Below are 72,089 nucleotides of genomic sequence, written 5' to 3' on the forward strand. Positions count from 1 at the left end.
GCCTTGTAAACCAAACTAATGGTGTACAATCTCAGTTAACCACTTGCCATCTGGGCCATTTGTCCTTTTCCTGACCAGGCCAAATTTTGCAAAACTGACATATCTCACTTTATGTGGTAATAACTTTGGAACGCCTTTATTTATCCAAGTCATTCAGAGACTGTTTTCTCGTGACACATTGTACTTCATGATAATCATAAATTTGAGTCAAAATATTTCACCTTTATTTATGAAAAAATCCCAAATTTACCCAAAAATTTGAAAAATTCGCAATTTTCTAAATTTCAATTTCTCTGCTTTTAAAACAGAAAGTGATACCTCATGAAATATCTATTATTTAACATTCCCCATATGTCTACTTTATGTTGGCATCATTTTGGAAATGTCATTTTATTTTTTTAGGACGTTAGAAGGCTTAGAAGTTTAGAAGCAATTCTTCAAATTTATAAGAAAATTGCCAAAACCCACTTTATAAGGACCAGTTCAGGTCTGAAGTCACTTTGTGGGGCCTACATAGTGGATACCCCCATAAATGACCCCATTGTAGAAACTACACCCCTCAAGGTATTCAAAACCGATTTTACAAACTTTGTTAACCCTTTAGGCGTTCCACAAGAATTAAAGGAAAATGGAGATCAAATTTTTAAATTTCACTTTTTTGGCAGATTTTCCATTTTAATAAATTTTTTTCTTTAACACATCGATGGTTAACAGCCAAACAAAACTCAATATTTATTACCCAGATTCTGCGGTTTACAGAAACACCCCACATGTGGTCATAAACTGCTGTATGGGCACACGGCAGGGCGCAGAAGAAAAGGAACTCCACATGGTTTTTAGATGCCATGTCCCATTTGAAGCCCCCTGATGCACCCTTACAGTAGAAGTGACCCCATTTTGGAAACTAGGGGATAAGGTGCCAGTTTTATTAGTACTATTTTTGGGTACATATGATTTTTTGATCATTCATTATAACACTTTATGGGGCAAGGTGACCAAAAAATTGGTTGTTTTAGCACAGTTTCTATTTATTTATTTTTACAGCGTTCACCTGAGGGGTTCAGTCAAGTGACATTTTTATATGGTACTATTTTGTGGGACATACTATTTATTTGGTACTATTTTGTGGGACATACGCGTTTTTGATCACTTGGTGTTGCACCTTTTGTGATGCAAGGTGACAAAAATTGCTTGTTTTGACATGGTTTATTTATTTATTTTTTAACGGTGTTCACCCGAGGGGTTAGGTCATGTGATATTTTTATAGAGCTGGTTTTTACGGACGCGGCAATACCTAATATGTATACTTTTTTTTATTTGTTTCACTTTAACACAATAATAGCATTTTTGAAACAAAAAAAATGATGTTTTAGTGTCTCCATGTTCTAAGAGCTATATTTTTTTTATTTTTTGAGAGATTTTCTTATGTAGGGGCTCATTTTTTGCGGGATGAGGTGACGGTTTTATTGGTACTATTTTGTGGGACATATGCGTTTTTGATCACTTGGTGTTGCACCTTTTGTGATGCAAGGTGACAAAAATTGCTTGTTTTGACACAGTTTTTTTTTTTAGTTTTTTTTTACGGTGTTCATCCGAGGGGTTAGGTCATGTGATATTTTTATAGAGCTGGTTTTTACGGACGCGGCAATACCTAATATGTCTATTTTATTTTATTTTTTCTATTTTTAAATTATTTTTTTTATTCCTTACTTGGGAACTTTTTATTTTTTTACATGTGAAACTTTATTTTATTTTATTTTTTCAACCCTTTATTTTTTTATTTTATTTTACACTTTTCGTCCCCCATAAGGTCATACAAGACCTCTGGGGGACATTTACTTCACTTTTTCTTTTTTTTTTTCACTGTTGATTTCTCCTGTAACTGGGGCTGACATAGTAGCCCCAGTTACAGGACAAATGCACCCCTATAGAGGCTGTACAGCAGCAATCCAGCACTGTACAGCCTCACAGCAGGGCTGATCGAGGTCTCTGAGAGACCTCACACAGCTCCTGCACACTCCGGTCACTGCGGTCACATGACCGCCGGGCCGGAACAGGAAGCGCATAGCGCTTCCTTCTTTGCAGACACAGCGCTCGGTGAGCGCTGTGTCTGCAGCGATCTAGAAGGCAGGGACACCTGGGCACTGTCCCTGCCTCCTCTCATGGTTGCCCTGCTGTCACTGACAGCGGGCAACCCGATCAGCAGCTGCACGATTAGCGTGCAGGTGCTATTTCTGAAAGGACGTTCTAAAACATGCTTTCAGAAATAGACGTCCACCCATAGGACGTTTATATCCTATGGGCGGACGTGAAGCGGTTAATCATAGTTACTAACCAGCATACTCATAGAAACATAGAATGTGTCGGCAGATAAGAAGCATTTGGCCCATCTAGTCTGCCCAATATACTGAATACTATGAATAGCCCCTGGCCCTATCTTATATGAAGGATGGCCTTATGCCTATCCCATGCATGCTTAAACTCCTTCACTGTATTTCCAGCTACCACTTCTGCAGGAAGGATATTCCATGCATCCACTACTCTCTCAGGAAAGTAATACTTCCTGATATTACTTTTAAACCTTTGCCCCTCTAATTTAAAACTATGTCCTCTTGTAGCAGTTTTTCTTCTTTTAAATATTAACTCCTCTTTTACCTTGTTGATTCCCTTTATGTATTTAAAAGTTAATATCATATCCCCTCTGTCTCGTCTTTCTTCCAAGCTATACATGTTAAGGTCCTTTAATCTTTCCTGGTAAGTTTTATCCTGCAATCCATGTAGCAGTTTAGTAGCTCTTCTCTGAACTCTCTCCAAAGTATCAATATCCTTCTGGAGATATGGTCTCCAGTACTGAGCACAATACTCCAAATGAAGTCTCACTAGTGCTCTGTAGAGCGGCATGAGCACCTCCCTCTTTCTACTTTTAATTCCTCTCCCTATACACCCAAGCATTCTGCTAGCATTTTCTGCTGCTCTATGACATTGTCTGCCTACCTTTAAGTCTTCTGAAATAATGATCCCTAAATCCCTTTCCTCAGATACTGAGGTTAGGACTGTATCACTGATTTTATATTCTGCTCTTGGGTTTTTACGCCCCAGGTGCATTATCTTGCACTTATCAACATTGAATTTTAGTTGCCCGATTTTTGTCCATTCCTCTAGTTTTCCTAAATCCTTTTCCATTTGGTTTATCCCTCCAGGAACATCAACTCTGTTACAAATCTTTGTGTCATCAGCAAAAAGACACACCTTAACATCGAGGCCTTCTGCAATTTCGCTGATAAAGATATTAAACAATATGGGTCCCAGAACAGATCCCTGAGGTACCCCACTGGTAACAAGACCTTGGTCTGAAATGAAATACTCCATTGACTACAACCCTCTGTTGCCTGTCCCTCAGCCACTGCCTAATCCATTCAACAATATGGGAGTCCAGGCCCAAAGACTGCAATTTATTGATAAGCCTTCTATGTGGGACAGTATCAAAAGCCTTACTAAAGTCTAGATAAGCAATCTACTGCACCTTCTCCATCTATTATTTTAGTCACCCAATCAAAAAAATCAATAAGATTAGTTTGACATGATCTCCCTGAAGTAAACCCATGCTGTTTTTCATCTTTCAATCCATGGGATTTTAGATGTTCCACAATCCTCTCCTTAAGTATGGTTTCCATTAATTTCCCCACTATTGATGTCAGGCTTACTGGCCTATAGTTGCCCGATTCCTCCCTACTACCTTTCTTGTGAATGGGCACAACATTTGCTAATTTCCAATCTTCTGGGACGACTCCTGTTGCCAGTGATTGGTTCAATAAATCTGTTAATGGTTTTGCTAGTTCACTGCTGAGCTCTTTTAATAGCTTTGGGTGTATCCCATCAGGCCCCTGTGACTTATTTGTATTAATTTTAGACAGCTGACTTAGAACCTCTTCCTCTGTAAAGACACACGCATCAAAAGATTCATTAGTCTTCTTTCCTAACTGAGGTCCTTCATTTTCCTTTGTAAAAACTGAACAGAAGTATTTATTGAGGCAGTCAGCTAGTTCTTTATCTTCTTCCATATACCTTCCTTCTTTTGTTTTTAATTTGGTAATTCCTTGTTTTAGTTTCCTTTTTTCATTTATGTATCTGAAGAATGTCTTATCACCTTTTTTCCCTGACTGAGCTAATTTCTCTTCTGCCTGTGCTTTAGAAGCTCTTATAACTTGTTTGGCCTCTCTCTGCCTAATCTTATAAATTTGCCTGTCATCCTCGTGTTTTTTTTATTTATTTTTTTATAATTCCTAAATGCTATCTTTTTGTTTTTAATGATTTTGGCCACTTCTGCTGAGTACCACAGTGGTCTCTTCCTTTTTTTGCTTTTACTGACAAGCCTAATGCAATTTGTGTTGCCTTAAATAGTGCCACTTTTAAGTAGTCCCATTTCTCCTGGACTCCAATGAAAGTGTTCGAATCTGATAGGGACTCGTACACCACTAATCTAATTTTAGAAAATTCAGTTTTTCTAAAATCTAAAACTTTTGTTTTTGTGTGGTGTGACTCAGTCACTGTACTTATAGTAAACCACACTGACTGGTGATCACTAGATCCCAAGCTTTCCCCTACAGTAATATCATATACCAAATTCCCATTTGTGAATACTAAATCTAAAATGGCCTCCTTCCGAGTTGGCTCCTGAACTACTTGCTGTACAGATAATCCCAGTAGGGAATTTAGAATATCTGTACTCCTGGCAGAACTAGCTATTTTGGTTTTCCAGTTTACATCTGGAAGATTGAAGTCTCCCATAATGATAACTTCCCCCTTCAATGTCATTTTAGTTATTTCCTCAACTAGTAGATCATCTAATTCTTTGACTTGGCTAGGTGGTCTATATATCACACCTACACGAGTTACCTTATGATTATCAATCTGCAAGGTAACCCAAACTGACTCTAAATTGTTCTCGCTAACTTGTATCAAATTAGATTTTATGCTATCTTTTACATACAGGGCCACCCCTCCCCCCTTCTTGCCTTCTCTGTCTTTCCTGTATAGAGAGAACCCTGGTATTTATATATCCCAGTCATTACTCCCCTTGAACCACGTCTTAGTAACAGCCACTACATCTATATTCTCAGATGCCATTATAGCCTCAAGTTCATTGATCTTATTCCCTAAACTGCGAGCATTTGTAGACAAGAATCTGAGCTTGTCATTTCTTAACCTTTGTGATTCTGGCATTGTTTCGGGGGGCAGTTGGACTGCTGGATTATCACTCTTTTGCCCCCCTTTCCTAATTTAAATGCTACTTAGCAAATACTTGGAACTGTTCACCGAGGACATTCGTTCCCTTGAGAGAAAAAGGCAAACCATCTTTCTTGTACAGTTCTTTTTCATTCCAACAAGAGCTAACATGAGACACAAAGCCAAACCCTTGGTTCAGACACCATTCACCAAGCCATACATTGAATTCCTTAATGCGCATCTTCCTGTCATGCTGAAGGTTATGCACAGGCAAAACTGCAGAGAATGAAACAGTTGATGCAACCTCCCGTATATCCTTTCCAAGTGTGTGAAAACCTTCTTTCACCTTTGAAACCTCATTGCAAGCCAGATCGTTTGTCCCAAGATGGACAATAACATCCACTTCCCTTTCCTGCTTTGCTTGCCTAACAATATTAAGGATCTGTCGTCTATCCCTGCTAGCGGTAGCACCAGGGAGACATCTCACAACACCATTCTTCTCAAACTTCACACCTCTTATGATGGAATCGCCCACCAACAGCTGCTTACTATCAATCCTCACCTTCTCCTTTTTGTCTTTGGCTGCAGTCTTACATACTTTAGGCATGGGAGATGATTGTTTCTCACCCACTGTGCTTGAGCCATCCTCCATGTTGCTTTTGCACTCTGAAAGTGCTGCAAATGAATTATGGAGAGCCACAGACTGTGGGACATGTCTTCTATCCACAACTCTCAGTCTACCAGAACCTACGGTTCTGGATTATCTCACTGCCCAGAAGGGAGGAATGTGTCAAGTGATAGGACGAACCTGCTGTCATTACATAGATCCACAAGGTAATCTTCAAATAAGGGCAGGTATTGAAAAAATGATGGCGATGAGAGATAAATGGCTGGAGGCACATAGTGCTGACAAGGACTCTTGGTGGTCAGATACTTTTTCCTTCTTGAACCCAGCAAATTGGTTTAAAAAATGTTGGTGGGTGGCTTATAGGTTTAGTACAGGGAATAATATAGATTTTGTTAATCATTGCATTTGTTTATATTCTAATTAGGCTCATATTGATGTGTTTGAGCAGGGTGTATAACAAGAACAGAAGTAGAAAAGACAAATGTGTTGAGATTATCCCTCATGCAGGCACAGATATGCAGAATCTAGGAAACCAACAGCAAGGGGAATGTCCAGCTGAAGTGCATCTGTCACCTGCGATGAGTGAATATCTGAAAATGGGGGTATTGTGAGGGTTGCCATATTGTGACTTCAGATTCTATCTTGTGCTTACTACTGCCATTTTATGTTATAAGCTATGAACTTCTTTGCTAAGGTTACTATAACCTCAAGGTCACTCATAGCCCCCACCAACCTGGTCTAATAAGGAATTTCTATAATTTCTAGAAAGACTGGTACATGTTTAACACCCACACTTAGGATTAGGGAGACACTCTTGGCGTATAGCCAAGAGATGCTCATTTCAGATTGTAGTTTTAATGAGTTATATGATGTAAATGGTTAACTATGCCTCCAGTTGGAAATGATCCAGAAAAATGCTATATTAACCTCTGCTTTCTTTCAATAAAGTTAGAAACACTGCGCCTGTTATCAGTTTCTCGGAGTACTCGCATAACTTCTAATTCGGAGTCCACCGCTCATTCGGCATTGGGGTCTTTGCCCCAACAGAGGACGAGAAAAGGAAGATTGAACCATATACCCTTTTTTTTGTGGTGGAAGGGGTGCATGGGAATACAGTGTATTCAATACACCATAAAAGCCACATTCAAAGTGCCTTTTTGTTTAGCTGCTTTCCTCAGGTGAAGTAGAGAAGTCAGGGGCAATACAGGCCTTGTTCATTTTGATGAGAGTAAACCTGTCAGCATTTTCAGTTGGCAAGCGGATGCACTTATCAGTTATTATGCCCCCAGCAGCACTAAATACCCGCTCTGACAAAAAGCTGGCGGCAGGGCAGGCCAGCACCTCCGAGGCATAGAGCGCCAGTTCATGCCACGTGTCCAGCTTGGACACCCAATAGTTGTAAGGCACAGAGGGATCACTGAGGATGCTGACACGGTCTGCTACGTACTCCTTCACTGTCTTCCAAAACTTTTCCCTCCTTGTGACACTAGGCCGCGCATCAGATGAGGGTGCTGGCAGGTGTCATGAAACTGTCCCAGGCCTTGGAGAGTGTTGCCCTGCCTCTGTTGGAACTGCTATGTGTTCCCCTCGTCGCCCGTCCTTGGTTGCCCAAGGAACTACGTACTCTGCCGCCAGTGTAGTCAGCAGAACATTTTTGGAGCAATTTTTCCACAAGGATTTTCTGGTGTTGCACCATTTTGCTAGTCCTCTCCACCACAGGAATGAGAGATAAGAAGTTCTCTTTGTAGCAGGGGTCGAGAAGGGTGAACATCCAGTAATCGGTGTTGGCCAAAATGCGTATAACGCGATGGTCATGGGAAAGGCAGCATAACATAAAGTCAGCCATGTGTGCCAGAGTCTCAACAGACAAGACTTAGCTGTCCTCATCAGGAGGATGACTCTCAATCTCCTCATCCTCTTCCTCCTTTTCGGCCCATCCACGCTGAACAGATGGAATAAACCTGCTATGGGTACTACCCTCTGTAGCGACCGTCTCCTGCTCCTCCTCCAATTCGCACTGAGAAGACGAACTGACGGTGGTCTGGCTATCACCCTGTGTACTGTCTTCCCCCATTTCCACATACAAATTGTCCATATGAAAAGCGGAAGCTGACTGGAAAGGCGACGACCATGTTGTAGCTGGTATACTACTACTGCCTTCTGCTGCTCACAAAGCCTGGCCAACATGAGGAACATGGAGTTTCAGCACGTGCTCACGTAGTAAAACAGTCGGTAAGCTGGCAATTGCAAGCGCTGCTGCAGAGTTGCCAGACCGGCGGCAGCTGTAGATGACTTTCGGGTATGGCATGGTATGTGTGTGAGCTTGCCGAGCTCCAAAGCCGCCACCAAGTTACGGACATTATCAGACTCAGCCTGGTTGTAGGTTGAGTGGCGAGAGCCACAGCTCAGTCTGGTCCCTTATCCCCTGCCACAGCTCAGTCTGGTCCCTTATCCCCTTCCACAGCTCTGCGTCGGTGTGCTGTTTGTCACCTAAGCAAATTTGTTTCAGCACGGCCTGTTGCCGCTTCCCCACTGCAGTGCTACACTGCTTCCAGCTACTGACTGATGGCTCACTGGTGCTGCAAGATGATAATTCAGAGGTGGAAGTGGAGGAAGAGAAGGGGGAGGGGGGTTGCAGCCACTAATGTAGGTGGTGGCGGCAATCCTGATGGAAGTAGGGTCTGCAATCCGTGGTTTTGGTAGCACCTGTGCCATCCCAATGTACGACTCGCTCCCGGCCTCCACAACGTTCACCCAGTGTGCCGTCAGGGAAATGTAGTGTCCCTGGCCAAAAGCACTTGTCCATGTGTCAGTCGTTAAGTGGACCTTCCCAATAACTGCGTTGGTCAGGGCACGGGTGATGTTACTAGACACATGCTGGTGTAAGGCGGGGACGGCACACCGGGAAAAATAGTGACGGCTGGGGACTGAGTAACAAGGGGTGGCCACCGCCATCATGCTGCGGAAAGCCTCAGTGTCCACAAGCCTAAATGGCAACATTTCCAGGGCCAGCAATTTGGAAAGGTGCGCATTTAGTGCTTTGGCCTGTGGTTGGGTGGCTGGTTATTTGGGCTTTCGTTTAAAGGCATGGGGTATGGACATCTGTACGCTGCGCTGGGACACAGAAGTGTATGTGCTAGATGATAGTGCTTGCAAAGGTCCATGTGCAGGGTGGGAGGCATTCGGGCCTACGTCTTGGACAGGGGATTGGCCAGCAAGTAACACAGGGGAAGAGGAGGCAGTGGTGTGACCCGCAGACACTGATTGTGGGCCCAGGCGTTCGGCCCATCTATTAGGGTGCTTTAATGCCATGTGGCGGATCATGCTGGTGTTGGGGAGGTTGCTAGTGTTCATGCCCCTACTCATTTTGGTACGGCATAGGTTGCAAATGACAATTATTTTATCGTCCACACTTTCCTCAAAAACGCGCCAGACTGCAGTACACCTACCCCTTGGCAAGGGAGATTTCCGCAAAGGGGTGCTCCAGGGAACAGTTCCGTGCCTGTTTCGTGTGGCCCGCCTTTTCCCTTTTGCCACCCCACTGCCTCTTCCAGCCTGTTGCGGTGCGGTGTTGCGGATCCCTCCCCTCTGTACTGCTGTCCTCGCTCAGCTTGCCACCTTCCCAGGTTGAGTCAGTGATTTCATTGTCCTCCACCTCCTCTTCTACTTCCTCACTCTGGTCATCCTCCTGACTTGTTGACCTAACAAGAACCTCACTTTTTGACAACTGTGTCTCATCCTCATCATGAACCTCTTGAGACAGTAATTGCCGTTGACTTATTGGCAACTGTGTTTCATCATCATCATCCACCTCGTGAAATTGCTGTTTCCCACCGTCATCTTTTTCTGACTGTGGATGCTCAAGAGTTTGGGAATCCGTGCACAAGATCTCCTCACGTCCCTCTTCAAGCAGACTTGGCGAGAGGGCCAAATCAAGGAATGGCGATGAAAAGAGCTCCTCAGAATATTTGAGTGTGGGATCACTTGTTTGCCAAGACTCTCCATGGTGGGAGGAAGGAGGATCAGGGTGAGGATTCTGTTGACCAGACTCTTGGCTACTGAGACTGGACTTTGTGGAAGACAGGGTGGTGCTTAATAGTGTTGATCATGAATATCAGCACTTAGAGAATTCGCGAATATTTAGAATATAGCGCTATATATTCGTAAAATTGAATATTCGTTTTTTTTGTTTTTTTAACACAATACAGGTGATCATCCCTCCCTTCTTGCTTGTGGGCCAATGTTGTCACAGCTTAGCAACATACCTCACAACCAATAGAAAAGTTGCCTACCCCTTCCTATATAAGAACCTCCCCAGCAGCTATTTTCTAAAGTTTATTGTAGTTATGAAAGAGACAGCAGTGTCATTGCTGCGCTCTGTGCTTTGTTGTATTACATTAGACAGTTAACTTATATATATAATTCAGTTAGGGGGAGATAGTCAGTGTAGGTTAGATTAATCTATAGTGTAGCTGATGTGCAGGGTGTTAGGCAGTGTGATAGGTTCTGCTGTCCATACATACATGCTACAGACATAGTGCTGTGATGGCACAAGTAGCACGTATTGCTAAAAGATATGCGCATCATTAATTGCCGAAAATTCGCCGTGCCATGTTCTGCCGTGCCAACCATTTTCTCCGGTCTCAGGAAACTTATACCAACTTGAAAATGTAGCATAAGTGACCCACGCCTGTATTTCGCGCGCATTACGCGAATATTACATTGCCAATTTTCGCAATCAAGAATATAATCTCGAATACATGACGAATATTCTACAAAATATTTGCGACATATCGCGAATTCGAATATTGGCCCTGCTGCTCATCACTAGTGCTTAACCGACTGGAAACATATCTGCTGCAATCCAACCGACCACCTGGTCCCACTGGTCTGACTTCGAGAGTGGTGTCCTGCGCCGCCCTGCAAACTGGGACATGAAGCTAGGTATCGTGGATGAGTGTGTTTCTTGTGCTCTGCCAGCAGGCACAGTTTCACTGCTTCCAGGGCCACAGCCTCTGCGTGCACCATCAGCAGCACGGCCACTTCCCCGTCCCTTACTGCTCGCCTTCAGCATATTAAATGTTATATATGCTTGCAAGTATGTCACACGTACAGTAGCGCAGGTTTTGTAAGTGTATGCGCAAATAAAGTACACAGAATGTCACAGATATTTAGGATGTGTAAACGTTATACAGGAGATGTAGCGCAGGTACTGCCGCTGTCACCAGCGGCGAAAACATTAGACTGAATGAATGTCACAGATATTTAGGATACGCTAACGTTATACTGGAGATGTAGCGCAGGTAATGTTGTTGTTACCAGCGGCGAAAAAATGTAACTGAATGTCACAGATATTTAGGATGCGCAAACATTATACAGGAGATGTAGCGCAGGTATCGCGCTCGAGCACACGCGAGTGAAAATGGTGTTCGGCCGTGCATGCTCGCTCAACACTACTGCTTAACTTAGAAAGATCACTCAGTATCGAACATTCTACCTTAAAAGGAATCTGAAGCTTCAATTTATGAATAAGAAAATTATTAATACCGTTCCAATATTCTTTTAGTTCTGGAAAGGACCAAAGCATATGTAGATGATCCGCACCTAGGTGCATGCAACATTTTTACACCATCCTCGCCAGTCATAAATTAGGAGCATCCTTCGGTAGAGGCTGTCAAAGACTGGCATAAAAATGTTTTATAAATGACTCCTCACTAGGGATGAGCGAAATTCTGTTTTCAAGTTCGTCGTACAAGGTTCGGGTTTGGGTTATTTCATTATGGATTCCGCAACCACGGACCATAAGTTATGGTCCGTGGAATAAAATCCATAATGGAATTCTTAGATAACCTGAACCTTGTATGCCGAACTTGAAAACAGTAGTTCGCTCATCCCTACTTCCTACTTGTGAAGCCAGCCAAAAGGTAGTAAGTAGTAGCCCTATAGAGAGGCTAACAGAGTACCTGCAACACCACACAATGCAGCCTGATATCCGCCAGCCAGGAAAGAGTTAAGTGTAAGCTGGGTTCTGACATTCTCAGGGACATCTGAATCAAGGGCATCAGCTGGCACTCTGGGCATCTGAAGCAGACACCCACTTTTATGAGAATCTCCGTGGGCTTAGTGTCTAAAAAGTTGGAGCAAAAAATGGCCATAACGCATGGCTGTAGATTTGCTGGACAGGACAAACTATACAAATACATCATAATGATGACGATTTTCTATTTCTCCTATGGTCACTTTGAAAGAGGTTCTGAGGGTCTAAATTCTTCAGGTGCTTTATGGTATGTGAAATCATATTTATGTTACAGTTTTTCTGTCTTTTGTAAAGTATATGATAAATCAGCCTTGTTTTATGCCATGCAGCCAGTAGAGGAGCTCAGCTATGTGGACATGTAATGCTATGTACTATGAGGGAGGTGTTTCCTGTTGAGGAGCAGGTCCACCCTAGTAGCTGGGAAGGAGTATCAGCTCCCTGCCCCCTTTTCCTTGTCTTCTTCCCAGCCCCCTATCCTCCAGCAGAGGCCCTGTAACCTCCTGTGTGGTAAGGAGCTGTCGCAGGAGGGTACAGAGTACAGAGTCTTCCTAAGAGGATATATAAGATGGTTGGAATCCCAGGATCATTCCAGTGTAAGTACCATGGTCTTCATTGTCACTTGTTGGTGGGACTTACTAAGCCGTGCGTTCTGGAAATGATAGTGTTAAAAATTCTAAACCCTGCAGATGGTGGGAGCCCTTATTCAGGGTGGACTCTGTATTAACTCTTTGCTTCTAGAAGGAGCAGCTTCCAGAGAACATTCTTAAAGAACCCTCTAGATAAATTGCTATAAACATGGATGTCACTTTTCTGGCTGGAGGTCAGCGTTGGTTGTGAAGGGGTTATCACTGCTGTAGTTCGGACATGGATGCGTTAGGTCATAGATTGCCTAACATCCTTGGTGATGACATCACAAACGCTATATGGGGATGTTCAGATGCTGTGTCCAGGGTCTTGGCTGCTAGGAGGTTAAAACTCTGATGCACACGTCACCTATACATATGTATGTTTGATATTGTGGTGCGCACGGTGGAGGGTGAGAAGATATTTCGAGCAAGATTTAGAATATTGAATAACCATGGTTGTTATGATCAGATTGTGAATACTAAATTGTAGATGTGCCTATAAGAACTCGATCAGACCACGCTGAACGCTTCTTTTTCTTGGGAATATCGCGCCATGTATTGTTTCATTGGACAATCCTTTGATGGAGGTAATGTATTGGTCCCCTCCATCTTCACCTATGGCATGTTGACTTTGATGGTATCTGCGTTGACTCCAAACTGTTGCTGAGTGGACAGATGTTCTTGCAGGAGGCTCATCTGATGGCTTGTGGTAAGGGTGAATGGTTGCTGTGTGTCACGTGTGTATATATTGTATGTTAGTACTAGCCCGTGCCCCGTACTATAAATATTATGTCTCCGCTGGGTGTTCTGTTTATCTCGCCATAAAATGTACCCGCCATATACAGTGTAGCGGGGAGGTCTGTCCTATGTACACAGTAGCACTGGGTCTATCCTTTTTTGGTTGCTGTGTATGGGCCAGATCGTGCCTTCTATATTTCATCGTATTTACATTTCAGTGGTGGCAGTTCCCGAAATAGTAGGAAGGTTTCGGCTACATAGCGATTTTGGGGTCGCGCATCCACGTATTGAAGTGTAGCAGAGCGGCCATAGAAATTAATCAGGTTGCAGCTTGTTTTTCAAGTTTGCTGCAACCCCAGATTCTAGACTCTAAGTCGTGGCAAACGTGGGAGTCATGTTGCAACCCCATTCATTTTATCCCGAGACTTGGGCGCCTGACATGTATTGCTCCCAAAATCGCTGTGTAGCCGAATACTAAAGGGCTGGTGCCGAAGTTCTTAGGCTCTCCGTGTCCGTTCCGGTTTTTTTTTTGCGGACGATATACGGAACCATTCATTTCAATGGGTCCGCAAAAAAACGGAAAGTACTCTGAGTGCATTCCGTTTCCATATGTCCGTATTTCCGTTCCGCAAAAAAATAGAACATGTCCTATTATTGTCCGCATTATGGACAAGGATAGGACTGTTCTATTAGGGGCCAGCTGTTCCGTTCCACAAAATACGGAATCCACACGGACGTCATCCATATTTTTTGCGGATCCGTTTTTTGCGGACCACAAAATACATACGTTCCTGTGCAGGAGGCCTTATAGTGATGTCACAGGCTGGAGGTTCTGGTTATAGGATTTAGGCACAAATCACATATGCAGTTTTTGAAGCTTGGAGTGAATCCAACAGAATGGGGTTCTTGAACAAAGTCCAGCATTTTATGCCAGTCTTTGATGCCCCCCTGCTCCGCCAGAGGATGCACTTAATTTATGATGAAGTTCGGGCCTTGTCATAAATTAGGCCCCTTTATGGCAGTCCATTCATCTGGAGTAAAAAAAAAAAACTATCACTAAATTCTACCTGTTATGTGCCATGACGGCTACCCTACAATTCAGGGAGTGTAGGTTCCACATGCATGCTGGGCCCACCTTAACTTTTGTCATCTTTGGTGCCAAAATGGCCACCATTAAATCCAGGGAATGCAGGTACCAACATGCATGCCGGGCTCACTCCACACCTCTCCTGGTGTACTATTTTTACACCATTTGATGCGGATTTTGCTGCAGCAGAATTCTAGCAGATATGTTGCGTCCCGTATAGACGTTCCCTTATAATCTAATTTCCATTCTAGAACTGCTGATCCTGGAAACTGCAGCTACAGTTTGCAAGGAGAGATATGTTTTTGGGGCCAGAACATTGAATAACCTACCAGTCGGGAGCTTGCCCCAGCTGCATGAGTCCAGCTATGGAGACTTGTTATCTCTAAGCTTCATGGGTGTTGATGTTCCACGGACCATCCCTATGACAAGGATGAACTCTCAGACCATTGTACAGGAAGTGTTGTCATGGGGGACACTTGATGGTGGTTTGGGGCCTGCACCTTTAACCATTAATATACCCATCCGTAATAATATGAGGTTTTTATATATCCACATATATACGGGAGTGGATTCCTGCGTATGTATCCTGTATGTATGCTCCAATTTATACCTATTTAGAGCCCTGTAACAAATAACTGCTCACATATATCTCCATTTGTGTACAGTGAAATAAGCGAGGTTAAAAAAAAACCTCAAAAACTGCAATACAAAGGGCTCATGCACACGAACGTATCTTGTTTCCGTGTCCGTTCCATTTTTTTGGCGTCCCGTATGCGGAACCATTCACTTCCATGGGGCTAAAAAAACTGTGTGCATTCCGTTTCCGTGTGTCCGTTCCACAAAAAAATAGAACTTGTCCTATTATTGTCCGCCAGCTGTTCCGTTCTGCAAAATACGGAATGCACACGGGCGACATCTGTATTTTATGCTGATCCGTTTTTTGGTGACCACAAAATACATCCGGTCGTGCGCATGAGCCCTAAGTTTGATTAAATGATAAAAGAAGTCAAACTTACCGCTTTTCTCCGCTGCCGCTTCCACAGTCGCGCTACAGTCCTGCAGCGCTGACGTCATCTTCTTGGCTGCAGCGGTGATGTCCCATACACACCAGGTCACCTTGTAACCAATGATTGGCCTTTGCAATCACATGCCATATACTGCTGAGGCCAGGGATTGGCCTCAGCACAACGCCGGAAGCTGCAGTGGGGAGATACGGTAAGTACCACACTCATTGTTGCTGTTTATTTAATACAAACAACCCCTTTAAGGAGGACCTGTACCCTCTTCTGACACGTCTTAGTAACTACTACCTGGTAATAACAATTCTGGAGAATCTATTTTTATGACTCTATGTTGTGCAGTTCCTTTACTAATGAATTGCTAGCAGTTTGCAATGAAGGTCCAGTTGGGGGGGTCCCTTCACAGTCTGACACTGGCAGCACCCATTTGATAGTATCCTATCTGTGAAGAGACACCCTCCCAGTTGGTAACACTCCTCTGCACCTTCATTGCAAACTGCTAGAAATTAATTTATAACTTTTAGCAGGAATAATAAAGGAAAGGCACAGCAAAGAGCGATAACTATAGATGCTCCAGAATTGTTATTTGTTAGTTACGAGATATCAAGAGAGGTGACCGCCATGTCCTCTAGAAAGCAATATTCTCCACAGAAAAAATGCATTTGACAGGAAGCCGAGGGGATGGACTACTGAGTCGTCAATTCTCAGTGGACATGATCGGGGTCCAGGCCTGGCTTACGTTATGGTGTGTGAGGTTTCACAGAGCCAGCCCGTCTCTTAGAGCAGCTGCTATAGATTAACGTCCGAGACTGCATTGATTAGACAGACAGCGCGCCTGCATATAAATAGACATATTCTTGAAGTAGTGTTTTTGTTCTTTAAAGGGAACTCTTTTAGTTTTGTGTGTGAGCGCGCGTACATATGGTTGTGGTTACACACATATGTAAGGCACATGTGTGCAGGTAGAGGAGATTCATGCTAGTTATAATACATCTCTGGAGCCAGACAGTCTAGCTGCCAGATTTTACCTCAGGCTCCAGGCTTTCTAGGGAATGATTTGTATAAATATCTCCCTTAATTAGTTCCTTCTACCTGGACTCCTAACATTGGTCTCTAAGGACTTGGTCTACTTTAGGCCTAGTTCACACAGGATGATACTGCTGCTATTAGGTCTCCTGCCCATGGCAACTGTGTGTGTACGGCGGTATACAGAGTGTACTATGGGTGCCTCTGCCAGGAACCATGGGCGTCATTTACCACCACTTTGTGGTGTACATCTGTCGTAGATTGCGGTGCAAAGATAATTTGCGCCGCAATCTGTGACTTTTCCCTGCTCACGCCAGGTCTAAAAAAAAGGGAACATGGCGGGAAAGGGGACCGTCCGGTAGGCCCATCTCATTTATGATTTTCTACGCCTGTTTTAGGCACAGAAAATGGTCTAAATCTACGCCAGCAAGGGAGCTGGTGTATATCTAGACAGGCGGTGGATATGCTGAAGTTATGTAGAGGCCGGCGACTCTACACAAATTTGGCGCATTGTGCGCCAGCGCAAGGGGTATTAAGACCGGCATCTAAAATGCTGGTCTTAATAAATAACCCCCCGTATTTCCATAATTTTTGCAGAATACCCCTGTGATACGGCCGTGATTTCTTTTTACTCATTGGGGGACATAGAGGAATGGGTGGGGAATGTGGACGTCTGTGGGCATTATATTCGGGATATGATTTATATGGTTATTAGCCCTTTATGGCCCCCATATATTTTAGATTAACCCATCGATTTGGCAGGACCAGAAGACTGTCTAATATGTGAGGGTACTCCCGACTCTCCTTTAATAGGTGATGTCGGGGGATGATGGATGGAGAATTTTTTTTATTTCAAGGCCTGATCCTTTTGTCTTAGTAGAAGGTAGGCCTCCACCAAAGGCTTTTTCATCTCTTGCCTTTGATAATTAGCATGAATGTGTGGCTGGGGAAGTGGCTGCTATGGGGCCCAAACTCAGATGGGACCAACCCAGGAGGAGGACTAAAACATTTTATTGCCAGGGCCCCCTCAACAGTATTATACAATGACATTCTATACGGTGACATGACATATAGTATATACGTGTAGAGAACGGATGGAGCGGTTGTCGGACCTGGTCTGAGAGAACGTTCTTGACCAACAGCACAAGTGGGGGTTGCACGGGATGAGGGGATTGCGAAGAAATTGCTTGGGTGGGGAAAGGGTTAAAAAATTTGCTGTGGGGCCCAGCCATTTCTGGTTATGCCACTGAGCATGGATACGTATGTGGAGGGGGAGCCAAGGGCAATAGCAAAAAAAAAAAAACTGTAGTTTTTGGTAGGAGATCACACTACTAGCGCATGGGCAAACCCATTTTATAAGTTCCTAGAACAGATACTATTATAAGCTACCTCAAATTACTGCACATAAGAAAGGCAAATCCAATGGTTTTATGTATTTTTTCCATTTAGGCCAATAGAGGAAAACGGCATGTAAACACCAGGGCCCCACAACCTGCAGCTCCTGATCCCTGTGTGGTCGTCCAGAAAGGAGTAGATGAGGAGAGATGGTCATGCATGGATTTAGTGGTTTATGGGAAATGGCTGTTTCAGCATCTCCTACAAACTACAATGGAGAGAGATAGACTTTGTGGAGTGCGCACTGAGGAGAAGGGGACCACATTCTCCAGGTAACGGTTTCACCTCCAGGATTCCCACAATGGGAAGAGAGGAATAAGGTGCCACCAGTCTCCTCTGTTGAACCAACATGCCTGGCCCTTCATTCCCCTGGCATCTGCCATTGTTCCCACAACATTTGCCATCGGGGATCAGCTGTCCTTTATCTAACGTATACAATATTAGCATATGTACTAAAACTAAGTAGGCAGAGCCTTTCATTAAGGAACAGGACCTTCTCCTGCCCAACACATTTAACATTATTTTAGCCAGAGAACTTGTGAGAGTTCTTAATGAAATGCATGCCAGCCCCTAGCTAAGGTAGAGCTCAGTTTCTGTCACATGAACGGCACAAGATCCGACAAATTTATTTACCCGTCACAGACCACCAGTATGCCTTTTTGCATCGATCAGTAATAGGCCTTATGCTAGGCGGCTGCCTTTTTATGGTGACCTAGTCACCAGAGAGCATGTCCCATGATAGCCAGGCAACTGCTCTAATGGCCCGGATCAGCAGAGGCACTGATCAGGGCCATTTAACCACTTAGATGCTGCAGTCAATAGCGATTTGTGCATCTAACTGGTTTGGAGGGAGGGGGCTACTTCTGTCAGACATTGGGACCACCACGAATGAGGCCTAATGAAGGCTCCCAGGCCTGCCCTCAGTGACTGCCTCTCAGGGCTGAGCCAGACAGTATAATACACTGTACTGCTTAAACAGCACAGTGTATTATAGAAGTGATCAGAAGATCGCATGTGAAAGTCCCCTTGTAGAACCAATAAATTGTAACGAATAAAAGTTAAATAAAGTTTTATTGAATAAAAAAATCTTCAAGTTAAAAAAATCTATTTTTTCCATTCCAAAAAATGTTTCTCAATGGAAAAAACTGCAAAAATAAAGTCCCCTTGACATATTTGGAATTGCTTCGCTACACAATTATCGCAAAAAAAAAAGCCAGAATAGCAGTTTTTTTGCTTAGGCTACTTTCACACTAGCGTTAATATTTTCCGGTATTGAGATCCGTCATAGGGTCTCAATACCGGAAAAAAAAACGCTTCTGTTTTGTCCCCATTCATTGCACCAAAATGCATTCCATTCCCATCTCATACCAGAGAGAAAACCACAGCATGCTGCGGTTTGCTTTCCGTCCTGGGATGCAGAGCAAGACAGATCCGTCATGACCCACAATGCAAGTCAATGGGGACGGATCCGTTTTCTCTGGCACAATCTGACACAATAGAAAACGGATCCATCCCCCATGGACTTTAAATGGTGTTAATGACGGATCCGTCTTGGGTATGTTAAAGATAATACAACTGGATCCGTTCATAACAGATGCAGATGGTTGTATTATCAGTAAGCAAAGCATTTTTGCTGAAACCTGCCGGATCCAGCAAAAATGCTAGTGTGAAAGTAGCCTTATTTGCCACCAAAAAACTAAATAAAAAGCAATCAAAAAGTGTTATTTACCCCAAAAGTCGTCCGTCAAAAAGTAAGCCCCCACACAGCTCAGTATAAAGGAAAATAAAAAAAATTATGGGGCTTGGAATGTAGCGATACGTTTTTTTTTTTAAGGAGGGGTTTTATTGTGCAAAAGTAGTTAAACTACCGTAATTGCAGTGACCCAGAAAATTATCACGTTATTTATGCTGAAAAGTGAACGTAATATAACGTATCATAAATGTTCAGGAAAAACTCAGTCTTAGTGCCCCCCCGCCCAGAAAGAGGTAATAAAAGGTATTCAGTAGGTTCTATTTTGCTCTTTCCTTTCTCTACTTCCTCTCTCCTTTTCTGTCTGTTCTCACTTTCTTTTCTCTACCTTTTTTTTTCTCTCTTCTGGTTTCTCCTTCTAGTTTCTTTCTTCCTCTCTCCAGTTTCTGTCTTTTCTTTTTTTTCTCTTCTCTCTGTCTCTTTTCTCTTTTAGCTCCTCTCTCCTCCCTCTCCCTCCTCTCTTTGTCTGTTCTCATTTTCTTTTCTCTCTCTCTCTCTCTCTCTCTCTCTCTCTCTCTTATTCTGTCTTTCTGTTTTCTCTCCTTTCTCTCTTGAATCTCTTTTCCCTCTCCCTCTCTTTTTTCTGTCTCTATCTCCATTTTCTGTATACTCTCCCTTCTCTCTCTTTTCACTCCTTTCTCCTCTCTTCAGTCTATTCCCACTTTTTCTTCTTTGCTTTGTCTCTATCTCTTCTATCTCCTCTCTCTCTCTCTCTCTCTCTCTCTCTCTCTCTCTCTCTCTCCTCCTCTCCCCTGTCTGTCATCAATTTCTATTTATCTTTTCTTTTCCCCTCCTTTCCATCTTTTTTTCTCTCTCCTCCTCCATCTCTCCTCCTCGTCTGTTCTCACTTTCTCTCTTCTCTCTCTATTTTCTGTCTATTCTCTCTTCTCTCTTTTTTCACTCCTCTCTCGTCTTTTCTTTCTGTTCCCACTGTTTCCTCTTTTCTTTGTCTCTCCCTCTCATTTCTCTCTCTTCTCTTTTCTGTCCTCTCCCCAGTCTGTCATCAATTCCTCTCGTTTCTCTTTTTTTCCTCTCCCTCTTTTTTCTCTCTTTCCTCCTCCATCTCCCCTCCTCTATTCTCACTTTATCTCTTTTGCTCTCTTTATCTCTTTTATCTCTCTCTATTGTAGTTTCTCTTTGAATGCTTCCAGGGTGTATTTATAGGAGTCCATTTTTGCAGTAATTTCTAGAGCTCCTCATATAAATGCACCCTAATGATTTGAATGTGGGTGCAGTCACTGACTAAATAATATATCTACAAGCTGCTGACGGGCTGTCACTCTATGGCACAGTGACAATGCCTGTGGGTGTGGGAGCCGCCAGGTGTGTAGGTGACCTAGCAGGTGTGTTACTTCTACAGCACCTGGGACTCCCTTCAGTGCTTCCCACCAGGTGTCCAGGTTACCTCGGGCTGGACTGTGGGGGATGTGCAGTAAGTGATTAACCCCTTCGCTGCTATCAGACAGCAAGATCTGGAAGATAGGACTTGATCTCCTGTCCTGTGGATGGAGGAAATCCTGTATCTCCATCTGCATCTTATCCCTGCCCTCCATATGTCTTTTCTTTTCCCTTCGGAAATGGAATTTTATTTGAGGCAGATGCGGAGTTTTGTGAATAGACGCAGCCCTGTATTTATATGTTAACAGTCCCTCAGCTGGGTGACAAAACATTTCCTTCATGGAATGAGCGGTCTTTGTGCGGCTAATGACCCCTCCCAGAGTGCTTTGCAGAAAGCCGCCTATTAGCTTACTTACTGATGTGGCCGCAGCACACAAAGACGGCTCTCTATGGCCCCAGTTCACTTCTGCTCATACTAATGGCTTATTTACCTCAGGATTAGTGCACTGATGGGTCAAAATGGGAAAATACAGATTTCTATTACCTAAGATTGCTCAACCTGCAGGGGCATGGGATTTTCACAGGAGGAAGCCATCTTTGTTTATCACAAAGTTATTCACGTTAGAGCGATATGTATAATACACAATGGCAGTACAGTGTATACAGCAGAGTGGAGACTGCGGGGCTGGGGCAAGAAATTTAACATTCCCGCTACTCCATTAATCAGTGGATAATCCCTCAGCTGAAAGGCAGGTGTTTGATAACTAATATATTATATTGCTGTTTGTTGATATGGGATTGGGAGATTTATCAAAACTGGTGTAAAGGAAAACCGGCTTAGTTGTCCACAGCAACCAATCAGATTCCATCTTTCATTTTTCAGAGCTCCTTTTAAAAATGAAAGGCGGAATCTGATTGGTTGCTAAGGGCAACTAAACCAGTTTTCCTTTACACCAGTTTTGAGACTTGTTGTGTACTTGAACCTACAGCCCCAAATATCACATGGCATTTATATCACTGGTGACCATTTATGTGGTAGAGGGGCCCCCTCAGACTACAGGGCCAAAGTGCAATGGCAACAGTCTTTAGTTGTGCAGTCACAGTCGGGAAGTCACATCGCCATGTGCCAGCATTGGTTCCTGTTGGCCAATGTACATCTCTGCATCTCCACTCTTAAAGGGGTTGTCTGAGGTACAAAAAAAAATATTTGGAAAAAATATAGGAAAAGTATTAAAATAATAAACTCCCTGGCCTTAATTTTATCATTCCTTCACTCCACAATTCTGGCTTCAAAAAGTTGCAATATAGGGCTCAAAAATGTTGCGACTTTTTGCGTTTTTACACCACTCACTCCAGTTTGGTAATGTGGGTGGAGAAGTGGGTGTGATTAGCTATGTTAATGAGTTTCACTCCAGATTTATCATTGAGACTTTTTTAAAAAGTCGCAGTCTCACTCCAGTAGGAAAGTGGAGAAGGAAAACTGGAGCAGCTTTCCAAGACAAAAGTGTTAGGTTTAAGTTGAACCCCTCTGCTTCAGCGCCGCCTCTCCGATCCTCCCCACTGCTGCGGCCATAATATCATGTTTTTGGCTGCAGCAGTGACCTCCCTCATTCCGTGCGTGACCGCTGCAACCAATCTCTGGCCTCAGTCTGCAAAAAATACGGATGACGTCCGTGTGCATTCCGTATTTTGTGGAACGGAACAGCTTGCCCCTAATAGAACAGTACTATCCTTGTCCGTAATGCGGACAATAATAGGACATGTTCTATTTTTTTGCAGAACGGAAATTCAGACGTACAGAAACGGAATGCATACAGAGTAACGTCCGTTTTTTTTTTTGCTGACCCATTGAAATGAATGGTTCTGTATACGGTCCGCAAAAAATAAGTTCGTGTGCATGAGGCCTTATATGGCACGAGAACACTGAGGCCAATGATTGGCTGCAGCGGTCATGTGTGGCATACGGACACCGCTGCAGTAATCAAAAATGTGAAGACTATGCAGTTTCTTGGTTGGCCTTATTCACAGCAAGTGGTTAGCACGCTGTAAGGCCTCATAAACACAACTGTATCTGTTTTGCGGTCCGCAAACCGCGGATCCGCAAAATATGGGCGCCTTCCATGGGCAGTCTGCATTTTTCCCAGTCTCATTTATAGAAATGACTATTCTTGTCTGCAAGACGGACAAGACTAGGACATATAATAATCTATAATTCGCGGGACAGACATATGGATGCGGACAGCCGTGTCCGTTTGTGTGCATGAGGCCTAATACATCCACACGTAAGAATCTAAAGCTAGCCATACAAATAAGATGAATGTTGGTCAAACCAGCCAAGAATGCATGTATATAGGGGCGCATAATGCAATTTACAAGGATCACGTGATGGATGGTAGCCATATTTGCAGCCTGGCCTCTACCTCTTCATTGAAGAAATTGTAAGACTGCAGCTGGAACTTGTCATGAAATATTTATCGGTCCTCACTCTTGCGGTGCCAACGCAGAATTTGGGTTGGTTACTTTTTTCTGGTGGGATGACATTTGTATATATACAAGTAGTACATCCATGCTGACCCCTATACAGTGCACACATGGTATGGCCCACCTCTGCCCCCGGGGCTGTGTAGTAATGACATGCTGTGTAACGGAGGTGGGTGGCTGATTTCCTTGTGAAATGAATAGCTGGGAGCCGCTCAGTCTCCATCAGACATCCTGGAGCCGCAGGCCGCTCCTCTGGAATGCAAGCAAAACCTCACTCCCTGCTCCCTTCTGGGGGGGAACAATTAATGGCTGTAGGGTCTGTGGTCATGGGAAGCTTTTAACAGGATATCACAGAAATCAAACGCTGGATATCTTAATTCCATCTGAGCTTTATCCACAGTGAAAGTCAAATAACAGACGCAGAAGAACCATAGTTAAGAATACTTTTCTTTTTGAATTATAGATGATAAAAGGTCTGGGGGTCTGAGCAATGTGTATCTGCAAAATTAATTGGGTTCTTCTAAAGAAAAAAGATACCGCTTTAGCATTACAGCGTACATAGAGATACCGCTTCTAATGCCGTTATATGAATGGACAAAGAAAAGAAAACAAATGAATATTTAATGTGCCGAAGAGCACCATCCCCGTTCCTAGACCACCATCATAGTCTATAATGGGAATATATAAATAACCGAGTACTAGAAATGATCTACCTGGTAAGGGTGCCTTTTCAGTGCCCCAGAAGATAACTGCAAGGGGGAATTATTGTTAAAAGGGTTAATGTCATTTGTTTCAGGCACTGTCTATCCCACATGGGGGAGTATGGGCAAGGAAATGGTGTATCTGGCAGCCTTGTGGTGTGGTTGCCAGGGTGATGTGCTAGTCACGCCCCTGTCTGGTTAGTTTTTGGCTAGTTTAGAGTCAGTCTGGTTCTGCCTGTGGTTGGTGGCAGATTCTTTTGAATCTGGCTGAAGCCTGTGTGAAGGAAGAGAATCTGTTCTCCAGGAGAATGGAATTCATGTTTTAGGCTGGGTTCAGACCTTAGCGTACGGGATGGAGCGCTCTGTATGCGCGATTGTATGCGCGTTTACAGACGCGGCTCCGGAACAAGCGAACGCCCCATTGTCGCGCGTTCCCGCTGAAGTCTATGTACGGGAACGCGCGACAAGACGCCCCAAAGAAGCTCCTGTACTTCTTGGGGCGTCGGGCGTTTTACAGCGCGATCGTACGCGTAGGAACGCGCTGTAAAACGCTAAGGTCTGAACCCAGCCTTATAGAAGCTGCCAAAGAAAAAGCTACTGTGCCGACTTTTAAGGGTGCATTCACACGAACATGTGATGGCCATGTGTTGTGGACATCAAACCGCGGATCCACAAAACATGGGCACTGGCCGTGTGCACCCTGCATTGTGAAAGATAGGACTTGTTCTGTCTTTTACGGCACGGAGGCACGGACCCCGAAACAGACGGAAGGACTTCCATGTTTTTCCATGTGCTTTCGGGTCCATACCTCTGCACCGCAAAAGATAGAATATGTCCTATCTTTCACCGAACCTTGCGGATCACGGACCCAATGGGTTCATACTGTGATGCAGGGTGCACGTGGCACATGTTGGTGTGAATGCACCCTAAGGGTCCATTCACACATCCGTAGTGTATCCCTATAGAAATGCCTATTCTTGTCCGCTATTGCGGACAAGAATAGGACATGTTCTATTTTTGGGGGGGGCAGCGGACCAGAAATGCGGATGCGGACAGCGCAATGTGTGCTGTCCGCATCCTTTCCGTCCCCATTGAGAATGAATGGGTCCGCACCCGTTTCGCAGAATTGTGGAACGGATGCGGACCCATTCTACGGACGTGTGAATGGACCCTAACCCTGAGAGAAAGCAGGAAAGATATCCACAGACTGTTTAGGACCAGGTGAGTGCGTGTGCAGGGACAGTAAAGATAACCTTGGACTTTGCTGCATGTGGAATGGGTTGCAGCCTCCGGCGCCTACCACATTTTTGAGAGACCTCCATACAATTTGGAAAGATTGCAAAGTATTTAGTGAGTGACTCACTAGAAAATGGGTAATAAGCCGAGTTCAGGCTCATTTGGCGGCAGATTATCACACATGAGAACAAAGGATCAAGCCTGTTGAAACCCAACATGGCTGATTCTTCTTCCTCTGACATCTGTTTTGGAACATAGTTAGCACAACCCATATTGGTGGTTTCTGCCAACTTTGGTCTCATGGGCCACCCTAAGGCCTCAAGTGTTTAATACAAAAATAAATCCTGGGCATACTAACATGTAGTTGGGTCCCACAAAAAGTCTAGGGGTTCCCTATTAAGACTTCTTACAACACTTAGGTTGTGTATGTCTTTTACTCATGACTTTTTACTCATTGCTGTATCTGAGTGGGAGGTAAGTGTTTGTGTACATGCTCTCCTTCATGGATATCCATGGGGATTTCTGTATATATCCAATGTCTATGGATGAGTAGTTCCAGGAGGACGGCAGCTGTGAGACATAATCACTCATATGTGGTCAGTGAAGGACAAGGCCTGCAAGTTATTTTCTGTTATTTTAGTGGAAATTGTCTCAACGGAATTGGGGTATTGAGCGTAAAATAAGCTTCAAGGTTGGTTTCAACCAAATTTTGCTATATAGTATTAAATTAAGCAAATGTATGCATTTTATCAGATTCACCAGAAAAACTCAAAAGTTTGGAATCCATTAGATCTTGCAAAGCTGTCAGTTGCTCCTCACTTGCTCCTCAAAAATGCTCTGCAACATCTGAATGACAGGTTCCAGAGATGTCTGAGGGCTGCTTATCTCCCCCTCCTCTAGTGAAGTAGCATGCATGTTCCATCAAGTCATGGGTCATAGCTGTCAACAGCTCACTAAAGATTAGATTAGATTTCTTTTTCCTGGGCAGACGAAGCTTTGATTAGGAGAAATGTATCATGAGGACTAAGTTATGTGACTCTGTTAAGGCCCATTTACACAGGCCGATCCACAATCCTTTTCTGATCACTGAGAAGGGGCAATAGCCATATAGATCCTTGCTTCTGTAAACCTACCACCATGTAGGGTAGATGCCCCGAAACACAACCATACCTTTCTTGTAAAAAAAACGCTCCTCTAATCCCGAGAAATTCTTTTTTTATGCAAATAAGGTTTTTGGTGCACCATGGATGGGGCTACTCAGTTTGGTACACCCTTGCTCCATGATAACATCGTCAAGGTCTTCTCCTCTTGTTTGATTGACATTCCCTGAGATTTCAGAGCTGGTAGTGACGATACAGGGGAACCAGCAGGGTTGCCAACTGTCCAGAAATTTCTGGACAGTCTGTAAAAATAGGTAACTTTTTTCCTGTGTCCGTAAAAAAAAAATATATATGTCCGTGATTTTATTTATTTTTTGTATGCTGGTGGTACTAGATGAACATTTTAATTGGTAATTATCACCATTTTATGCTGGTAGTGAATTCTTATCAGTATCTTGAGCTATAGACATGTATTACTTAATCTTCTTTATCGTTCATTATGGTTTTCCAATATGTCCGTAAAAAATGTTAGGTGTCCGTGATTTTGTGATAAGTTGTCCAGAAAAAAGAAAAATTCTAGTTATCAACCCTAGAAACCAGGTACACCAAATGAAATGTCCCCACCCATGGTGCACCAAAAACCTAATTTGCATGAAAATAAAAAGAAGCATTCCTCAGGATTAGGCCAAATGCACATGGCCGTGGAACATGGACGTGAGTGGTCCGTGGTATCTCGGCCTGGCATCCTGCTTACAGCAGGAGCGCACGGCGTCATTGGTTGCTATGACGCTGTGCGCTTCATGCCGCCGATGCACTACAGTAATACACTTGTATGATCTATACGAGTGTATTACTGTAGTGCTGCGGCGGCATGAAGCGCACGGCGTCATAGCAACCAATGACGTTGTGCGCTCCTGCTGTAAGCAGGATGCCAGGCCGAGATACCACGGACCACTCACGTCCATGTTCCACGGCCGTGTGCATTCGGCCTTAGGCCTTTTGCACACGAACGTGTGCGTCCCGTGGCCGTGCAGCGGCCCACAAAATTGCGGGCTGCAATGCATGAACATCCACCCTGGGGCAGCCGCAGCAGATCGCGGACGCATTCACTTTTATGGGTCCGCGATCCGCCCATTCCGCAAAAAAGATAGGACATGTTCTATCTTTTTGCGGAACGGAAGTACGGGACGAAACCCCACGGAAGCACTCCTTCCATGCTGCCGTATCGCACCATTCCGCTTCTCCGGATTTGCGGACCCATTGAAGTGAATGGGTCCGCATCCGTGATGCGGAATGCACATGGAACGGTGCCCGTGTATTCCGGATCCGCAAATGCGGTCTGCAATACGGCCACGGAGCACACACGTTTGTGTGCAATAAGCCTTAGAGCAGTGTATTTTCACATGAGAAGTATGGCTGTGTTCAAGGCACATATCCTACATGGCGGTATGCTTGCTTTGATTTTGGAGGTGCTCATACATACCTTGGCTGAACCTGCAGATTTTGGAAGGGGCCGGCTGACTGTCTGATGTGTATGGGGATGTCCCAATTCTCTGTTGGGGGACGAAGGATCTGGCATGTTGAATTTTGCATGCCTGACGCTTTTGTTCTCATGGGAGATAAACCTCCACCAGAGGTGTATGGCAGCCACCTACTACCCTTTCCCCTTTAAAAACACGCACTCTTGGCTAATCCAAGTGTGCATGTGGCTGGGGGGGAAACAATGTCGGTCGATAGCTATTGAAGTTGTACGACTTTACCTATTAGTGTAAACACATTTACAAAGGCGTTAGTGTAACATGAAGCTCCTGGGCCCCCAATATGCCGAAATCTGTACCATGTGATATTTATAACACTGGTTTCTTATGTATCAAAGGTGCAGTTTGGGTCCCCTTTGGCACTAGGGCCCACTGCCATTGCTACGGCTACACCCCTGTTTGGTGACCTAGAAGCTTTTGACCATCGTTAGTCATTGGCCAGATGGTACCGAAATGGACCTATAGTTAAGCTTTGCCTCATAGAAATTGGAAAAAAACAAAACATTGTATTTAAGTAATATAAAAAAATTGGTTTAAAAAAAGTTTCTTATTTTGTAGGCGCCGGAGTTTCAGATAAATCTAGAAGGATGGAAGTAATTCTTCCTTTGCTCTGCAGTGTACTGCTGGGTATAGTAGCGGCACACAGTTTTGTGGTCTTCTCTCTGCCAGCCCAGCATGCGATGCTTTTGGCCAGGAAATGCCCCCGCTTGTGCACCCGGCCTGCGTATATTAAGGACTTCCAGTTCGATTGGCTCTGAGCCAGCGGTAGGTGTATATCTAGTGACATAGAAATGCAGAAAGCCCTAGTAACAGAGCGAGTGAGAGCACCAGGCAGATATAGACAGGAGGGGGTGTCTCTCTCCGTGGCAGAAGAGAGAGGGGGGGGGGGGGATAATTCAGTTTGACAACACATCTGCAGTCCATCTGCGCCAGAACAGTCCTGCTTCTTCCAAAAACCGCTGAGGAATCACAGATGTGTTAAACGCAGGCAGGGGCGGAGGGGTGTCCCACTCAACTCAACCCAAGAAAATCTCCTATTTAAAAATTTCCACGCCCGCAGATCCCAGACGGTAAGTCGCTTGCGTTTCAGTGCGCTCTCCCCCCCCCCCCTCTTCTCCCTCCCTGTGCCCTTGAATACGGATCGATAAATCCTATCCTTACTGCAGATATTTTTAAGACGTGGCGTAAAGGGTTAACGGCGTGCCTTAAAACAGCCGCGACAATAAAAAAAAGTGTTGCGTATTTGAGAGAGCGTCTTGTTAACAGCTTTGGTTATGGTGGTGAAATTTGGTGTATTGAGCGGAGATTTTTTAGATGTAATTGGTTTTCTATTTGCTCAGATCAATGATAATCTGCTCCACGCTGCTCGCCGCTGTGATGGACACAGACATACATTAGGGCGCCCTTGCTTTATGTTCCTTGTAACGACTGTATATGTCTGTAGCTGCAGTATACGGTAGAAGGACTGGTAGTGGCGGATCTATCTACACATACATATTTATATCCTTAAAGTGGAACTCTTCTCAAAACCTGAACAAGCAGGACTGTGACTAACATTAACCCCACTACCTCCCTCTCCCCACTTCACACAAACAACTGACATTTTTTGGTTTTTTGTTTGTCTAATAGGGGTTAAAAATGTGATTCCCAGTCATATTTTAGTCAGGGAAAGAAAATCGCCAGTGCCTACAAGGATCCTGGCAAACAACCCCCTACATCTCAGCTTCCTAGATGCCTGTGAGTATGACCCAGAGCAAAGAAAGTGTTAATTTCCATATTTTCAGTGGAACTTTTATGGAAGAAGAGGTTTTGGTTCCTCATAAGGACCAGGTGTGGGCGCGTACTGTCTGTTCTGTGTGGACCACTGTGTGACTTAGGCCTTGTGCCCACTAGCGTGTCCGCCTTGCAGTCCTCAAAACCACGGATCCCTGAGATAATGCCAACCACTTCTTTTTTTTTTTTTTTGCCTATCCATTAACTTTTGGGTCCATGGTCCACATATTCTATCTTTTTGCAGTACTGACATATGAATGCACACGATGGTATGGGTCTGCAAAAAAAATTTATGCAAGGCAGGCGCTATATGTATTTAGGGAATATGCAATTTGTCGACAGCAAAATCTATATATGGTCCTGTGCATAAGCCCTATATTAATAAGAGAATTTTCTAATAATAATGTTGCTTTCAATATATCCCCCCCCCCCCCCCCCAGAACAGACACTTTTCTGACAGATGGCAAAAATCTCAAATTGATTTGAAGCGTGTGACATATTCATCAGTGTGCCATGTTGGGGACTTCAGGGCATCCTTGGCTCGTTTCACCACTTCTATGGTGACACATTACTCTGCATTTTTATAACACATTATTATATTGGAAACAGCAACCGTTAAAGGGGTAGTTTCCACGAAAATATTCTACAAGTTTCAAACCAGCACCTGGATCTGAATTCTTTTGTAATTTCATGTAATTGAATATTTAGCATAGCTACTAAGTTATTCAATAAAATGTATCTATATAGCGCCACCTGCTGTTTGCTACATTTCTTTGTCCTACTCACTGAGATGGTCGCACATGCTCAGTTTCATCCATCAACTGCCTCCTGAGCTGTGATAGGGAGAGCATGGACACGCCTCCTGAGCTGTGATAGGGAGAGCATGGACACGCCCCCTTAGCTGCAGCAGAAAAAACACTCCCCTTGAAATTTCAACTTTATATAAATCTATCTATTTCTGGCTTTGTTAGAAAGAGATTGTCTTGTAGTATATGATGTCTGATTTTCATTTTTTACATTAATCATGGGATAACCCCTTTAAAGGGGTTGTCACAGGTTAGATGATGGTGGCGAGTTGCCAGGATGTGCCAGCAATAACTGATCAGCATTGGAGCAAGCAGCCGCTGTGCCGTGCCACTCTGCTTGGTTTTCTTCAGAAGCTAGAAAGTTGTCCCATGGTAGTCAACCATGAAGACGCCTGGAATTATTATTATATATATTCTCCTGTAATATATTACGATCTCATACATATGCACGTACAGTGACATGCCTGTTTTAGTAACTACTTGCATGGAGGCAAATGGCACGCTTTAAACTTGCCATAACTTAAAACTAATAATAAACACACAACAACTTCTCCATTGGAATAAAATGGCCGCAATGCTTTATTAAGGGTAAATGCCAAATAAATAAATAATTTTAATCATCAATCTTCATAAATTAACAAACCATCAGAAATTGTCAGTTAATTACCGAAATAAATCAAGCAACAGGTAAAAAGAAAGTAAATGGCGAGGGATGGCAAGGGATGGCGAGGGAGGGGCGGGGCGACGATCTGGCCCAGAAGCACCGCCAAACCCCACAATTTAAAGGCAAATGTTTTCCTGCCATATGCAAGACAACAAATCAGGGACAGGAATTCTCCCCCAGCAATGGCGTCATCCAATCAGAAACGGAGCTACAAGTGATTGAGAAGAGCCTGGGTAAACCAGCTGGCACCGGTCCATAACGTCTTCTTTGAGGTAAATCTAAAATAAAGAGCGGTAAAGGGGGGGAGACAACAGAAAATCGGGGGGGGGGGGGGGGGGGGGGGGGGGTTTCCCTTTAAATTGAAGCTTCTGGGCACCATCTGTAGCAGTGAACCCCATTTGTGATGATAGTATCTTCTTATGTAGCAGAGGGACCTTTGGGCCCCCTCAGGTACCAGGGCCCGGGTTCTGCAGCTAACCTAACACCCCCTATAGCTACACCTCTTTATGTCTATAAGAGGTATGATAACCAGTATGAGCACCATTATGGCTCCCTCGGTTTGTCGTCCAGTGTCTAATCGGACAGATAAGCCATTCCGGGGTTTGGATAGGCTGGGCCTAACCTCTATGAGCTGGATGCTTGGCCATACAGTTTTCCCCTGGATTTTTTTTTTCAACTTGAGAACAAGAGGTCGGCACAAGGACTTGGTTTTGTAGACATGACTGATCTTATGGAAAGTAAATCCAACTGGTTGCAATGCACATTATATGCTGCCCCGTAGAAGGGGAGTGCAAGGATGCATTTTGTATTGTACAGTGACAGAGGTTGTCCCCAACCCCCACCCTGCTTCTGACACCTGGTACCGCTTGTGTCACCCAGAATCCCAGTCGCTAACCTTCATCTGCTTCCATTGTCTCAGATGGAAATTAGCATTGTATTCTGGCTGCAGGTGACTGTCCTGGTATCAGATGTTGTCCTTCACTCCAGTTCATGACAGGCATGTGCAGGAGCGGAGGAGACGTGTGTCAAGTAAACCTTCCCCAAAGAAACAAAATGCAATGAATGCATGCTTACACTCTCCACAATGCGGGTCATAAATTAAGATAACATGTCCCAGTAAAGAGGAGCATTGGCCAAACCCTCCGATTTCTCCAGAATCATTCAACCGTCTAATCTGTATGGAGTTGTCCTGACTCTCTTGGATGTTGGATTTCAATTTGCTGAGTCTTGATGTCTGAGCCCATGAGGAGGCAAATGTAGTGGTAGTGGCCCTGATGAAATGTTATGTAACAGTGTACTCCCTCAGGCCGTTGTTCTCTGGACATTGGTACAGTGGAAATGTAGTTTAAAGAATGAGGCCAAAAGTGAACATAGAACAGTCTGTTTTTACTAAGTGCAAAATATAACTTTTGGTACATTCAATATCAGGCAGATTCAAAGTGCTATTTTCTGGGTACCAGTAAAGAAGTATGGAGACAGGTTGGATAGCTGCAACTTAGCACTGTCTATAGATATCCACTATCAGGTCTAGACTTGAGCTTTAACTGGCCTAGTAGTAGACTGGGTGATGGGTGTCTGTGCTGTAGTCCCTCACCTTACAGCAGTGTCTGGAATGCAGGTTTTCAGCTGTATACTCTGCGTCTTGTCTCTCAAGTATCTGCTTGAGACGGTTTATAATGAATTCTCTAGATAATATTTTCCAGGAGCTGACGCTCTGCGGTATGCTTCCTCTCCTCTCTGTGTCATCAACAGGAATCTCTCCTCCAGGCAGGACCAGACCACTCCTACCAAGAGGGCGGAACAGGGTAGTCAACCCTGTTTCTGCCAACCGTACTTCTTACTGGAAGTCATGGCCAAAACATACAATTACAGTACAATACATAACTATATAAAATAAAACAATTGCATATATCCCCAGGTCTGGGGTACTGTAATAGCGCCTTTTTTCCCCTCTCCTTATTGAGAACATGTACGCTTGGCCAAGCCCAGTGTGCATGTATATGGAGGAGTTGAGAGGAAAGACTCTTGGGAAATTCATAGCATATCAAGGAGGCAGACATCTGTCCCAGGTGCGAGATATTCCAGATAGATTCTAGTGACTATTAGAAGCCCCTCTGTACATAAAGCCTAGTTAAAGAGGACTGGCCACCACAAAAGGCAATCAAATATGAAAGCAGCATGTTATAGAGCAGGAGGAGCTGTGCAAATTTATATAAAGTTTTGTAGGAAAAGATTCAGCAAAACTCATAATTTATACATTTGTATCTCTGCCATAGTTCACACGATGAAGGAGGGAAACGCTTGTTCCTTGGGTGAAATGATGTTTGGTGCAGACACCTCGATCGTTGTTTCTGGGCAGCAGATCATGCCCTCTAAACAATGCAGCTGTATGAGACGAGCGATATTAACAGCTGTCGCACGTCCTCGTACTATGGAGGGGATCACTACATGTAAGTGCAGCTCTTCACCTTCACTTACGAGCAGGCAATAGTTAGGAAGGAATGTTTCCTTTCCGACAATCATCTGCTCATTGTCGCAGTGTGTATACAGCGATGCCAATACCTGTACACAGGGGTGGACTTAAGTTCAGAAAATGCAGAGATATAAATGTATAAATTATACGTTTTACTGAATCTTTTCCCGCAAAACTATATGGATCAACCTGCTCAGCTCCTCCTGCTCTATAACACTATAACGTGCTGCCTGTAGATGTCGCTGCATTTTGTGGGATACATTAGAGAATTGCCTAACTGCCAATCCCCTTTCACAGTCTTATGGTTAGGCAGAGATGTTGAGATCTAATAGTGCTGTGCATGATTGTCTTCTGTTTGGTGCTATAGAGGTTAATGTCAGAGGAAAACCTCAGCCTGTCAGAAACGGGAAACAGATGGAAAGTGGTTTTACCACTGCGCTCAGGGAGAAAACACAGAGAGGATTCTGGGAAAGTCGGAGCTAGAGAATTTTATTTCATGGCTTTTAATTCAGTGTTACTTGTGTAGGCGTCAATCTAATTATCTAGCTATCTATCTATCTATCTATTATCTATCTTTCTACTGATGTAGCAGAGCTGAGTCACTTTGGAGCTCCATTTTTAGTGCGCTATTATAGCCATGATGATGCAGTCTATTGACTTGAATTTGTATGAGAAACCAGGATTATGTACCGTACATTGTGATTGTCACTTCTGCATTTACATGCAGTATAACCTCTTCCAGGCTACAATCTGAATATCTAAAAGGGTTGTCTGGATAATAAAAATAATTTTAAAAAGTCTCAGAATGCTGTAAAAAATATATATATATATTAAATATTGGTGGGGGACTGGGAAGTGTGGTGGGGTGAAATTAGTATGATTTTGGTAGGACAGTGTTTTTAAGCTGGAGGATTCATGGCTGATTACTTTTAATGGTATACATTAATCTGCATGCTGCATCCAGGTGATAGATACGGGGCACACCTCGAGGACCTACACCTATCAGATCCTCATCTCCTACCATTCGAGTCATACCTCGAGGACCTGCACCTAGCAGATCCTCATTTACTACCATGCTGGTCACACTACTAGGACCTGCACCTATCAAATTGCTCATCTCCTACCATGGTGGTCACACCTCGAGGACCTGCACCTATGTATCCTCATCTCCTACCATGCAGGTCATACCTCGAGGACTTTTACCTATCAGATTCTCATCTCCTACCATGCAGGTGACACCTCGAGGACCTGCACCTGTCAGACATCCTTTACAATTACATACATTCTGAATTGGGTATCCAGATTTGTCAAACTTTGACTTCACCATTTCAGGCATGCCCAACCAACTTTTCTAGTAGATTGACCCTAGGTGGGACTGCTGATAATAATCCCACACATGTGGAAACGGAAGCAGAGTCTTCGAGACCACAACTGCACTGGATAAACTGTACCGTTTGGTCTAGTTTTTAGATGCATGTAAAGGTTTGATATTGACAGCATATCTGTACTTACACTATGCCATGTTTGTTAATTTGTAGTCACTGGAGACAGGAGGGTGCCTTCAATGCCTGGGTCTCCCATGGAAGTAAAGATTCATTCTCGATCCTCACCTCCTACCATGGCACCATTGCCACCTGTGAACCCAAGTGGGCCGCGGCCCGTATCCTTCCCTCCCTCGTCACGTATGTATCATGATAACGGAATAGTCTATATTATGTGTATACAGGATATAAAACAGCTTGTCTCTGGTGAGCTTCAGCCAAGTGCTCATTCATAAAAGGTGACATGCTCTCCTTCTTCAAACATCTAATCAGTGGGGATCCGACCGCAAGGTCCACAGTACCCCATTACCCTTGACCGCGAGGAGGAGTTTGTGTGAAGCCGCACAAATAATAAACTGCCACTTCATACAATCCTATGGGAGTTGTGGAAATATCTGAGAAAGTACTCAACTCCAGTTGAGTTGTATAGAGCAGTAGTGCACATGCTTGACACTGCCCCATGCAAACTCCTGCCCCTCTCTGTGGTCATGTTGGTGGGGTGGATGGGTTGCATTGTACAGTCCTGATCAAAAGTTTAAGACCACTTGAAAAAAAGGGTTCCAAGTAGAGCTTCAACATCCAACAAGAAGAAATGGGAGTGAGACAAAAAAAATTTTGAGCATTCAATTTAATGAAAACAACGAATAAACTGAAACAGGCTGTTTTTCAGCTGATCAAAAGTTTAGGAACACACCTCAAAAAAAAAACTAAATCCCCCCCAGAACAGAAATCCAACTTGCAAACATGAACTCAGTAATGAGTAGCTCCGCCGTTATTGTTGATCACTTCAAAAATTCGTTTCGGCATGCTTGATGCAAGCGTTTTCATGAGGTGAGTGGGAACATTTCTCCAAGTGGTGAAGATGGCCGCACGAAGTAAACTTCCCTTGCCATCCATCCCCAAAGGTTCTCAATTGGATTTAGATCAGGGGAACACGCAGGATGGGCCAAAAGAGTGATGTTATTCTCCTGAAAGAAGTCCCTTGTCCTGCGGGCATTGTGTACTGTAGCGTTGTCCTGTTCAAAAACCCAGTCGTTACCACACAGACGAGGGCCCTCAGTCATGAGGAATGCTCTCTGCAACATCTGGACATAGTCAGCGGCCGTTTGACGCCCCTGCACTTCCTGAAGCTCCATTGTTCCACTGAAGGAAAAAGCGCCCCAGACCATTATGGCGCCCCCTCCACTGTGGCGCGTAGAAAATATCTCAGGTGGGATCTGCTTGTCATGCCAGTAACGTTGGAAACCATCAGGACCATCAAGGTTAAAAAAAAATTCTCATCAGAGAATAAAACTTTCTTCCACCTTTGAATGTCCCATGTTTGGTGCTCTCTTGCAAAGTCCAAACGAACAGTTCTGTGGCGTTCAAGGAGACGAGGTCTTTGAAGACGTTTTTTGTTTTTGAAGCCCTTCAGTCTCAGATGCAGTCTTATGGTTATGGGGCTGCAGTCAGCACCAGTAAGGGCCTTAATTTGGGTCGAGGATCGTCCAGTGTCTTGACGGACAGCCAATTGTATCCTCCAGCTCAGTGCTGATGAAATTTCTTTGGGTCTTCCACTTGACTTTTTTGTTCCATAACCCTCAGGATCATTTAAGAAATTCCAAATGACTGTCTTACTGCGTCCCACCTCAGCAGCAATGGCGCGCTGTGAGAGACCCTGCTTATGCAGTTCAACAACCCGACCACATTCAAAAAGGGAGAGTTTTTTTGCCTTTGCCATCACAACGTGTGACTACCTGACAGAAAATGACAATGAATCCACATCTTTGCACAGATTTGGCCTTTAAAGGCACGTGGTCCTAAACTTTTGATCAGCTGAAAAACAGCCTGTTTCAGTTTATTCGTTTGTTTTCATTAAATTGAATGCTCAAAAAATATTTTGTCTCACTCCCATTTCTTCTTGTTGCATGTTGAAGCTCTACTTGGAACCTTGTTAAGATCCAGCCATGCTAAATAGTGGTCTTAAACTTTTGATCAGGACTGTATTTTCCTGCACATATGCTTTAGTGCACTTCTTTTTGACTGCATTTTCTTTTCAGCCCTGTCTGTCTATAATCCAACATGGTGTATTTTTTAGATTTGTTGATACAGTCCTGTAGCCCAGCGCAGAGGTTTTTGTCGAGCCAATGCTCGCCATTACAGTTAAAGGGTCTGTCGGGTAGCATCCGATAGTGCCAGATCTAGACATCTGCGGCAGGCTGCTCCCTACTGGAACAGCCTGCTGGAGATGGTAAATGCAAGCGTGAAACTAGCCTAAACACTGGAATTCCCACCGATCACTAAGAAACGGAGAATGCTAGACCATGACTAGAAGGGGTGTGTATAGAGCAGCTGTCAAGCATGCAACCTAGTTATCACCTGTCCACCTATAGGTGATAATTGCTTTTGGCCAGAATATCACTTTAAGATTTTTCTACAAAACAATACATTTGATTGCTGTGGACCACATTTGGGAAACAGGATCCTAACAAAGACGTTGAGGTCAGCTGGCTGCACCTGCTGCTTTTTGTAATGCCCTGAATGAATGGGCATGTTTACACTACATCTGCATATTATTAGGTTAACCCCCTCAGGCTGATCTATTGTAATCCCATCATACTGAACACAATGAGTTTTTTTTTTTTTGCTTGCATCTGCCTTGTAGTGCGCTGGTTGCTGTGACACAACCTGTTGCGTGTCTACCATGGATCCACTAGGAGCAGCTGGTGGTTTTAATGAGAAATGTTGCTCCGTGTACTTCAACATTAAACATATGAAATCCACATCCAACCTGGCAGAGATGTAACTTACATTTCCTGGATCCCAGTGCAAGTTCAGTCTCCCTAAATAATACACTGTAGTCTTCTATGTATCAGAGGAACCAGAGATGGGACAACTGCAACCTCTGCACCCCATAGTCACTGCTTACAGGGGAGAACAAGCACACAATATCATATCTATTCTGGGACATTTACTACATCTAAAATCAATATACTCCCACTTCTGGCATTTGCTCATGCCACCAAATGGTCTTCATAGAAGAGAAGGTGGATGGACCCAATGACTAGCTTCCTTCTCCATGTTTTCTAATAGCCCCCATACACATTAGTGTATTGTTGGCCAAACCCTTCATTTTCTTATGTGCATGGGGAGCTCTGACATCATCCTTCAGGGACTATAGGTTCCAATGTTCAACAGTAGGTAAATGCAGATCAAGCTTTTGATTGAGGAACCTTTTTGGTCTTTTCACAATTCATTTAGATGGACCACCGCTAGTACTGAATGTATCCACCATTTGGTAGAAATGCAGATGAAGCAGTCTTCATAGTAATCACTGGCAGGGTATTGTCACAATGTACTGCCACCCATGTTGACATCTTGAACACAACATCAGCCAGGTGTAAACCCATTAGATTTAGGGTTTGCCTCCAGGCAGATGCTTAATTTAGGTGTTTCTCTCCTTTGTAAAAATGCAGTTTTTTTTTAGTATTTGCCTTCAGTCATAGTTACAAATGTGTACACACAAAGTCATACACTGTGGGACAATAGCGATCCTATGTTATCCCTATGATCCTACAGCCTGACAGTATTGGACTCTAAGTGCATGATGTATGTATACATTTCGGACATATAGTCTATGATTAAATCTGTTCCTAACTTGTGGCCTTCTGTGGCCAAATTTTGCTTTTGTTGTACACTTCTCTATCTGGAATATTGTGCCCACGTGTCCTATTTTTCACTTTCAGTCTAGAAATTGGCACTGGTATGGATAAAACCATCTCCATACAATGTGATGAATGCTCATTCCATATCATACTAAATTAATGTCTTTTTTTTTTTACTCTGTAGTTTCTAATGGAATGAACCATTCCCCTCCATCTCTGAACGGAGCTCCATCTCCGCCGCAGCGCTCCAGCAATGGCCCTTCATCATCTTCTTCCTCATCTCTAGCCAATCAGCAGCTGCCTGCTACGTGTGGAGTAAGGCAGCTCAGCAAACTAAAGAGGTTCCTCACCACATTACAGCAGTTTGGCAATGATATCTCTCCGGAGATTGGGGAGAAGGTCCGAACCCTTGTTCTTGCTCTGGAGGGTAGATTGACGTTAAAGAACATCTGAAGGTGAAGACGATGTTCATGTAATGATTAAATGAATTACTGTAGGCTCTCTAGCTGGGGTGAAATTAGAACTTTGATCATTCTGGAGTTGTAGTTCTGAATAGCCACAAGTTGTAAACCACTGCGTCATGAAAACCACTATGGGGGCATTAACAGATAATGGAAAACCATATAGATCCATTGTGGGCTTGAGCACTGACCTGAAATTTCACCCAATAACTCCAGTCCTATTTGGTCATTTTAACCTCTCATATTTCTGCAGAATTCCACTGTAACTCATAGAAGAATTTCACTGCAAGCTCCAGGAGGCCACCAACTTCCCCCTCCGACCATTTGTCATCCCATTCCTCAAGGTGAAAATTATAGCTACGTTCTCCACTAATCTATGCTAAGAGACAATTTACTTACTGGGTTAAATTTAATCTGGATGCTGATTTTATTTTCAGGCCAATTTGGCCGCTTCTCCAGAGGGAGTTACTGCACTGCGCGCGTGCTGCCAAGCAAAACTCCTTCCCAGTACTTGGCGCAACATGAACACATCCTCCTCAATACCAACACGTCTTCTCCATCTGATTCTTCTGAGCTGCTCATGGAAGTGAATGTGAATGGAAAGAGACATAGCCCAGAAAGGTAAAGGTTTAAGAGAATGCACAATATGATGTCTGTGGCTCCTTGAAGCTCATCAAAGAATGTTATAGATTAACATCTGTTGTCTGTTTGTAGGAGAGAAGATAATGTCTTGAAAGAGAGCCTTTACCCCCCAGAGCCCCCAGTCTAGAGGGTGTGTACCATCAGTCCAGCCCCCCGACACAGCCCACTCTTTCTTTGCCCCTCTTGAACCCCTCCAGCCAGTTTCATCACCCACCCCTCCTCCTCTGCAGCACTATACTTTGGATGATATACCAGGATCACAGTTGTACAGAGAACCACTGGGCAAGATTGTGGAATGCAGGGATGGGAGAGAGCGCCACCATGCTATAACAGCAGGTAATTACCACACATCCTTCTAAGTATGTTTTATGAAAAATCCCTAATTGTAGGTTGTTATTGCTTACAGTATAACCGTATTCTTCTGTCTGTAGGATCAATGGCAGCTTAACAATGGTTACCAAGAAGAGCTTGTAGATCACCGGCTGACGGAGAGAGAAATGGGCAGAGGAATGGAAACATCTGGATCATGTAAGGGCCTCTCACACATTTTTCACTTGTGGAGAATTTAAACTTCCTTACAGCCCCTCCATTTATTTAATAAGGATGCTGCAACTACGAAGAGAGAAACAGAAATTTACCGTATTTTTCGCCCTATAAGACGCACTGACCCATAAGACGCACCTAGGTTCTAGAGGAGAACAATAAGAAAAAATAGTTTTCATTCGACCTCAGATCAGCAATCAGACCCCCAATGTTAATCCGACCTCAGCTCACAGCCAAATCAGATCCCCAATGTTTAATAATCCCCAACATATCAGACTCTCACCTACAGTGGAATCCTTCAAAAGAAACCTGAAAACCCGACCCCTTCAGACAAGCCCTACAACCAGTGACCCCTGCTGCCTCTATACTGCCATGACCAACTTCACCCGCACCTACTGTGTCCTTCTTCCATACCATGTAGCTTGTAAGCCCTCAGGGGCAGGCCCTCTCTCCTTCTGTTTCAGTTTGTAAACCCGTCTTGTTTATGATTAGTGCAATTGTCTGTATTATGTATGTGCACCCCTTATCATATGTACAGCGCTATGGAATGAATGCGCTTTAATAATAAATAATAATAATAAGATCTCAGATCAGACCCCAATGTGACTGACCCCCAATTAGACCTCAGATCAAGCCCAATATAAAGAAGACCCCCAATCAGACCTCAGATGAGACCCCCATGCCTCATATCAGCCCCCAGCCATATGTGATCAGCCCCCAACCGTATGTACTTAGCCCCCAGCCATCTGTGAACAGCCCCCAGCCATATGTGAGCAGCCCCTAGCCATAATTCAGCCTCAGATCACAAAATAAAAAACCCACTTACCTCTCCTGCTCCTGGACGGCCGCCGCTCCTCACATCACAATCCTCTTCCTCCTCTTGTCGGCTGTGCTGTAGACTGGCGCGCACAGCGTGAGGTCACAGAGCGCCCTCACGCTGTGCGCAGCCTTCACAGCCGACAGCCGAGGACCAGGAAGCGGTGAGTACAGAGCCTTCACCGCTTCCTGGTCCTCTGGTAATGATGAACGCTTCCATAATGTAAAGTTTTTGCCACATAAGACGCAGGGGCATATGGGCGAAAAATACGGTATTGTTGTTTCAGCAATTCTCTGATAGATGTTAAAATGTTGTTTGCTTCTCTTTTGTGACCAAAAAAGAGTTCACCACTTTCTGGTTACTTGTGACCAATGTGTATGGGGCACTAATATAGCCTCTCTTGATATTCTGTGTCATTTTCTATATGTCAAAAATGTTCTGTGCTGTCCACATAGAGGTCCTGTCCATAAGATGGCCGCTGATGGAGGGTCATGTGACCAGGAAAATCCTCTCCATGTGATGTTTCCTCTATTCACACACGGCACCTGCACTCAACTTCCAAAAGTGCAAGAGCAGATGGCCGGTTCAGTGTATTTGAATGGAGGAGACCTCCGATGGAGGTGATTTTCCTGGTAACATGTTTCTCCATCAGCGGCCATCTTATGGACAGGACCTCTATTTGGACAGCACAGAAGAGTTACCTAACAAGTCATGGCTTCTGAAATATAGAAAATGGTGCAGAATATAAACAAAGGGTATATTAGTAAGTGCCATATAATAATCTTACATGCACATTGGTCACAACTCACAAGTAGCCAGAAAGTGGACAACCCCTTTAAGCAATATGGAAAACTGGGCGAATTCCTAGCCTCCGTTATCTAGACATCTAGGTGCAAAGCTAGTCCAAAAGGCCCCAGACACGTAAGAGAAAGGTTTAACCCATACCAGACGACTCTCAGCTGTTTGGCAATATCTCTGGAGCTGGAAGCAGACAGCTCCATCTATTTCTGCAGTCAACTGAGTTCATCACTGCAGCACTTCTCCCGTTGATTTTCTTAGGATAGAGTGGACAACCCCTTTAATTTACGTATTTGGTATCTGTATAATATATTGTATCTACAACATCTTAATATGGCTTGCAGAACTTCTTTCTTTGCTCCCCATGTCCTATTATCTGTTAAACTGGCCCTGGCCTCAGTGACATCAGTTTGATATAATAGTTTGCACACTATATAACACATGGAATTCTTCCTTTATGTGTGTGTTCACTGTTTGTCACAATGTTCACCATCTTTCCTAACACTACAATTGGATAGTACTTCTTGATGTTTCCTCCATTATAATGCATGTACTGCCTCATTCATTTACTTTGTAGAGCTCACAGCGCCCTCTTGTGTTTAAGAAGACATTAACTATTTTTGATTCCGTGGTTTTTGTATAGGCTTTGAACTGCATCATGGAGATGGTGGAAAAGACAAAACGCTCTATGGCTGTACTGCGGAGGTGTCAAGAAGTGGACAGGGATGAGCTGAATTACTGGAAGCGACGTTACAGCGAGTCTTCCGAGCTCCGTAAAGGAAGTGAACTTTTAAGCAGGCAGCACAGTCCAGCGTCTACTGACTCCGGCACCAGCGGTAAGAACATATCTCCTAACGTATTTTAGTGGCTTACAGTTTTTTAGTGATTGTTGTAGTCGGTGTACTGTGTTTCTACCTTGTTGCCTTCACCGATTGTGCGGGGAGAGGGGCGCAGGGCTAGAGATGGAGATGGAAATGACAGCAGCAATCAAAGTGTTGTAGTCCTCATGGTGGGTCTATGCCTGCATCTGTTGGAGGGGTATAACCCTTCTTCCCCTCAGGGCACACCATGGATTTTGGGGTCTCCTGCCTGGTAGTGGCTGGAGTACCCATGATATCAGATGTACAGGTAACGGGGTCTAAGGCAGGAGAACAGGGGCCTGGGATATAGGGGGTCGGATATAGAAACCAATGGCTTGGTTATGGTAAAATGAAGTCTCCTTTACTGAATCGATGATAGGTGTCAGAGTGCAAATACAAACATTAGGCACAGTCCTCAGGTATGTCATAGAGTAGTTCCCCCCCCCCCCCCCCCCCCGCCCGCCAAATGCTGTGTATAGGGTATGGCTACTATGGTCTTCCTTCTTGAGTATCTTTCCAAAGATTCATGCAATCTTCCCAAATGACCAAAGGCATGCTATTTCTCTGCAATTTGTAATCTGCAGGGTGCATTTCTAGATTGTCGGTGTCAGACCCCCACTGATCAGATATTGATGACCTATCAGAGAATAGTTCATCAGTTAAAATATCGAAGAAAACTGCTTTCACTGTTTACTACCCATATACAGCCTTTTGGAATGCATAGTAAAGTTACATTACTAATTTGTACTACTGGAAGTGCATAGTTAGCATACGCTAACAGTAAACCATAGCATTATCCCTTTAGCAGTGAACCAGAGGGTCACTGCAATTGGAATACTAGGATCACTAGAGGCAACCGTTCGCATACTAAGAAGAGAGAGACACCCACAGCAAAGATCACCTGGGCCTTCTTTACGGTTTTGTCACCCAGGAAAGAAGAGCCTGTTTTTTGTCCCTTCCCTTTATGTTCTGTCCATGGCCCTTGAGCCGATTCACCTCCCACTCACCAGACAATTCCTCTGGGAGTCCACCATCCACATGAGCTGCCTCCATGGTATACTGTATATACTACTAAAACTCAATTTACCAATTCTGAGGTTTTATTGTCATGCAGCTTTTGTCACACTCACACTGGAACAAGCAGCAATTTTCTTGCTGTCAAAAAATACAGAGACCCTCATGGAATCTGAAAAGACCAGTGAATTCCATCAGTCAGACGATGTATCCATCATGGAAATAGCCTAACTCAGTAGTATATAATAATAATACATCATCTCTGCGTTCAGAGCTGAAATTAGAAAGTTTTTTTACAATTTGGATAACCTCTCATTTTGCCCATTCCTTTGACATAAATGCGAGGGCACAATTCTCAGTTAGCATTTTCGATTCCCTTTCTCCCTGGTAGCCACCAACTATGTGGTAGAAGCATAAAGGTCAAATTCCTCCGCAACCCTACAAATGTTAAGTCTGAGAAGATGAATAAGATGATCCCTTAGGTGCCTACCAAATGTACACAGTGGGGTCCAAGATGGAGGGTGTTGACGTAGAATAATTTCCTATACTTTCCTCCATGCAGACTCTCAGAGGGACTTTGGAAGCCGAACTGGAGGAAATTATGTGACTGAAGAAATCTGGCGGAAAGCAGGTATGGTGCATTGCCTATTATACTGCCATTTAAGTCGTCAATAGAATAGTATTTTTGGTGAAAATACTATTAATTATATTTATACAGAACGTTTCCCACTTACAATATTAATACAGTAAATGTGACTTTCCTCCTCTCTACACAGAAGAAGCTGTAAATGAGGTGAAGCGACAGGCTATGTCCGAGGTACAGAAGGCAGTATCTGAGGCCGAACAGAAAGCATTTGAGATGATTGCTTCAGAGAGAGCCAGAATGGAGCAGACTATTGCAGATACCAAGAGGAGGGCGACCGAAGACGCCATCCTTGTAGTAAATGAGCAGGAGGAGTCAACGGAGGTATGGAATGGACTCGTCTTCCTGATCCTTCTTCTCTAGATATCATTGTAGGGGTTTTAGCCTTCATGTCATCAGAAGTTTAATGCATTGTACAGTGGTGAACTTTGGTTAATCTGTAGAATGGACCAAAACGGGCTAAAATGTCCCATTCTCTTTGGGAGGAGCAGTAATCTCACCCCATCTTCTTTCTTCTTGCCCATAGATTTGACTAGCTGTGATTATAACATAGGGAGGGGTAGTTAAATGGAGAAGAAGGTGTAAATAGACACCTGAAAATTGCTGAGCAAGTTTTAATGTTTGGGTGAATTATACCACTCCTGCACCAGTGGGCAAATTCCCCACTGTTGATGGTGCTATTGATTTTAATGAAGATTGTATAACTATAAATGCAGTGAGCGCCACCTTGTGGCAGCAGCTAGCAGACTGAATTTTCATGGAATGGGAAGCGTTTATGGGATGAATGTAAGCCAAGATGAGGAATCTGGTTTCAGTGCCAATCTTTCTTATCTGACCAACTGAGCTGTTTGGGACAGACTGGTTGCTGTGACAGTATCTTTCAAGGGTTGTTATGCAGGCCGCCCATACCAACCAGTCTCCCGATTACTCAGGTCTTCAGTTCAGGGCTAAATTGATGCTAAGCTCAGGAGTAAGAAGGGCAAGTATCATATGTCATGTCCCTGTAGAAACCTTTTTTATGACTGCTCACTATGACTAGGGTTGGTGATAATTTAATAACCAAGTGGAGCTTTTACATAGTTGCCTAATCCTTGTAGTTTTATGATCTTACAGTCCTTTTATGCTTCTTTGCAGAGCTGTTGGAACTGTGGTCGGAAAGCCAGCGAGACCTGCAGCGGGTGTAACATTGCCCGATACTGCGGATCATTCTGCCAGCACAAAGACTGGGAAAAGCATCATCGTATCTGTGGCCAGAACATACATGGTCCTTCCAAGGCACTAACTCCTGTCCGTTCCTTAGTACCCAAACCCTCAGAACCCATTTTGCTTAGTCCTGGCATTGAGAGGTCATCTGGTGCCACCTCACGCTCTTCCACTCCTGCATCTGTCACCGCTGTCGAAAGCTTGTAAGCGGGGGTTCTACCTTGTCTTGTGTCTCTTGTGATTTCTTCCACCAACTTGGACTTTGGATTATAGTAGAAGAATATATAGATGAAAAACTTTTTTCTGAACCCCTGTGAGATATGGATTTGCCATATTGTTTACCTGGTGGACCAAACCATTCACATAAGAGTTCACAAGACATAAGAAACATGGAAGAACTGCTGTCACAAGCAAATATCATCCAAATAATTCTCTGCCCGTTTGTAACCACTGCTAGGGGTACATGGTGGCAGACCACATACAGTCATCTGATAGCCCAGTCTTGGTTCTGAAGATGGAAATCTACTAGTAATAAGATATGAACTTCTTAATATGGCTGAGACTCAAAGACTAAGAGACCGAACTACACCAAAATGGCAGCACAAGACATCACATTGCTCCTGTGCATGTTATTTTTAATGTCTTTCCCTTTGTTGTACATTTGTCCTCATTTTTTTAGCTGAAATTAATTGTGTCCTTGTGTAAAATGGCTGCTGCTAAGTCCCTTCACTAATAATGGAGAATAGTAGATCAGAAATCCAGGAAGAAAACACGCTCAGTTAAAAACTGTTACTCACAATGGATGAAGCTAATGAGATGCATTGCATTGTGGGAAACTGGCCTCTTGTTCCTGGGCGGAGACCTGAAGTACCAGACCAGTCATGTAAAGATGGCCGTAAAGGAAAAATGAAATGTGCTGTACTGTTCCTATGCAAAATGGTTCACATACATGTTTCACTCTGAGATCTGACTTTAGCTTTACTGTTCTTTAAATTTGGTAGGTTACTAATTGTGTGAACAGTCTTTAAAGGTTATGGACACCTTTGGGATAATTTTTTAAATGATTGCATTTTTGCTCATTTTTGGCTAAAAAGAATTTTTTAGTTGGACATTATTAAACATTTTCAGCCGTTTTTGAGTTATAGGGGTTAGAAATCAGTGTATTTGCAGACTGTCCCTCCTGAGTTCTGTCAGTTGATGGATCATGTGAAGAATTGTCTCTGATCTCTGTTTAGCTATAATGAGGTCAGGAGATCACAGATAAGGCTTCACATGAGCCATCAGCTGACGGGAATGAGAGGTGATACTTTGAAAACAGTCAGATTTTTTATTTTATTTTTTTAACCCCCGTACTCAAAAATGGCTGAAAATTTTTAATTTTGACCAAATGAAAAAAATCTTTTTAGCCCAAAATGAGTAAAGCGCGATTGTTAAAAAAAATTCCCCCAAGATTTCCTAACCTTTAATTACAAGACATGGTAAAAGGGATCATTCTTAAGAATTTAGATGCATGGAAGCAAAATACAACATGGCCAAAGTTGCAGATATTGCTTCAGAGTCTTGGGTGCTTCTAAAGAATACAATTTAAGGTCCTGGGAGCTGGGAACTTCATCAATCAATGGGTCCTAGCACCACGAAAATGCACAAGCTGTTACACCAATGAAATCAATGCCTTTCTTGTGATATCTGAAATGGCAGAGCCGAAGAGATCTAACCACTATGTGAGTAGCGGGATCTTATCTCTCAGGGTATTGGTGGGGGTCCCACCTTCTAGATCTTCAGCATGCTGACAAGACGATTTTAAATTTAGGTGAACCCTTTAATCCAGCACGTAACCCATCAAGGGACGGAAATGATCGCGTCAAGTGTTGGCTATAGATATGCTTTAGCATCACGTTGCCCTGGGTGCTGTGTTCTGGCAGCGCCAACCCTTGGCAAGGGTATTTAGATACAGGACCAAATGTAAGATTTGCCCTGTGTGAATGGGAGGCCTAGCTACGACCTTTGCATGTTGCTCTCTATGATCATTATCTGTGTTGGTGTACCATTTTAAATGTAGCAGAGCTGGCTTTGTCATCTAATACTTGCATTGTAGAAAACTATAGGTTTACCCACAGCCACCGATAACACAATCTAAGAAGCTGGGTCAAAAGATAAACTCAGTTCTGCTCCATCTGTACAAGACCAACCCTCATCCGTTTGGGTTGCAGTTATGACATGGTGTGTGTTATGCAGCCTTTTCACATATATCCTGCACCCCCCTATCTTTGTCAGTTGTAAAACTCCCTTGGTGTCCAAAGACAATGCGCCACCAAATGCAAATCCCATTGTGTCTGTCTTGGAGTCATCTATTTTTCTACACAAATGTCCGTAGTCCTATTTAAATGTGTGTGTTTATGATATTTTTTTGGGTTTGCTTCACGGCTGCGTCCTTAAAAGAAGCCCAAATTTTCTATATTATCAGATATTTCATTTAAATGCTATGTAAATGTGTATCTTGTATGGATAAGCTAGGCGTTTATTACCAGGTTTATTCAATAAATTCTGTTTTATCCACCTCTATGTAATGATGAATTATTGTGTGATCTAACCCCTTAATGACGAAGCCCATTTTCGTTTTTGCATTTCAAAAACATAAAAAAAATAAAAATTCTGTCCACATAAGCCATATGAGGGCTTATTTTTTTGCACGGCAAGTTATATTTTTTTAATGGCACCATTTAATTTACCATGTTTAGTATAGGAAAAAAATCCTTCATGGAGTGAAGTTGAAAAAAATCCACAATTCAGCCAAATTTTTTTTTTTTTTTTTTTTTGGTGTTACGCCTAGGGATGAGCGAATCGAATTCGGATGAAACATCCGAAGTTAATTCGCATAAAACTTAGTTCTAAGGCTAAATGCACACAAACGTATTTTGTTTCCGTGTCTGTTCCGTTTTTTTTTTTTTGCGGATAGGATGCGGACCCATTCATTTCAAAGGGTCCACAAAAAATGCGGACAGCACACCGCGTGCTGTCCGCATCAGTATGTTCGTTCCGTAGCCCCGCAAAAAAAAATAGAAAATGTCCTATTCTTATCCGTTTTAGGCATTGTTACAATGGATCTGCAAAAAAAAATGGGTGGCATACGGATGTCATCCATTTTTTTCCCCCGCAATTTCCGGACCGCAAAACACATACAGTCGCGTGCATGTAGCCTAATACTGTAGAGAGCAGGAGTTCCGTACAGTATTAGAATGTATTGGTTACGATGAGCCAAACGTATTGCTATATGAAGTTATGGCGCGAAGTCCCGCAAGACTTCACAAAGCAATTTTTGGCTCATGGGAGGCAATATATTCTAACACTGTACAGTGCGCTATCTCCGTACAATATTAGAACAAAGTTTTATGCGAATCGCCTTCGGATGTTTCATCCCTAGTTACGGCATTCACTGTACTCTAAAAATAACATGATGTCCTAATTCTGCAGGTCAACAGTGATACCGTTAAAAAAAAAATCATTTGCTTCCCCATTTTCTGACAGCCATAACTTTTTAAAATTTGTATACTTAGATCTGTATGATGGCTTGTTTTTTGTGGGACGAACTGTCTCTTTTATGCCTCATGCAAACGGCCGTTGTTTGGGTCACTTCAATGGGGCCGGAAAGATGCGGCTGTCCGCATCCGTGGCTCCGTTCCGTGGCCCCGCAAAAAAAATATAACATGTCCTATTCTTGTCTGCGCTTTGCGGACAAGAATAGGCATTTATATTGACCGCCGCCCGTTCCGTTCCACAAATTGCGAAAGGCACATGGGCGGCTTCCGTTTTTTGCAGATCCGCGGTTTGCGGACCGCAAAAAACGGCACGGTCGTGTGCATGAGGCCTTATTTGTACCATTTTTGGAGTGCGACTTTTTGATCACTTTTCATTTTTGGGGGGACTAAAAAAAAAAGGCGAATTGCGTGTTTTTATTTTTTCCCGTTATGGCGTACAGACATTAATATTTCTGACATTTTTGGACAAAGCGATAACTGATGCATGTTTATTTTTTTATTGATTGTTTTTTTATGTAAAATTGGAAAAGGGGAGGGAATTAAATTTTTTATGTTTTTTTTTCCAACTTTTTACAGAACAAATTTTAGCCCCCTTAGGGGGCTAGAACATGTCATCTTGTTGATTGCTTGTCCCATGGACCATAATAGCTTAGAATTCTGATGCTCTGCCTGCTGAGCCATGCCTTGTGCAGAGCTTTGCAGTCAGTTTGCCATCACAGGCATGCACACCTTCAGCAGGCCCCAGGCTGTCATGGTAACTGATTGGAGCCCTGCAATTTCATTGCAGGGGTTCCAATCAAATGGCAGAGAGGTTAAATGACCTGGTTCTGCCTCATTTTTCAATCCCAGTCATTGTGGCCTGGTGTTAGCTGAACTATACCACTGGCACCTGCCATGTATGGAGCAGGCTCAATGCAGCAGCCTGCTCCATACAACCCCTTACACATTATTATGTACATGTATGTGATAATGCACAAAGGGATTAAAGGGCTTCTGTCACCCCCCAAACAGCAATTTTCAGTTTTGGACTTAATATATTTGCTAATGTACGCAGACTCTCCTCCGGGTGTAGGGCTGACGTCATCGGCGCAGGCGCACTGAGGAAGGAGCAGCCAAGCGAGCGTCCTTCTCTCAGAGCGCCTGCGCCGAATGAGGACTGGTACGGCGCAAGCGCGGGATTTGAGCTGCAGGCAGGGCCAACTGGAGGATGAAAGCGCTCGCTGGCCCTGTCAATCAAGTGGAGGAGGGGGCGTTTTTTCAGACCGAGGATGCGGCGGCTACCAGCAAGTCCACCCAACTTGCTGGTAGTGAAGAAATTTGCGTATCACAAAAGTACGATTTTTACTGAAGTTACAGCACAGCCAGAGGTAAGAGGGGTATATATGGAATCTGCGTACATTAGCAAATATATTAAGTCCAAAACTGAAAATTGCTGTTTGGGGGGTGACAGAAGCCCTTTAACCACCTCCGGACCGCCTAACGCAGGATCGCGTTCCGGAGGTGGCAGCCCTGCGCAGAGTCACGCATATATGCGTCATCTCGCGATGGGCGAGATTTCCTGTGAACGCGCGCACACAGGCGCGCGCGCTCACAGGAACGGAAGGTAAGAGAGTTGATCTCCAGCCTGCCAGCGGCGATCGTTCGCTGGCAGGCTGGAGATGTGTTTTTTTAACCCCTAACAGGTATATTAGACGCTGTTTTGATAACAGCGTCTAATATACCTGCTACCTGGTCCTCTGGTGGTCCCATTTGTTTGGATCGACCACCAGAGGACACAGGTAGCTCAGTAAAGTCCCACCAAGCACCACTACACTACACTACACTACACCCCCCCCCCCGTCACTTATTAACCCCTTATTAGCCCCTGATCACCCCTGATCACCCCATATAGACTCCCTGATCACCCCCCTGTCATTGATCACCCCCCTGTCATTGATTACCCCCCTGTAAAGCTCCATTCAGATGTCCGCATGATTTTTACGGATCCACTGATAGATGGATCGGATCCGCAAAACGCATCCGACGTCTGAATGAAGCCTTACAGGGGCGTGATCAATGACTGTGGTTATCACCCCATATAGACTCCCTGATCACCCCCCCTGTCACTGATTACACCCCTGTCATTGATCAACCCCCTGTAAAGCTCCATTCAGACGTCCGCATGATTTTTACGGATCCACTGATAGATAGATCGGATCCGCAAAACGCATCCGGACGTCTGAATGAAGCCTCACAGGGGCGTGATCAATGACTGTGGTGATCACCCCATATAGACTCCCTGATCACCCCCCCTGTAAAGCTCCATTCAGATGTCCGCATGATTTTTACGGATGCACTGATAGATGGATCCGATCCGCAAAACGCATCCGGACGTCTGAATGAAGCCTTACAGGGGCATGATCAATGACTGTGGTGATCACCCCATATAGACTCCCTGATCACCCCCCTGTAAAGCTCCATTCAGATGTCCGCATGATTTTTACGGATGCACTGATAGATGGATCGGATCCGCAAAACGCATCCGGACGTCTGAATGAAGCCTTACAGGGGCATGATCAATGACTGTGGTGATCACCCCATATAGACTCCCTGATCACCCACCTGTCATTGATTACCCCCCTGTAAAGCTCCATTCAGATGTCCGCATGATTTTTACGGATGCACTGATAGATGGATCGGATCCGCAAAACGCATCCGGACGTCTGAATGAAGCCTTACAGGGGAGTGATCAATGACTGTGGTGATCACCCCATATAGACTCCCTGATCACCCCCCCTGTCATTGATTACCCCCCTGTAAAGCTCCATTCAGATGTCCGCATGATTTTTTACGGATGCACTGATAGATGGATCGGATCCGCAAAACGCATCCGGACGTCTAAATGAAGCCTTACAGGGGCGTGATCAATGACTGTGGTGATCACCCCATATAGACTCCCTGATCAACCCCCCTGTCATTGATCAACCCCCCTGTCATTGATCAACCCCCCTGTCATTGATCAACCCCCCTGTCATTGATCAACCCCCCTGTCATTGATCACCCCCCTGTCATTGATCACCCCTCTGTAAGGCTCCATTCAGATATTTTTTTGGCCCAAGTTAGCAGAATTTTTTTTTTTTTTTCTTACAAAGTCACATATTCCACTAACTTGTGTCAAAAAATAAAATCTCACATGAACTCACCATACCCCTCACGGAATCCAAATGCGTAAAATTTTTTAGACATTTATATTCCAGACTTCTTCTCACGCTTTAGGGCCCCTAGAATGCCAGGGCAGTATAAATACCCCACATGTGACCCCATTTCGGAAAGAAGACACCCCCAGGTATTCCGTGAGGGGCATATTGAGTCCATGAAAGATTGAAATTTTTGTCCCAAGTTAGCGGAACGGGAGACTTTGTGAGAAAAAAATTAAAAATATCAATTTCCGCTAACTTGTGCCAAAAAAAAAAAAATTTCTATGAACTCGCCATGCCCCTCATTGAATACCTTGGGGTGTCTTCTTTCCAAAATGGGGTCACATGTGGGGTATTTATACTGCTCTGGCATTCTAGGGGCCCCAAAGCGTGAGAAGAAGTCTGGTATCCAAATGTCTAAAAATGCCCTCCTAAAAGGAATTTGGGCACCTTTGCGCATCTAGGCTGCAAAAAAGTGTCACACATCTGGTATCGCCGTACTCAGGAGAAGTTGGGGAATGTGTTTTGGGGTGTCATTTTACATATACCCATGCTGGGTGAGAGAAATATCTTGGTCAAATGCCAACTTTGTATAAAAAAATGGGAAAAGTTGTCTTTTGCCAAGATATTTCTCTCACCCAGCATGGGTATATGTAAAATGACACCCCAAAACACATTCCCCAACTTCTCCTGAATACGGCGATACCACATGTGTGACACTTTTTTGCAGCCTAGGTGGGCAAAGGGGCCCATATTCCAAAGAGCACCTTTAGGATTTCACAGGTCATTTACCTACTTACCACACATTAGGGCCCCTGGAAAATGCCAGGGCAGTATAACTACCCCACAAGTGACCCCATTTTGGAAAGAAGACACCCCAAGGTATTCCGTGAGGGGCATGGCGAGTTCCTAGAATTTTTTATTTTTTGTCACAAGTTAGTGGAAAATGCTTATTTTTTTTTAATTTTTTTTTTTCATACAAAGTCTCATATTCCACTAACTTGTGACAAAAAATAAAAAGTTCCATGAACTCACTATGCCCATCAGCGAATACCTTGGGGTCTCTTCTTTCCAAAATGGGGTCACTTGTGGGGTAGTTATACTGCCCTGGCATTCTAGGGGCCCAAATGTGTGGTAAGGAGTTTGAAATCAAATTCTGTAAAAAATGACCTGTGAAATCCGAAAGGTGCTCTTTTGAATATGGGCCCCTTTGCCCACCTAGGCTGCAAAAAAGTGTCACACATCTGGTATCTCCATAATCGGGAGAAGTTGGGGAATGTGTTTTGGGGTGTCATTTTACATATACCCATGCTGGGTGAGAGAAATATCTTGGCAAAAGACAACTTTTCCCATTTTTTTTATACAAAGTTGGCATTTGACCAAGATATTTATCTCACCCAGCATGGGTATATGTAAAAAGACACCCCAAAACACATTCCTCAACTTCTCCTGAATACAGAGATACCAGATGTGTGACACTTTTTTGCAGCCTAGGTGGGCAAAGGGGCCCACATTCCAAAGAGCACCTTTCGGATTTCACCGGTCATTTACCTACTTACCACACATTTGGGCCCCTAGAATGCCAGGGCAGTATAACTACCCCACAAGTGACCCCATTTTGGAAAGAAGAGACCCCAAGGTATTCGCTGATGGGCATAGTGAGTTCATGGAAGTTTTTATTTTTTGTCACAAGTTTGTGGAATATGAGACTTTGTATGAAAAAAAAAAATTTAAAAAAAAATCATCATTTTCCACTAACTTGTGACAAAAAATAAAAAATTCTAGGAACTCGCCATGCCCCTCACGGAATACCTTGGGGTGTCTTATTTCCAAAATGGGGTCACTTGTGGTGTAGTTATACTGCCCTGGTATTCTAGGGGCCCAAATGTGTGGTAAGGAGTTTGAAATCAAATTCAGGAAAAAATGAGGAGTGAAATCCGAAAGGTGCTCTTTGGAATATGGGCCCCTTTGCCCACCTAGGCTGCAAAAAAGTGTCACACATCTGGTATCCCCGTACTCAGGAGAAGTTGAGGAATGTGTTTTGGGGGTGTCATTTTACATATACCCATGCTGGGTGAGAGAAATATCTTGGTCAAATGACAACTTTGTATAAAAAAATGGGAAAAGTTGTCTTTTGCCAAGATATTTCTCTCACCCAGCATGGGTATATGTAAATGACACCCCAAAACACATTCCCCAACTTCTCCTGAATACGGCGATACCACATGTGTGACACTTTTTTGCAGCCTAGGTGGGCAAAGGGGCCCATATTCCAAAGAGCACCTTTAGGATTTCACAGGTCATTTACCTACTTACCACACATTAGGGCCCCTGGAAAATGCCAGGGCAGTATAACTACCCCACAAGTGACCCCATTTTGGAAAGAAGACACCCCAAGGTATTCCGTGAGGGGCATGGCGAGTTCCTAGAATTTTTTATTTTTTGTCACAAGTTAGTGGAAAATGTTTATTTTTTTTTTATTTTTTTTTTCATACAAAGTCTCATATTCCACTAACTTGTGACAAAAAATAAAAAGTTCCATGAACTCACTATGCCCATCAGCGAATACCTTGGGGTCTCTTCTTTCCAAAATGGGGTCACTTGTGGGGTAGTTATACTGCCCTGGCATTCTAGGGGCCCAAATGTGTGGTAAGGAGTTTGAAATCAAATTCTGTAAAAAATGACCTGTGAAATCCGAAAGGTGCTCTTTTGAATATGGGCCCCTTTGCCCACCTAGGCTGCAAAAAAGTGTCACACATCTGGTATCTCCATAATCGGGAGAAGTTGGGGAATGTGTTTTGGGGTGTCATTTTACATATACCCATGCTGGGTGAGAGAAATATCTTGGCAAAAGACAACTTTTCCCATTTTTTTATACAAAGTTGGCATTTGACCAAGATATTTATCTCACCCAGCATGGGTATATGTAAAAAGACACCCCAAAACACATTCCTCAACTTCTCCTGAATACAGAGATACCAGATGTGTGACACTTTTTTGCAGCCTAGGTGGGCAAAGGGGCCCACATTCCAAAGAGCACCTTTCGGATTTCACAGGTCATTTACCTACTTACCACACATTTGGGCCCCTAGAATGCCAGGGCAGTATAACTACCCCACAAGTGACCCCATTTTGGAAAGAAGAGACCCCAAGGTATTCGCTGATGGGCATAGTGAGTTCATGGAAGTTTTTATTTTTTGTCACAAGTTTGTGGAATATGAGACTTTGTATGAAAAAAAAAATTTAAAAAAAAATCATCATTTTCCACTAACTTGTGACAAAAAATAAAAAATTCTAGGAACTCGCCATGCCCCTCACGGAATACCTTGGGGTGTCTTATTTCCAAAATGGGGTCACTTGTGGTGTAGTTATACTGCCCTGGTATTCTAGGGGCCCAAATGTGTGGTAAGGAGTTTGAAATCAAATTCAGGAAAAAATGAGGAGTGAAATCCGAAAGGTGCTCTTTGGAATATGGGCCCCTTTGCCCACCTAGGCTGCAAAAAAGTGTCACACATCTGGTATCCCCGTACTCAGGAGAAGTTGAGGAATGTGTTTTGGGGTGTCTTTTTACATATACCCATGCTGGGTGAGATAAATATCTTGGTCAAATGACAACTTTGTATAAAAAAATGGGGAAAAGTTGTCTTTTGCCAAGATATTTCTCTCACCCAGCATGGGTATATATAAAATGACACCCCAAAACACATTCCCCACCTTCTCCTGAGTACGGAGATACCAGATGTGTGACACTTTTTTGCAGCCTAGGTGGGCAAAGGGGCCCATATTCCAAAGAGCACCTTTCGGATTTCACAGGTCATTTTTTACAGAATTTGATTTCAAACTCCTTACCACACATTTGGGCCCCTAGAATGCCAGGGCAGTATAACTACCCCACAAGTGACCCCATTTTGGAAAGAAGAGACCCCAAGGTATTCGCTGATGGGCATAGTGAGTTCATAGAACTTTTTATTTTTTGTCACAAGTTAGTGGAATATGAGACTTTGTAAGAAAAAAAAAAAAAAAATCATAATTTTCCGCTAACTTGTGACAAAAAATAAAAAGTTCTATGAACTCACTATGCCCATCAGCGAATACCTTAGGGTGTGTACTTTCAGAAATGGGGTCATTTGTGGGGTGTTTTTACTGTCTGGGCATTGTAGAACCTCAGGAAACATGACAGGTGCTCAGAAAGTCAGAGCTGCTTCAAAAAGCGGAAATTCACATTTTTGTACCATAGTTTGTAAACGCTATAACTTTTACCCAAACCATTTTTTTTTTACCCAAACATTTTTTTTTTATCAAAGACATGTAGAACTATAAATTTAGAGCAAAATTTCTATATGGATGTCGTTTTTTTTGCAAAATTTTACAACTGAAAGTGAAAAATGTCATTTTTTTGCAAAAAAATCGTTAAATTTCGATTAATAACAAAAAAAGTAAAAATGTCAGCAGCAATGAAATACCACCAAATGAAAGCTCTATTAGTGAGAAGAAAAGGAGGTAAAATTCATTTGGGTGGTAAGTTGCATGACCGAGCAATAAACGGTGAAAGTAGTGTAGTGCAGAAGTGTAAAAAGTGGCCTGGTCTTTCAGGGTGTTTAAGCACTGGGGGCTGAAGTGGTTAAAGGCTATGTACACCTTCGGGGGATTTGTTTTTATTTAAAAATGTTCAGATGTTTCTAAGAAACAAGGGTTAAAGCAAATCAGTCTGTTTTCAAGCTGTGACTTTCTGTTTTCTTTGAGTCCCGTCTGCTGATGGCTCACATTGAGGTCTTATCTCTGATCTCCTGAACTTATAAACACTTATTTGTCATATTGTTATCAGCTTGATAAGAACTGAACTTTAATGAGTGTTGGAGGTCAGGAGTAGTGATGAGCGAACTTCATGTTTTGAAGTTAGAGTTCTGCATTTGGGTTTTCTGAAAATTCCATTATGGATTCCTTTACCACGGGCCATAACCGAATTCTATGACAGAATACATAACGGAAACCAGACGCATCTGTTATGTGGCCCATAGACTTGTATTATGACGAAATGCCTCTAAAGGCATTCCGTCATAGAATTCCTTTATGGCCCGTGGTAATGGAATTGCCAGAAAACCCAAATGCCGAACTCGAACTTCAAAACATGAAGTTCGCTTATCACTAGTCAGGAGGTCAAAGATAAGAGCTGTCAACTGATGGGATTCAAAGAAAACAGAAAGTCATAGCTTGTAAACAGGCCGATTTGTTTAACCCTTGTATCACACTAGTGGCTGAACATTTAAAAAAAAACAATTGAAAAATATATTTTTTGCCCAAATTGAGAAAAAATGCAATCCTAAAAAAACAAAAACAAAGGTGTACATAGGGGGAGAGTTATCAAACTGGTGCAAAGTAGAACGGACTTAGTTGACCATAGCAACCAATCAGATTCCAGCTTTCAGTTTCCAAAGGAGCTGTGAAATATGAAAGGTGAAATCTGGTTGCTATGGGCAACTAAGCCAGTTCTACTTTACACCAGTTTGATGAATCTCCCCAGTTTCATGTGATCTACATGCTAATGACTGACTTTGTAAATACATTACTTGTCTGAAATGAATCCTTAGGTACAGACTCTGGTATAGCCCAGAGCTGAATTAAAACTTCTGCTGGTGGTTATTGGAAACCATCAGTAAGTCTGTCAATAGACCCAATGTGTAGAGCCTATAAAATAGCACATTTCATTAAAAGTGTATTTCAGAGACTGCAAATTGCAGAGAAAGCTCTGTGCAGCTGCTGGCTTTGGGAACAGCCTCCATTTACTAGAGGATTGGTTAATCAGAATGGCCGGTCATTGTGGTCATCTATACGGCCACCACTGCCATGAGGTCCCTTTACTCTGGCAGATTTTATACAGTATCTACAAGCACAATGGATTATAATGGTGCAGTAATAATTTTTAGCAGACCCAACCCTTGCAGCCTCTCGATATGGTGCCTTTTTAGTGCAGGAAGAGCAGAGTTTTACTGAACATTAATTAGCATTCTATAATTTTTGCATTATTTCAAACCAAAGCATGCCATCTTTACCGAATGACTTCAGTGGGAGACAAAAACACAGGCGTTGCAGAATGGTAACCATGCTATACACCAGGGCTTGTCCAAATGTTACTACTTGGGCCTCACCAGCCAATCCATGGTGATGCCAGGTCCTTACCCAGGGGTTGCCAACTTAAAGTGGTCCTGGAAAAAAAAATCAAAAAGTGGCCCCATGTTGTAGACGGGTCCAAATTGACAGAAGGCAAGGCTGCACAAGTAAGAAGGGACAACACAAGTAGGCCTTCAAAATATCACCACAGTCGCCCTCCCCTGCAGCATTTAACCGTATTACCAGCCTGAGGACCATAATATAGTTGAATTCAGATGGGCACTGAGAAGGGCTAAGGTGACCCGCTGGTCGTCGGCCCACCAGGAAATTTTCTTGTAGGGCCAATGGCAAATCTGCCCGTGGCCTCACCAGCAAACAAATACGACATGCTGCGTCAAATACCAGCACCTATTTACCTTCAGCAACACTAACAAAACGCCACAATGCAACACACATAATACCCCCAGCAGCACCCAATACCATAGTGCAGCACAACAGACCTCCCCAGCAGTGGCAACCAAGAACTATAGTCCAGTATAGTCCCTGAGCACCCTTCCCACTCCTCCCGCACTGGCAGCAGTATTGTATGTGTATTCTGGCACAGGTATTTCCAGAGTCTGCTGGGATGTTTGATACCAATAGAGTATAGTCTGGAGGGGTACAGCACTGGTTGGGCCTGCAATTGGCCTGAATAACAAGAAGCCCTCAGTCCATTTTGCCTGGGACAGTTATGGGGCCAGATTTATCATTAACTCAGGTCAGAATAATGGAGTGAAAAAGTCCCAAAAAAAGTCCCAAACGCTAAAACTGCGCACAAATTTGCGACTTTTTTCTGCTCTGCACTATGCTCGCCAGTTTTCTGAAAGTGAGCGTGTTTTCTTATGTAAATGAATCTCTAGACAGATTTACTATTGGGATTATTTAAAAAGTCGCAATTTCACTCCAGTGAGGACCATGCTTATCTTATGAGATTTTTTAATAGAACATGCGACTTTTTCATAAAAACGTGCGACTTTTTCGTAAAGATGTGCGACTTTTGTAAAGCTGCTTACTGACGGATAAACTGCTACCGTCAAACCACATTTATTACAGTCTTAAAGGGCCGATCATAAATCTGACTTGGCTAAAACTGACTTTAGCCATATGTGAAAGTGGAGTGAGCTGTCAGTCATGATAAATCTGGTCCATGGTGTCTTGGAGCAGGCTGGGACATTGATAACATTGCAAAAGGATACCAGATGCATTGAGGTGACTCTCTGGAGGGGGTGCACTTTGCTGCTTCACTGAGCAAGACCCGACTCTCACCGAGCAGGTGGTAAGCTAATGGAGTCGCCACTTGTAAGACTAGGGTCCCTGGAGACTAGATGTGGAGGATGGTGGTCTGCTGTGTTTTGTGCAGGCTACCACTAAAGCAGTATAGACTAAGCATACCCCCCAATTTTTTGGACGATCAGAAAGGGACACATTGGGTTCATTGTGTGAAAGATCCGCTTTCTGCATATTTATACACTTCAATAGTTTTCTTTTACACAATAGCGCAAACATTTTTCTGAATACAGAAATTTCTAAAATCCAAATTGCATCAAATAATGAACTAATATACAAGGCCGGCTCTAATATACAGAGAGGAACGAGGCAAACACTTTCTAGATCAATAATGTAAATCTGTACCTCAGATCAAAAAGAGGTTTAGTGGGAATTGTGTCAAAAGTAGGGACTGTTCATCCAAAAGAGGGACACTTGGGAGGTCTGGACTAAGTATACTGTCAGCTTGGGGGAAATTAGATCTAGGGGAGAGTTCTGTGGCTGTGGAGAATATATCCGTGCTGAGCTCATACATGGGGAGGCTATAACTTGTTCTGGTTAGGGCTGTGAAATAAGGCAGCCTTGTGGGGATTACATAGGAGCTGTAGTAAAGGCCTGAGGCACGGCATAGTGGGCTCACATGTGAGGTGCTCCAAACGAACCCTAATATGGGGTGGCAGGCGTGCACCACCAATGAGGCGAGGTGACGCGATTGCCAGGTAGAGACATGTAGTGCTCATCTCTGCATATTCAACTGAATTTTTTTGTTCATGATAATGCAAACGGATCAGTTTTGACTTATTGTGTCAGGGAAAACGGATCCGTCCCTATTGACTTACATTGTAAGTCAGGACGGATCCGTTTGGCTCCGCATCGTCAGGCGGACACCAAAACGCTGTCCGCCTCCAGAGCGGAATGGAGTGCTGAACGGAGGCAAACTGATGCATTCTGAACGGATCCTTATCCATTCAGAATGCATTCTGGCTAAACGGATCCGTTTTGGGCCGCTTGTGAGAGCCCTGAAACGGATCTCACAAGCGGACCCAGAAACGCCAGTGTGAAAGTAGCCTAAGCTGAATAGGTAACTTGGCTTCCTCTGTAAGCTGCGCTTTCTCTCTGTAGTCTGACTTAAGTTATGCCAGGGAACTTTCCTCCTGTCTCCTGAGGCTTTAAGCTATGGCCTCCATGGCCAGCAGAGCTTAACCACCTCAGCCCCCAGTGCTTAAACACCCTGAAAGACCAGGCCACTTTTTACACTTCTGACCTACACTACTTTCACCGTTTATTGCTCAGTCATGCAACTTACCACCCAAATGAATTTTACCTCCTTTTCTTCTCACTAATAGAGCTTTCATTTGGTGGTATTTCATTGCTGCTGACATTTTTACTTTTTTTGTTATTAATCGAAATTTAACGATTTTTTTGCAAAAAAATGACATTTTTCACTTTCAGTTGAAAAATTTTGCAAAAAAAACGAGATCCATATATAAATTTTGCTCTAAATTTATTGTTCTACATGTCTTTGATAAAAAAAAATGTTTGGGTAAAAAAAAAATGGTTTGGGTAAAAGTTATAGCGTTTACAAACTATGGTACAAAAATGTGAATTTCCGCTTTTTGAAGCAGCTCTGACTTTCTGAGCACCTGTCATGTTTCCTGAGGTTCTACAATGGCCAGACAGTACAAACACCCCACAAATGACCCCATTTCGGAAAGTACACACCCTAAGGTATTCGCTGATGGGCATAGTGAGTTCATAGAACTTTTTATTTTTTGTCACAAGTTAGTGGAAAATGATGATTTTTTTTTTTTTTTTTTTTCATACAAAGTCTCATATTCCACTAACTTGTGACAAAAAATAAAAACTTCCATGAACTCACTATGCCCATCACGAAATACCTTGGGGTGTCTTCTTTCCAAAATGGGGTCACTTGTGGGGTAGTTATACTGCCCTGGCATTCTAGGGGCCCAAATGTGTGGTAAGAAGTTTGAAATCAAATTCTGTAAAAAATGACCTGTGAAATCCGAAAGGTGCTCTTTGGAATATGGGCCCCTTTGCCCACCTAGGCTGCAAAAAAGTGTCACACATCTGGTATCTCCGTACTCAGGAGAAGTTGGGGAATGTGTTTTGGGGTGTCATTTTACATATACCCATGCTTGGTGAGAGAAATATCTTGGCAAAAGACAACTTTTCCCATTTTTTTATACAAAGTTGGCAAATGACCAAGATATTTATCTCACCCAGCATGGGTATATGTAAAAAGACACCCCAAAACACATTCCTCAACTTCTCCTGAATACAGAGATACCAGATGTGTGACACTTTTTTGCAGCCTAGGTGGGCAAAGGGGCCCACATGCCAAAGAGCACCTTTCGGATTTCACTGGTAATTTTTTACAGAATTTGATTTCAAACTCCTGACCACACATTTGGGCCCCTAGAATGCCAGGGCAGTATAACTACCCCACAAGTGACCCCATTTTGGAAAGAAGACACCCCAAGGTATTCCGTGAGGGGCATGGCGAGTTCCTAGAATTTTTTATTTTTTGTCACAAGTTAGTGGAAAATGATGATTTTTTTTTTTTTTTCATACAAAGTCTCATATTCCACTAACTTGTGACAAAAAATAAAAAGTTCTATGAACTCACTATGCCCATCAGCAAATACCTTGGGGTCTCTTCTTTCCAAAATGGGGTCACTTGTGGGGTAGTTATACTGCCCTGGCATTCTAGGGGCCCAAATGTGTGGTAAGGAGTTTGAAATTTAAATTCTGTAAAAACTGACCAGTGAAATCCGAAAGGTGCTCTTTGGAATATGGGCCCCTTTGCCAACCTAGGCTGCAAAAAAGTGTCACACATCTGGTATCTCCGTATTCAGGAGAAGTTGAGGAATGTGTTTTGGGGTGTCTTTTTACATATACCCATGCTGGGTGAGATAAATATCTTGGTCAAATGCCAACTTTGTATAAAGAAATGGGAAAAGTTGTCTTTTGCCAAGATATTTCTCTCACCCAGCATGGGTATATGTAAAATGACACCCCAAAACACATTCCCCAACTTCTCCTGAGTACGGAGATACCAGATGTGTGACACTTTTTTGCAGCCTAGGTGGGCAAAGGGGCCCATATTCCAAAGAGCACCTTTCAGGTTTCACTGGTCATTTTTTACAGAATTTGATTTCAAACTCCTTACAACACATTTGGGCACCTAGAATGCAAGGGCAGTATAACTACCCCACAAGTGACCCCATTTTGGAAAGAAGAGACCCCAAGGTATTCGCTGATGGGCATAGTGAGTTCATGGAAGTTTTTATTTTTTGTCACAAGTTAGTGGAATATGAGACTTTGTATGAAAAAAAAAAAAAAAAAAAATCATCATTTTCCACTAACTTGTGACAAAAAAAAAAAAATTCTAGGAACTCGCCATGCCCCTCACGGAATACCTTGGGGTGTCTTCTTTCCAAAATGGGGTCACTTGTGGGGTAGTTATACTGCCCTGGCATTTTCCAGGGGCCCTAATGTGTGGTAAGTAGGTAAATGACCTGTGAAATCCTAAAGGTGCTCTTTGGAATATGGACCCCTTTGCCCACCTAGGCTGCAAAAAAGTGTCACACATGTGGTATCGCCGTATTCAGGAGAAGTTGGGGAATGTGTTTTGGGGTGTCATTTTACATATACCCATGCTGGGTGAGAGAAATATCTCGGCAAAAGACAACTTTTCCCATTTTTTTATACAAAGTTGGCATTTGACCAAGATATTTCTCTCACCCAGCATGGGTATATGTAAAATGACACCCCAAAACACATTCCCCAACTTCTCCTGAGTACGGCGATACCAGATGTGTGACACTTTTTTGCAGCCTAGATGCGCAAAGGTGCCCAAATTCCTTTTAGGAGGGCATTTTTAGACATTTGGATACCAGACTTCTTCTCACGCTTTGGGGCCCCTAGAATGCCAGGGAAGTATAAATACCCCACATGTGACCCCATTTTGGAAAGAAGACACCCCAAGGTATTCAATGAGGGGCATGGCGAGTTCATAGAATTTTTTTTTTTTTGGCACAAGTTAGCGGAAATTGATATTTTTTATTTTTTTCTCACAAAGTCTCCCGTTCCGCTAACTTGGGACAAAAATTTCAATCTTTCATGGACTCAATATGCTCCTCACGGAATACCTGGGAGTGTCTTCTTTCCGAAATGGGGTCACATGTGGGGTATTTATACTGTCCTGGCATTCTAGGGGCCCTAAAGCGTGAGAAGAAGTCTGGAATATAAATGTCTAAAAAATTTTACGCATTTGGATTCCGTGAGGGGTATGGTGAGTTCATGTGAGATTTTATTTTTTGACACAAGTTAGTGGAATATGAGACTTTGTAAGAAAAAATAAATAATAATTCTGCTAACTTGGGCCAAAAAAATGTCTGAATGGAGCCTTACAGAGGGGTGATCAATGACAGGGGGAGTGATCAATGACAGGGGTGGTGATCAATGACAGGGGGGTGATCAGGGAGTCTATATGGGGTGATAACCACAGTCATTGATCACGCCCCTGTAAGGCTTCATTCAGACGTCCGTATGCGTTTTGCGGATCCGATCCATCTATCAGTGGATCCGTAAAAATCATGCGGACATCTGAATGGAGCTTTACAGGGGGTTGATCAATGACAGGGGGGTGATCAGGGAGTCTATATGGGGTGATCACCACAGTCATTGATCACGCCCCTGTAAGGCTTCATTCAGACGTCCGTATACGTTTTTGCGGATCCGATCCATCTATCAGTGGATCCGTAAAAATCATGCGGACATCTGAATGGAGCTTTACAGGGGGTTGATCAATGACAGGGGTGTAATCAATGACAGGGGGGTGATCAGGGAGTCTATATGGGGTGATAACCACAGTCATTGATCACGCCCCTGTAAGGCTTCATTCAGACGTCCGTATACGTTTTTGCGGATCCGATCCATCTATCAGTGGATCCGTAAAAATCATGCGGACATCTGAATGGAGCTTTACAGGGGGTGATCAATGACAGGGGTGTAATCAATGACAGGGGGGTGATCAGGGAGTCTATATGGGGTGATAACCACAGTCATTGATCACGCCCCTGTAAGGCTTCATTCAGACGTCCGTATGCATTTTGCGGATCCGATCCATCTATCAGTGGATCCGTAAAAATCATGCGGACATCTGAATGGAGCTTTACAGGGGGTTGATCAATGACAGGGGTGTAATCAATGACAGGGGGGTGATCAGGGAGTCTATATGGGGTGATAACCACAGTCATTGATCACGCCCCTGTAAGGCTTCATTCAGACGTCCGTATGCGTTTTGCGGATCCGATCCATCTATCAGTGGATCCGTAAAAATCATGCGGACATCTGAATAGAGCTTTACAGGGGGTTGATCAATGACAGGGGTGTAATCAATGACAGGGGGGTGATCAGGGAGTCTATATGGGGTGATCACCACAGTCATTGATCACGCCCCTGTAAGGCTTCATTCAGACGTCCGTATACGTTTTTGCGGATCCGATCCATCTATTAGTGGATCTGTAAAAATCATGCGGACATCTGAATGGAGCTTTACAGGGGGTTGATCAATGACAGGGGTGTAATCAATGACAGGGGGGTGATCAGGGAGTCTATATAGGGTGATAACCACAGTCATTGATCACGCCCCTGTAAGGCTTCATTCAGACGTCCGTATGCGTTTTGCGGATCCGATCCATCTATCAGTGGATCCGTAAAAATCATGCGGACATCTGAATGGAGCTTTACAGGGGGTTGATCAATGACAGGGGGGTAATCAATGCAGGGCCGATCCTACACGGGGTGCAGTGGGTGCCCCGCACCCCAGCGCTGCGGCCCTGGTGACAAGTGGGGGCGGCCGCGGCCGGCGGCAGGGCAGAGCAGGAGATGAGCGCCTCCATTGCGGAAGCGCTCATCTCCATAGTCATCTGTATTGCCGTCCTCAGGACGGCAATACAGATGCCTGTCTGTGCTGCGGCAGAGGAGGGAGAGGTGTGTCCCCTCCTGTTCCTCTGATAGGCTGCCGGCTTAGTGCTGGCAGCCTATCAGAGGCCGGTGATGGCGCGATGACGTCATCGCGTCGCCTGAGCCGTATAGCGAGGGACACAGACGGAAGAGGTGGCCTGCATCGCATCGCATTGCTGGAGGTAAGTATAAGTGTATTATTTTTTTTTATTTTTTTATATAGGTACAATACTGGGCTGGCACATGATAAGGGGGGCTACTGGGCTGGCACATAAGGGGGGCTACTGGGCTGGCACATAAGGGGGGACTACTGGGCTGGGCTGGCACATGATAAGGGGGGCTACTGGGCTGGCACATGATAAGGGGGGACTACTGGGCTGGCACATAATAAGGGGGGACTACTGGGCTGGCACATGATAAGGGGGGACTACTGGGCTGGCACATGATAAGGGGGGCTACTGGCACATGATATGGGGGGGCTACTGGCACATGATATGGGGGCACTCTGGCTACTGGCACATGATATGGGGGCACTCTGGCTACTGGCACATGATAATGGGGGGGATCTGGCTACTGGCACATGATATGGGGGGGGCTCTGGCTACTGGCACATGATAAGGGGGGGGGGGGCTCTGGCTACTGGCACATGATATGGGGGGCTACTGGCACATGATAAGGGGGGCTACTGGCACATGATAAGGGGGCTACTGGCACATGATAAGGGGGTCTACTGGCACATAATAAGGGGGGCTACTGGCACATAGGGGGGCTACTGGCACATGATATGGGGGGCTCTGGCTACTGGCACATGATATGGGGGGGCTCTGGCTACTGGCACATGATGGTGGGGGGGCTCTTATTTCTGGCACATGATTGGGGGCACTCTGGCTACTGGCACATGATATGGGGGGCTCTGGCTACTGACACATGATATGGGGGGGCTCTGGCTACTGACACATGATATGGGGGGGCTCTGGCTACTGGCACATGATGGTGGGGGGGGGCTCTGGCTACTGGCACATGATATGGGGGGGGGCTCTGGCTACTGGCACATGATATGGGGGGCTACTGGCACATGATAAGGGGGGCTACTGGCACATGATAAGGGGGCTACTGGCACATGATAAGGGGGGCTACTGGCACATGATAAGGAGGGCTACTGGCACATAAGGGGGGCTACTGGCACATGATATGGGGGGGCTCTGGCTACTGGCATATGATATGGGGGGCTCTGGCTACTGGCACATGATGGTGGGGGGGGCTCTTATTTCTGGCACATGATTGGGGGCACTCTGGCTACTGGCACATGATATGGGGGGCTCTGGCTACTGACACATGATATGGGGGGGCTCTGGCTACTGACATGATATGGGGGGGGGCTCTGGCTACTGGCACATGATGGTGGGGGGGCTCTTATTACTGGCACATGATTGGGGGCATCTATGGGGGCACATCTTACTGCAGATTATTGGGGGGCACTATAGGGGCATCTACTGAGGCTAAAAAAGAAGATATTTTATATGGGGGCTCTGTATAGGGGCATTTTATACTGGGACACATTATGGTGGGTACTATGGGGAAGGGGGGGCACTATGGGGGTCATCTACGGGGGCACTGAGAAGGGGTATTTTATATTGGCACATTATGGGAACATTAGCTCAACTGGGGGCATTACAAATGTTTTGCATATTATAAGGAGAATTATTACTACTGGGGGGGCATTATGGTGGGCTTTATTACTCCCCCATGGTATGACCCCCTAGTAGCAGCACCAGCCTCTCCCTGCTCTGCTATCCCTCTGCCCTTTCTCCAAATCCTTATTATGAAATCTTTCTCATTAGGTTAAAGCACAACATCAGCTCCGCCGAGCCCCCGGCCAAAGTGTTGAAGTGGCGTCCGAGATCCCCAAGGGCCAAGTCAAGTAACTGTAAGTTTTTATGGGGGTTCTACAAAAGAGCTATCGTGGGGCAAAGTTCATATTCGTGTTTACACACGTGTTTTAAAATGAATGCTTTCTCCTATTATAAACAAGTAAATAATGACGCAATGCTGTGGGGCTGGTGTGCAACTTTTTCCAGGGCTGGTTTTTATCCCCAGTCCGGCCCTGGCCGAGCGAGCCGCCGGGACTTTTTTTTTTTTTACTTTTTTTTTTTTTTAAGCCGAGCAGCCGAGCCGCCGATTCGTGGGGCTGAAGTTGTTGCCATAGAAACATTGTAAAGGGGAGGAGTTAGTAAGATAACCACGCCCATGTGGGTGCGCCAGAAATATTTCTGCACCCAGGCGCCTGTGACCCTAGGATCGGCCCTGAATCAATGACAGGGGGGGGTGATCAGGGAGTCTATATGGGGTGATAACCACAGTCATTGATCACGCCCCTGTAAGGCTTCATTTAGACGTCCGTATGCGTTTTGCGGATCCGATCCATCTATCAGTGGATCCGTAAAAATCATGCGGACATCTGAATGGAACTTTACAGGGGGTTGATCAATGACAGGGGTGTAATCAATGACAGGGGGGTGATCAGGAAGTCTATATGGGGTGATCAGGGGTGATCAGGGGCTAATAAGGGGTTAATAAGTGACGGGGGGGGGGTGTAGTGTAGTGTAGTGGTGCTTGGTGCTACTTTACTGAGCTACCAGTGTCCTCTGGTGGTCGATCCAAACAAAGGGGACCACCAGAGGACCAGGTAGCAGGTATATTAGACGCTGTTATCAAAACAGCGTCTAATATACCTGTTAGGGGTTAAAAAAAACACATCTCCAGCCTGCCAGCGAACGATCACCGCTGGCAGGCTGGAGATCAACTCTCTTACCTTCCGTTCCTGTGAGAGCGCGCGCCTGTGTGCGCGCGTTCACAGGAAGTCTCGGCTCGCGCGAGATGACGCGTATATGCGTGACTCTGCGCAGGGCTGCCACCTCCGGAACGCGAATCTGCGTTAGGCGGTCCGGAGGTGGTTAAGGTGCTCTGGCTGGCATGGGCTCATCCAGCAGAGACGTTCCCCTGCACACCCTTCCCCTAGCTGGGGGTAAACTAGACTGGAACTAACTGGTCCCCACCCTCCCTTCAGGAAGTCGGACTAGCCCACTTCCCTACAGAGGGGGGGTTAGAATGGAATGGAGAGTTTCATTTTCTCTAAGTACAGCTCTGCCATATTTGCTGCCACCTGCTGGTGAACCATGTATATTACATGTTATAAACAGTTACAAACATCATTATAGATGCACATTAGAGTGCCTACAGCTATCAGCCTACAGCAGGGCATGGTGGGAGTTGTAGTTTTGCAACAGCTGGAGAGCCGCAGTTTGCCTATCACTGTGTTAGACCATTAAGGACAGTAGCAGGGTGTAGAAGTGGCAACCACTCTGGGGTGTTACACTGTGGTCTCTTCAAACAGCTGAGGATAGGTCATCAATATAAAATAGCGGACAACCCCTTTAACAGTAAGGCTGGGGGGGTAAAGGGTTAGATTAAGAATTTGATATGGGGGGGGGGGGGAAATGATGTTTTAATTTTTGCATCAGGCAGCAGAAAGTCTAAGTGCACCCCTGGGGGGTGGTCTCAAACATTTCTGAGTGACACACTACTGTCCCTCTTTCAGAAACTTACAAGTAATGTCTTGGGCACTAAATATGATCTGCCTTGTCTCTGTCTGCCACTAGATGTCGCTCTTTGCCTTTCAGTTATGCCTAAAACGCTGTTCTAGAAACACTATGTCAGTAGTCCTGCATTACTTTTTTGTGAGGTTTAGTCACACCTGCATTGAATTCTCTAATCTTAAGCTCAACCAGTGATTTCCAGTGAGAGACATATGTGGTTTAGCCAGTGCCATGAGCTATACACTTTATAACAATATACTGCAGTGTTTTTTTTGGTAAAAAACCAATCATGGATGGAGCACATTCACGGCATATGAATATACACAGTCGAGTCACATTATTATGACAACTTTCGACGCTGAGAGTAGCTCATGACGGAAGTCACGTGTGGTAAGCTGGCTTGGTGAGTATATAGGTTAGTGATGTCTGCACAGATATCCCTCGTTGCTGTCATGGTTAACAGGGGCGATTTATCGAGTTGCAAAAAGGGATGATTATTGACTTTCGGGCCAAGGGTGGCGGTATTTCTGAAACTGCGCAGTTTGTAAACTGTTCGCGTTCTGCAGTCGTTAAAGTTTATTGTGAGTTCACAAATGGCACCATTGCAAACAAGCAACATGGAAACTGCAGAGCACCACATGCCATTTATGTGAGAACTGAACGTCGGCTACGAAGTTGTGTGAAGGCGGACTGACACACTACAGTGGAGCAGATGACCGCCATAATGAATCAGGGGGCTACCAAACGTCTAAAACAACCCCACTGCGTACAGGGCTCCAAAGCAGACAGATGGTCACTGCAACTGCAGAAAAGGCTTCAATTTTCATGGCAGAATTGGAATTGGACCTCTGCTGATTGGCAAAGGGTTGCTATCTCTGCTGAGTCACGTTTTCTGCTTCATCGTAAGGATGGACGTTGGTGTGTCAGGTGAGACACATCTTCCAGCAACCATTGCTATGAGAACACATGCTGGTGGTGGCAGTGTTATGGTCTGGGGAATGTTTTATGGCATTCTCTGGGCCCAATCATTTTATGTGGAAAGCACTCTCAACCGATTTGTGTAGGAATCTAGCCTTGCAGATCACTTACACCCATACATGCTTCCCTGGGGTGGATGGGATCTTCCAGCAAGACAATGAGACGTATCACGCAGCTAGAAATGTCCGACATTGGTTGGAAAAGCATACCCAAGATTTCAAAGTACTACCTTGGCCCCCTAATTCCCCAGACTTGAACCCAATTGAGCATCTGTGGGACCACCTTGATATTCATGTTTGCTCTACAGATCCCCCCCCCCCCCCCCCCGACCCCCTCCAGCAGCTCTGGGGTGCACTGCAGTCAGCATGGCTCCAGATACCTGTGACAACCTACCAGGACCTTTTTGAGATATTCCTAGCCCGTCTAGCTGCTTTCCGTGCTGCACATGAAGCTTACTCTGTATATTAGCAGGTGGTCATAACAATTTGACCTGACCAAGTATTTTCATAAATATATTTAACCATCACGATTGCCCACATTGTTGCAGTTGTCTTTTAAAAATAAAGTAGAACACTGCAGTGCAGACAAAGCGTTGATGATTTCCACAGGACCTGGTAGAGTCAATCTGCTGGTTGCACACCTAGGATTTACTCAATGCCCCAATAACCAGGGATGGACTGACAAGCTTATGGACATTTGCTTGAGGGCTCATGGTTCCTTGGTTAGAAATAGAATGTATGCTGATCATGAAAGTTTGTAGGATACTTAAAGGGATACTGCCACCTCATAATGTGATTACATATCATATCACTAAGATGGTCCGATCTTTGGGACCATCGCTGATCCTCAGAAGGTCATCTGGCCATCCGCTGTGCAGGGTAAATGCAGCACAGCTCTGTTCACATAAATATAGTCTGCAGTTCTCTGTACAGCTGGGGTTCCACTGTTCAAATCAGAAATGCGTAAGCTGAGACACCTTGAGGATAATAGTTGGATTTTATCATGTTCCACAACTCCACTCATTGCTGTGCAGAATTGGAAGCAGAAAATGTGCTGCTTTTACAATAGCATGAAAAGTGGTTGACATTTTAAAAAATGTAATTCACAAGCTGCGGAGTATTTCAACAACAAGACCGAGACATAACTTGATTTTGACTCCGGAACATGTCAATTTATGTGTTGAATATCACCCTTTACAGTGAAATCTGTGAAAATCTTAGCAGTTCCACAAGTAATTTCACCACCAATCGCAGATACGTTGTGACTGTGCCCTATAAAGCTTATAATTAGTGTAAAAATAACATCAAGAATGGAGAATACGCTGACCCATTTTAAACCTTTCCGGACCCAATGCCCCATTTTAAACATTTCCAGAACAATCAATGCCAAAGCCAATTCAGCGATTGATTGTGGTTACAATTCGTTTACAAGTCTTACAGGCTGAACAATCAAGGCACCTTAGCAACTGGAGCTGATGACCCAAATAATCACAATTAATCCAGGCAGCGTACTGCACACAGACACACCAGGGTGCGTTCACACCTTTTACACATAAATGGATGTCACTCCACTAAGCTTATTAGACGCATAC

At 44.0% G+C, this 72,089-nt stretch overlaps 1 protein-coding gene across 1 annotated transcript; it reads left to right on the forward strand.

Annotated features, from left to right (window-relative positions):
* The first annotated feature begins 12,367 nt into the window (after window positions 1–12,367).
* Window positions 12,368–48,364, forward strand: CBFA2T2 (CBFA2/RUNX1 partner transcriptional co-repressor 2). The gene is given in 16 exon segments (XM_040436626.1): window positions 12,368–12,484; window positions 29,556–29,663; window positions 35,181–35,324; window positions 39,012–39,264; window positions 39,542–39,649; window positions 39,726–39,783; window positions 39,785–39,909; window positions 40,003–40,094; window positions 40,097–40,137; window positions 40,140–40,262; window positions 40,362–40,427; window positions 40,429–40,458; window positions 42,732–42,924; window positions 44,525–44,593; window positions 44,739–44,929; window positions 45,740–48,364. Coding segments are annotated over 16 exon segments (1,905 nt in total). The 5' UTR covers window positions 12,368–12,456; the 3' UTR covers window positions 46,016–48,364.
* Window positions 48,365–72,089: the final 23,725 nt, after the last annotated feature.

The sequence above is a fragment of the Bufo bufo genome, chromosome 6 (assembly GCF_905171765.1).
Source record: "Bufo bufo chromosome 6, aBufBuf1.1, whole genome shotgun sequence".
Classification (NCBI taxonomy): domain Eukaryota; kingdom Metazoa; phylum Chordata; class Amphibia; order Anura; family Bufonidae; genus Bufo; species Bufo bufo.